General features: G+C 41.5%; 4 protein-coding genes and 1 non-coding gene across 5 annotated transcripts in view; 3 read left to right on the forward strand and 2 right to left on the reverse strand.

Annotated features, from left to right (window-relative positions):
• LOC131264794 (gustatory receptor for sugar taste 64a-like) overlaps window positions 1–957 on the reverse strand; it is a 4,619-nt gene extending 3,662 nt beyond the window's left edge. The window contains exon 1 of the mRNA XM_058267060.1: window positions 498–957. Coding sequence (XP_058123043.1) covers window positions 498–957 — 460 coding nt within the window. The remainder of the gene's footprint in view (window positions 1–497) is intronic.
• Window positions 958–6,734: 5,777 nt separating this feature from the next.
• On the forward strand, window positions 6,735–8,363 carry LOC131264795 (uncharacterized). Its single transcript, XM_058267061.1, has 3 exons — window positions 6,735–6,749; window positions 7,741–7,869; window positions 7,936–8,363. Exons 1-3 carry the CDS (start codon window positions 6,735–6,737, stop codon window positions 8,206–8,208), a joined length of 417 nt encoding a protein of 138 aa, XP_058123044.1. The 3' UTR covers window positions 8,209–8,363.
• A 6,383-nt stretch (window positions 8,364–14,746) lies between these two features.
• Window positions 14,747–27,618, forward strand: LOC131263753 (membrane-bound alkaline phosphatase-like). Its single transcript, XM_058266009.1, has 6 exons — window positions 14,747–14,887; window positions 16,005–16,139; window positions 17,390–17,576; window positions 19,207–19,379; window positions 19,454–19,606; window positions 26,860–27,618. The coding sequence occupies exons 1-6, from the start codon at window positions 14,747–14,749 to the stop codon at window positions 27,616–27,618; spliced, it is 1,548 nt and encodes a 515-aa protein (XP_058121992.1).
• Window positions 17,981–18,052, forward strand: Trnae-cuc (transfer RNA glutamic acid (anticodon CUC)). The gene has a single exon. It is a non-coding gene; the product is annotated as a tRNA-Glu (tRNA).
• Window positions 27,619–61,144: 33,526 nt separating the features above from the next.
• Window positions 61,145–72,089, reverse strand: part of LOC131264796 (protein suppressor 2 of zeste) — a 22,110-nt gene continuing 11,165 nt past the window's right edge. The window contains exons 2-7 of the mRNA XM_058267062.1: window positions 69,759–69,855; window positions 68,776–68,973; window positions 68,361–68,604; window positions 63,576–64,951; window positions 63,211–63,506; window positions 61,145–63,141 (exon numbers count right to left, since the gene is read on the reverse strand). Of these exons, the coding sequence (XP_058123045.1) occupies window positions 61,145–63,141; window positions 63,211–63,506; window positions 63,576–64,951; window positions 68,361–68,604; window positions 68,776–68,973; window positions 69,759–69,855 (4,208 nt within the window). The remainder of the gene's footprint in view (window positions 63,142–63,210; window positions 63,507–63,575; window positions 64,952–68,360; window positions 68,605–68,775; window positions 68,974–69,758; window positions 69,856–72,089) is intronic.

Here is a 72,089-nt window from a genome sequence, read left to right on the forward strand (position 1 = left end):
AGCACATATTCACCGAATACCTAATTAGCACATGTTTGGAGCAAACTGCACCGATACAGCTTTGAACCAAAACACCCATAATTTCCAAGCTTATTCATTCTGGCACTGTTTCAACTAGATTTACTCAAGGTTGAACATGTTTGCATACATAACTCACAAATAATTAATTTGCACTTCTTCATGTTGAAACAAATGATGAACAATTCATTGCAATACACCGAATTTGGAGAACAGGGTCGGAAACATTTCTTGGTGTTGGTTTTGGAATCACAGATTTTCAAAAAATATAAAAACTCCATCGGTAGTGTTGGTTGAATTATTTCTACTGGAGTGCGTTTCACCACATGATTCTTTTGACAATTTTCAATCGAATGTTAAATGTTATTTTGATATGTTCTGGTAATCGAACAAATGTTAGAAAAGAAGAAATCAACGTTTTTTATTTAATGGGTGCATATTGCTTCCTTTTACCTTAAGTAACATACGTTAATACTTACAGGCTTCCTTCACGCCAAACATCGATTCGTGTCCGACGTAGGCAATCATCATCACGGTAAACGATACCATCAAAATCATCGTTAGGCAGCCGTACAGAAAACGGACCGACCGGACTGTCATCCGCACGTCCCGCGGGTCGCTTCCGGTGTAACCCGCGATGGGCATAAGGGAAAACAGCTGGGCCATGAAAATCACCGGCGCAAGTGCCTCGTGGATGCTGCAGTCTCTTCTGGGACGCCCACCAATGCCAATGGTTTCCGTTTCCGTAGCCAACGCCGTCGAGGCGGTCGATGGTGGATCGACGAGGCGCATATTCGTCGACGGGCGCTTGACAGGAGTCACTTCCAGTGGCGTCATCACACCGAATGGCCGTGCTAGCATGACCTGAGGATAATCCGAACGAACAAACAAACCGTGATCACTACCGACGGGGCGGGCGAACGACAAATAGCCTCTCATTATGAAAGGTTAATCCTACCGAACTTTGGCTCGGGACTGGGCCAAAGGATTAGCACGGAGTAACACCGATAACAAGTTCCGTGTGTCCAGCGAGTGGACTCTACTGCAACCGACTGCTGTCCGAACAATAGACCACGACCAGGGTTAGGACCCCTAGCTGTTAGCCGATGGAAAATTGAATACTCGTGACAAACTATTGTAAACAGAACAATTATCTGGTCAGTGAATTATCTTCACTTTGAGCCTGGGAAACCGCACAGATGGGCCGCTGGTATCCGTTGGACGCGAGCCAAGTGAAACGGAAAGTTTCACTTAATAACGGTGCATATTTGACTTTGTGTGTTTAATATTTTTTCGCCGCATATTCAAGACATAATGGATTCTTAGTAGCTCATCTAATTAGAGTACATTTTTTCCGTATATTTATTGATAGATACTAAATTTATAGCACAGTGAAATTGCGTTCCAGCAATCTGTCGGTTTCAGCCATGTAAACAGTGGGAAAATTATCAAACCATGTACGGATAATATCGAGAGAATCTAATCTATAGTATATAAAACATGTAAGCGAAGCTTCTAGCTCATTTAGTTTGTGCAGTGTTTGAAGCACTCATAGAGTGTTGCGTTTTTGTACAGAGAAAATGAATGTGAAAAATAAAATGTTTCTCGATGTTGAAACAAACCATACTCTTCAACTAAGCCATGATTCTTTCTCTCCACGGTCAAGAAGTAACCAAGCCCAATGTGGAAGGTCAAAAACACCCTGACGACAAATTGAACGTATATTTCATCCCGTTGGAGTCTAACTCAACGGCAGTGCAAGATAACACTACTGTATCGGATGAAATAAAGTGGACCATTGAAGAATTTAGAATTTACATTGAACGTGCGTACCACGGTGTTGATCAATATCCGACTTTACGTTTCTGCAGGTGGAAGAAAGAACTATTACAACAACCATGAAGTACTTGGCGAGGTTCGACGTGAATTCAGAATGAGGGTTGAGAATGCACGAATATAGTAAACAAGTTTGGGAAACAGTGTTGAATCTTTCGACAAGATCCATTCGAATTGATTTGTGAATCTTGAAAGAGTAGATTGAATAACATATAAAAACGCTCCTACGAACACCTACAGAGTTGTGAAAACTATTTAAATAAAGCACTACTTTACTTACGCAGCTCTCGTACGAATCATCGCTCGCATTTTTTTTTTTTTTTTCATTTACTACCAACATTTATATTCGGCAAATTATTTATAAATCTCAAAATTTCAAATAGTTAAAAAAGCTTCAACTGTCATTCATGAATCTTATTGAATCTTTTTGAAGATTTGGATTCATGAACTTGCCAATCCTCGTTGGAAGCGATTCAAAATAATGATGAATTCACCTGAAACCCGCAAAGTCAGGAAATCTAAGAGATTCAATGGTGTTAACAAAATGTAATTGGTTTAAACGGTTGAAACATGTAAATTGTAATGCAGTTACCAGGTTTGTAATATTTTTAAATATTTTATGAAACTTTTTTTTTGCCATACAACAGTTTTTTCCATGCAATGGACCTGCTAACTTAATACAAAAGGATCCGCGACCATTTAATCTACATATTAGGTTATGTTAATTTAAAAAATATAGTTTTGAATATAGTTTCCGAACTAAAACAAAAATAACCGAAAATAACAAAAATCTAAATAACTTTTTGGTATTTAACACAATCGTCTTAGTCCGCCAAACGTTTTCTACAACGTATACAAGAACTTGGGAAGCGACGAGGATCGGAATGCAAAACGGAAAATGGCGTTTGTTTAAAAAACTTGCAAACAAGTGGAATATGAATCAGCCCGATGAAACATTTCCAGCTTTAAGAATTATACCCTTATTAGACGAGGAATGTATCCGTCATATTTTTCCATCCTTTTACTGTCAAAGAGAGCTCTGGCAGGGCGTTTGACATAAAAATGATGTCCGCTCGTGTAATAACGAAAAGTTCCACAAAAAAGGTTTTGCAGTTATTTGATCATTTTCACGATTCAATTTAGCGTATTGTTCATCCTAGAGTAACGAACAAAATCCGTTGATATCAACAAAGCAAAAAGTAAACAAATCGCCACTTTGACATATAAATGCCAGTCGAAAGAAAATCGGAACCGGTCATGCCTAATTCCGATTTTGAGGAAGGAATGTATCTGTCAAGAGCGTTTGGCAGATAACTTCTGGAAAAATATGACAGGTACATTCCTTGTCTAATAAGGGTATTAAACGTAAACTTTAAATTTAACATAATTCTGCTCTCAGCTGGAAGCAATTATTTAAACAAAAAATTAAAAAATTATGCAAGAAATATTTTGTAGAATCTAGTCGTCAAAAGTGCCGTTGCTTGACCTATTGATCTGGAAAACAATTCACTGTTGGGAAGTTCATTAGTCTTCCATTATTTACTTCAGTTTTTCCTCCAAGTTCGGCTTCGTACGGTTCCGTTTCACGGCAAAGACATCGGGTTCGTCGTTTCGCATTCTTCGTCATTCTCCACTTCCACATATTCATATTTTGCCATCAACATCTTCATGGCTGTCACTTCCGGTAACTTAATCACATCAAGTACTGAGTCCTGAGGACCGTGACCACTGCAGACGGGACGACAAATAACCAAACATTATAAAATGGTAATCCTACCGAGTGCCAGACTTTATCTCCGCACTAGGCGAATGGATTACCACGGAGTACCACTGATTACTCGTAGAGGGTGTCTAGCTGATGGTTGTAAATGGTTGTACTCACCACGTACTGTGTGTTGTAAACAGAACAATTATCCGATCAACTATCCATTTGCGCCTGGGAAACCTAGCGGATGGTTTGCATGCATCCCCAAGAAAAACGGGTTGCCGTCGGACGCAACATTGACGCTTCACTGATATGTTCCCAACAAGCGAGCTTGTATGCCAAAACTCCCCAAATAGTTGGTTCTGGATGATTGAAAGTCAACAGGTTTTAGACTCGCGTAGAATTTTCGGAGGCGTTTTGAATGAGGAAGCGAGGTGTTTGATTTATGGCAAGCTTTGTTCGATAAGTGTTATATTTAATTCAAGCACAATGGCCACAGTGGTCGTCCTTGAATCACCGAGCAAACAGATCCCGCTAATAACCGCCTGATAACAGGGAATAGTTGGACAACTTGTTTTGCTAACAGTTAAAATTGAATTGGTTCAAGTTAAAATTGTAAGTTTATTCTTCAACAAACATTTATCGATGCTTCATGCTTTTTGCTTGGTCTTGCTGTTTGGAATTTGTTTTTTTTTTATCATGAAAATATTGTTAATTCATTTCATGTCAGTTAAGTATATTCACATAAACTTTTGAAACAAAAATAAATGGCTAACGTTATTCCTTCTTCATCTTCCTTCACCTTCTTTTTCTCCACTTTTGGTTGAACTTTCATTATGTTGAATTAAATCTCAATTTTATATTTGGAAATTTTACTAAGGTAAGAACAATTTTATACCATATCATTAACAGATCTAATTGGTAAAACGTTTCAAAATTAGTTTTCCTTAAAATTATTTCCAGTTTCCAAAACAAAATGAGAAAAATTTAGTTTTTTGTATTGTTCAGTCCATATTATAGATAACAAAACACCAATTGGAATGAGTCTGTAACATTTGTCTACCAGCTTCATAAAATGTACGTATTGATGTCAATAAAATTTCCAACTTAGCAAATAGTGTGTAAATACAGAAATTTTATTAATTTAAATTAATCGAAATAGTTTTTAATTGAAAAACAATGAACGAAGATAATTGCTTTCCTGAGAATATTATATAACCAACATATCTGAAGTGTTGGAATACAAACGGAACGTGCGACAGCCCACACTTGAATCTTGTTATTTATATTATGTATCTTTGAGACATCTTCAATGAAGTGCAAATATTGTCCAACATTTATTGAATGGAACTCCATTTTCAGTGGAGTGCTAGCTGGAATGGAATCCCCGTATGTGGGTCATGTAAAACAGTAGAAAAATAATCCAATTTTCTGCTGATAACATGGAGAGGATCTATTCGAAAGCGTATAAAACATGCAAGTGAACCTTCCGGGAATATTCAGAGCAGCTTTCGAAGCATTCGTTGAGTGTCGTCTTTATTGCGGAGCAATTCGAAAGTAAAATTAACATGTGTTACGGTGGATTCGCAAGCCGCTTTCTCGTGCTAGGCCTGTTACTAGGAATGATCCTGACTCTCGAAGCCAATGCACGATGGAGCGAAGCCGGGATAAAAATCAAAAATTCATTTTTGGATTTCAGAAAAATGACATATGTTTTCTTAAACTACAAGATGAAACTAAGAAATGACCCAAAAACTAGAGCCCCTGTTCTTCCAGGTTCTGAGAAACAGCCCGTCAAAGTCAAGATTTGTGAAAATATTGCGTGAAAAATTGAAAAAAATCCATCAACTTTGAAGGTCTGTAACTCCTATAATAATGGTCGGAATCGAATTTCAAGTAGAGTTTTGGAAAGCTATATTATCATGCTTTAAAATTGTTGACAGTTTAAGTAAATTGAAATTGAAAGTCACAAAATATTAAGCATTGTTTCGCAAAACTCCATGAATTTTTTTAAATTTTCTGTCTTTAACCTTACGCCATCGCTAAGGATTGTGAAAGATTGTAATATGATGCATACCCACTTATAGTCTAGAATGTTTTGTAACAATAAATGATAGGTTTTTTTGCGCATACGCGCGCATCTGTACGTCATTCTGTACTTTATATGTGAAGCTTATAGTTTATCACCTACTAGGCGTCTCCATCATGCCATATGCAGCATCATGTGTGGTAAGAAATATATGAAATTCTCATTCAATCAAATATAGGTAGATGATCGTATCGTAAAAATGTGAAGCAGGGTAGTGGTTGAACATCACGTAAAAGGGAAAAGACAAGCCAAGTCAATGGCAAAGAATGAAATTTGGTTTGGTTTGCTTTGAATGTATTAGGTCGCTTTTTCTTGTTCTTCAGCTCACAAACTCATCTGTTTATACCCAGAATTCCTCGGAATAATGTACCCTACACTAACATTTTGTTCTGTTTGTACCCTTACCTGTAAAAGTTGAAGTTAATCTTCAAGAGTTGGTGAATCACACTGCGTGTAGAATAATTGAAATGCAAAAAGCAGAAATCTTGCGGCACCTTTCATCTTCTTTGTGTGAGTCACTAAGCGTCGTATTATTGCGCTCGTGGGGCATTGACGGATCTAGTGGACACAGCATTTACAATCAACCGTTTCATGGTTCCGGAGAAAATACTGCATCAGACAGTGATTTACTAGTATCGGCATTAATGCCTATCCGTCTTTCGTTCATTAGTGACGATTCAGGTATCATCTGGATTAACTTGATGCCACAAAGTGTAAGGTTTTGCAGGCCAATTGTTATCGAGATTGCGAAAGAGTCAAAAGATAAAGTTATACAAACAGTAGACGAAATCAAAAGCCAAATAGCCAGGTTAGTTCCTTATACAATTAAGCTAAATGAAACAAGTTATGTGGCAGTAAACTATTCATATTACATGAGTTTAATTGATGGAAAAATATTGGCATATTTAACCGACACTCTGTCTATGCAAACATGTTGTATATGTGGTGCAAAACCAATAGAAATGAACAGTGCAGAGCACTTAGAATAGAATCTCGAGAATTTATATTATGGAATATCTCCACTGCACTGTTTGATGGATTTTTCGAATGCTTGCTCCACATTTCGTACAGAATTGGATTTAAAAAATGGAGATCAATCAAGTATAATGATCGAAAAATAAATGTATTGGAGAAAAAAATTTAAAGTAGATGAACCAAGGCAAATGGGTGGAAATAGTACGACGGGAAATGTTTGTCGTCGGGATTTTTCAAACATAGAAAAATTGAGTGATATTTTGCAAATAGAAACAGGACTTATAGAAAGGTTTCGAAATATTTTAATAGCCATTACCTGTTCACAGCCTTTAAATCCAAAAACAATTAGTATATGTTGCAAAGACACATACATGTTTTACATACATCATTACAAAACAAAATGCAAAAACAAAACATACAAAATGCCTTCTACTGTCCACAAAGTTCTTGCGCATGTAAATGTCCCAGCACCATTGGGATCCTTAGGAGAGGAAGCAGCAGAAGGTAGAAATAAAATATAAAGAAGGGATAGAAGAGAATACGTCCGTCAAATGTAACGAGAATTCAATATTAAAGACATTTTTATGAGAGCATTACAATCATCCGATCCATACATTTCAACAATATCTCTGGCTAAATTGTTTAAAAATTAAAAATAAATCCCATACCCAGACGTAGTAAAACCCTTTTTCGTAGATTACAGCTCCTCAAATAGTAATAGTCCCTTGCCAATTCAAAACCAAGAAGATAATGGTACATGTTCAGAATATTCAGATAGTAGCTCTTCGTTAGGAGACGTTATGTCCGCGTTAGATGCTTTGAATATCAATTATATTCCAGATGACAATATTTTGAATGAAAGTTTGTAGTAAATTTAGTTTGTTTTGTATCAAACTTAAAAAAATCTTTAAGTTAATATAAAAAAGAAAATTGAAAAAATAATGCACCCATAGAAAATTCCTAAAATTTGTGGATTTTGTAGCGCCACCTGGCGGGAATGTCCTGAAACATCATAATTTCATGTAATATAATAGTATTACACGATATTACAATGAAAAAATTGCAAAACATTTGATTCCGAATTTTATCCCGGCAATTTGCTCTTTTTGCTCCATAGTGCAATGGAGCCAACGAGACTGATGTTGAGCACCAGAATCAGCAAAGCGGTGATTTGTACGCAGATTTCAACTCGTTTGAACCCAATACGACGGTTTCCGAAGCGGCGGCTAAAATACCTATGTCAGATGTAATGAAGTGGTCCTTCATGAACATGTTCATGTATCAAAGCTGATCTATTCTATCAATATTTCAGGAAGTCGTATTTTGTTTCTTCACCTGGGTTGGTTCTGGAAATGGACAAGTTCCTTCCGGAGCGGTTGTAGGTGGACGGACCCCGAGTGGTGAAAATCTTTACATTGGACGTGTGTATCATGGTGACGCTCTGCTTCCGGGAAAAATTCATCCGAGTCACAAAAGGCTATACGTTTCTTCTGGTGGAAAAGAGCACTATTACAACAACTATGAAGTACTGGTCGAAGTTCGACGTGGATTTCGATTTATAGCTGAGGATGAAGGGAATGAATGAAAAAAAACCTGAAAAACGTTCCTTGCACGGAGCAGTAGCACAGTTCAGCGCACCGAACAGTTTTCTTAGTGGTGTGTAATAATACAGAAATTCATATTTGACATTAATACAATACAAAATACAATAAAAGACTAAATGAGTCCTACGTTTTTCGGTCATGGCTACACCTCTTTTGCAACGATATACCTAAAGGAATGCATTTGGTGATGTGTTATTTTTCTAATAAAATCAAGGCATAAATAAAAAAATTGTTCGGGATGAACCGTGTGATAAGGCCATATGGGGTATCGACCGAAAAATGCAAATGAGAATTATTTAAATTCCTTTAACCTTTTTTTTAAACTAACCGGGTAGGCGGTTGAACGGGTGAAGGTTAAACAAAACTAAGAACGATAGTCAAAAATCAATTTCAATTTTTTCTCAAAACTCCTGACCGCGAACAAAAAACTTCTCATTTTTGTATGGAACGAGGTCGGCTTAAATAAAATTAGGAGATTTTTAAAGCACTCGAGCAGTTTGTCGAGCAGAATTGCTGTTTTTAGTTCCTAATTTTGTTTCAACCCCTTCGGCCCATACAAAAATGAGGAGTTTATTTGTTCGCGCTGAGGAATTTTGAGAGATACCGTTAAGAAATGTTTAGCGGAATATGACTGCCACCCGCTAGGCAGCTCGAAATATCATCCTGAAAACGTCCTTCGAGCGAACAAACATCTTACTTTTTTGTATGGGGGTGAAACGCTCGTTTCGAGTTTTCGAGAAGTCGTCCTACTTTTCGAGCAATCGTCCTACTTACCATACAAAATTGCTCAATTTTTGGTTCACGTAGCACGCTTTTTAGGACAATTTGCTCGAAATCGTCAAGCGGGTACGCCTAGGCTTTTGAGCTCAAATCTCTTAGGACCCACCTTGCAAAAAACCGCGAGCTGGAATGTCAACTTATGACCACGTGCTGGTACGTCACATGAGAGAACGCTTGAGAGAGTCTGCTATGGGCGGCTCTCCCACTCATGGGAAGTGGAGGGGGGTTCTACCGGTATAAAACCGTCGATCAGCAGATCGAAGGCTCTCTTCCTTTTTCGTTGATATTGCGGCGATCATCTTATCCGTGTCCTGCGTGAAACTCCTCTCCCTCTCGTTTTTAGTGTTCACCCCGCGACAGCCCTCTTTAGTTTTTGAGTACTTCGTGTAAGCTCTCTTTCGTTTTAGAGCTCTTCGTGAAAAAACTTCGCTTCGTGCTATACACTATTTCGATACTTCGTGTTGCTACAAACAGCCGCTTTCGCACCATTCGTTGAGTATCGAGTTTTATTGCGAAGCAATTTGAAAGCAAAAATAAAATGTGTTACGGTAGAATCGCAAGTCGCTTTCTGTTTCTATGCGTGATGCTAGGGATGAGTCTTACCCTTCAAGCCAAAGGAGTCTACGAGACCGATGCTGAGCGCCAGAACGACCAACCCAACAATGCTCCAGTTAAAATACATAGTTCAGATGTAAGTGGTCCCTCCTAGAACATGTTTATGAATCGAGGCTATTCGTATGTATGAATCTTTCAGGAAAACACATCTTGTGGCTTCACCTGGGTTGGAGCTGGCAATGGAAATATTCCCCCCGGGGCGGTTGTAGGTGGACACACCTCGAAGGGTGAAAATCTGTATATTGCACGCGCGTATCATGGTGACGATCTACTTCCGGGCAAGATACTTCCGTCACACAAACAGGTTTATGTTTCTTATGCTGGGAAAGAGTATTCTTACAAAAACTACGAGGTACTTGTCGAAGCTCGGCGTGGAATCCGAATTAGAGCGGAGGATGCAGGAAATGAGTGAAAACAAATCTCTATGAGTTATAATAAGTTCTTTGCATCGAGCAGTAGCATAGCGCATCGAATAGTTTTCTCAGTGGTGTGTAATAGAAAAGAAATTCATATTTGATATTATCAAATATAAAATACTTCAGATTTTCTTTAACCCCTTCACAGTTCAACCAAGTCGAGAAAATGGCCCAAAAAAGTGTCACACAGTTTTTCATATTTTTATATAGTTCTCAGTTTAAATTCTAATGATAAACTTTTGATTTCCTAATTTCTTATGATTTTATTGATTAAATGATGGTTATTTTGCAAGCTACTATGCATGTATTTTTGATTTTTACCATATGTGTCATTTGTGATTGTGATGATTAAATTGCTTCGATTAGTGTGAAAGAAAAGAATGAAAATTTTTCAAACACATAAGAACGTGTGTTCGTAGCAGGTGCATCCGAAATAAATGCCGCTCAACGAAAGTAGAAACAAAACGAGCGACAAAAAAAAACTGCAAGAGCCATCCTCGGGTTAAGCAATATAAATTCCATCCGCTTGCCCGAGTCAGATTCGGTTAAAACTGTGCAGAGGTTAATAACATCTTATTCAATTTGCATATTAAAAACAAAATATCGCGAACCGACGAAGAAATAAACTCGATGAGTTAATGGAAAAGCGGCGCTTATTGCAAAAGTTGTAAGCAAGTTGAAAGTGAACCGGTTCGATGAAATATTTCTTGAACCGGTTCGATGAATATATTCGTTTGATAAAGCCAAACGGAAAAATTCAAATAATACCGAAAGTTGTAAATGGTTAAAAAAATGGTTTTCGAAAGACGGTTTGAATTTCTGAAGTATTTTTCAATCATGCGTTACTTCTATAATAAAGGCAATCAGAAGTATACTCCACTTTGTAATGCGTTGACATCTCTGTTGGTATTTATAAAAACGCATTGGAAATTTTACTTTGACTACTTGAATTATGATGACGTAGTAAATGAGTTTTCTCAATTCGTTTCAACGATTCTATTGAATAAGCGCCAGCTAATACAGGTGTTGTATAAAGCCCTCAGTTCTTTTCATTAAAATTTCCATGTATTTGCAGCTGTTGAAGAGGTTTGTAGAAAAAAATTGAATTCTTACCCAAGGTCGTAGAGAAAATATTTATTTATTTTTATTTGAGAATGAACAACATACCATTAATTATATAATAATGTAGTTAAGAACAACCTTGCATGGAATATTCAACCAACCCATCCACTGTTGAAAAGTTTATCGACATTCTTGCTAACCTTTTCAGTCATTTTCTCTAGTTTTTCCCCCAAGTTCGGGTTCGGTCGGGTCCGTTTCACATTCACAAACGACATCGTGCTCGTTTTCACCGCTGTTTTTCGTCATTCGTAGCTTCGGATTTCACTCAACCTGCAGACTTCTTAATCACCATCATCATCATCGTCATCGTCGTCGTCGTCATCATCAGCGCGTGTGCGAGAAAACTTTCGAGTCCAACGAAACAATTTCACCCCATCGCCAACTCGTGTCCATTAATTTTCTTCAATCTCCGTTTCTTTAGTCGGCTACCGTCCCATCACGTACTGTCGAGAAGAAAAGCCGTAGGTAGGCAGAAATAAAGCAGCCCCGCAGAGACTACACATTCAAAAAACGAAAATTGAGGTCGAACAGCGGAACTAAACTACCTTTCCCTTCGTTACCGCCACTTCCAAACTCACACGAGGCTGACAAAGTGAAAGAATGCCGCTCGGTCTCCCAACGAAACATTCGAAGCTCCAGTGTGCCCCTGAATTGCGGCAATCTGTGTGTAGCCAAGTGGAGCCGTGTTGTGGAGCAAATCGCTGAGATGAAGCGAAAAACACATTCGTGGCCAGTGGTGGTAGGGTAGGCGGACGGTGAGCCATGACTTGCGCAATAAAGCCACCAACAAACGGCCGAACGAGTCGAACGAGAATTGTAGGGAAACACTGCCTGATACTGCCGGAAAGATTCTGTCCATGTGTCAGCCACCGTCGCCGGAGTGATGCTATAGCAAAGCCAGCGAGCTACTCCGTCGTGCATCGATTAGAAGACCGAGCGGCAAAAAGCATACGAGCTCGTACGGCTCGGTAGTCCGTGACGTCGTGAGTCGGTCGACAGGGAAGGAAAATTGACGGGAAGAACCGAAGAAGATTGGATGGGCCTCGCGGTTTCTTTAAAAGCCCTTCCGTCTCCGCACGGTGAGCACAAAGTTTGTTGGCATCTTTCGGAAAAAGCGGCCTCTTCTGCTTGAGTGATTGTGGCTTTAGCCGCTGAACCGCCGGGGTCGACTGCAGACAAAGAAATTATGGGAAATTTCATGAAAACCTGATATCGAATGCCTTTATTTTCTTCGTTTGAGGATTCAGTAGAAACCCTAAAGACGTTTCAAAATTGAGGCTCAACGTTGTTTTAAATGCAACCAATCGCTATTTCATGAGTAATTCCGATTTTTTTTCATGCTAAATATTTGAATAAAACAAAATTATTCTTGTTTGCGTTATTTCTACTGTTTAGCGTTACTTTTCCCATCGTATTCTATCGTATGTGTCATTTTTCTACTGGTTAACTGTGTTTAACGAAACACTTAAAAAGATCACGAAAACGCTAAAAGCACCAAGGTATCATTTCTATAGATTATTACTCAAAGAAGGATAGAGTTTTCATAAATTGTTTTTCAATATCTATGCAGAATCTGTTTAAATCTAGTTTTTAAAAACTGGTAAGCAAAACTACATTTTATAGGATTAGATTCTGCAAGCTTTGGATGCATTTTCGACGTTTATCCATCACCATACAGTGATAGCCGCTTTTCGGCAGTTAGTTATATATGCAGTGTTATAGTTTTCTCTCGATATGGCTCAAGGATTTGTCAAAAACTGGACAACCGAACCATGTTCCTCAGATTGTTTGTCCATGAAATTAATCTTTCCCTTCTTTATTCCTCCATTTTTTCTGTAGTAATAATGTTGGTCCTCTTGCTACCCCACTCGAGTATGATGCCTTCCACTTTATGTTTTGTTGCCATTAGAGCAACATGTTGAAAGTAGATTGGAACACCTCAAGTAGATTGGAAGTTAAGCTTGTACATCTTTTCACATTTCTGAAAAATGCGAAGTATTCACTGCTTTAACAAGGCTGACTGTTAAATAATAATTGTGTATTGATGTTTACATCGTCTGGCTACTCCACACTTTATTTTTATCCATGTGATATAGACAGAATATAAGAATATTTTTAAAATTTTATGACACAAAAGAACGGATAAGAAATTTTGTAGCATCTTGAATGCAGAAAGTGGAAAATTCGAAAAAGAAAACATCCGATCGAAGTTTCACATCCTGCAAGAAGAGTCTTCAAAAGATGTAAAAATCAGTCTCAGAATTCTTAATAACAGAGCCGTTAAAGCTTGTCGCAATTTAATAGTTTTGCTGACAGCGACGTAAGCTAAAAGGAAGGAAAGCGATGCCTTAGTAATACATTCTCTTGCATTATTGCATCATCTTGTTGAATGAAAGGGCGCGTGGTAGAAACAACTTCGAGGCGCCTAACAACAGGCACAATTCGCGCAAACAAATCGATTTTGCTATTCGAATCGCGAATCAACAATCGATTACCCACCGGGAAGAAGAAGAAGCCGCCCCATCAAAGCCACCTCCATCAACACCATCATCATCATCCTGGCCTACCTGAGTTTGCTCATCCAGGCGTTATCGTCCTCGCGGGCCCATCTTCTCCCAGGCTCTCCGCCATCCCTCCCCACCCGCGGGCGTGGACGATAACGGGCACACAAAGCACCCGATGGCCAGTATCGCCGGGAAACAATCGCGTCCAGCGCCACCGACCGGAGGTGCTCGAGTGATCGAAGTGCAATCGCTCTTCACCGTGGCGGTGCGAGGGCAATTCTGCGCCCGCTGCTTCTTTACGGCCCGGTTCTTTGCGGTCCGGAGACGGTGCGGGGCCGTGCGCAAAAATCGTCGAAACTCGCTGATGTTGCACACGGCCCCAAACCCGGTCGGATTGGCCCGGACCGCGAACCACGCGAAACGGAATCGACTAAATCGGCGGCTTGTCGGTTGCTCGACGGGGTTTTGGTGGGCTTTTTTTACTGGTTTCTGTCTTTGCTAACGAAAGATTCGCGGAAGCTGTGATGGAGATTTGTCTCAATAGCTGAGAAAATATGAGTTTCCAAAGGAACCTTTGATATTAATCATGGTTCGATGGTCAAATTATTGCTGAAATAAATAAAAATAAATCTATAAACTTCGATTTAGACCGGAAAATCCCCTCAACGAAACTAAGCATGAGTTGCCATGGGAGAATTTATGGAAAATTTATGAAATGAATGGATTTTACTGCTAGCTAATGGTAATGTTTGTAAAGATAATTTAGATTTTAGAAAAGTAATTTTACTTTTGAGAATTGACGATGCATGCAGTATTTTTACGCCACTCTCATTTCCCTCAATATTCGATATCAGTTTGGGGAACGGTTCGGGGTGCCGGGTTTGGGGGGACCGGAATCGACTCAACAAGCTTATCAGAAGCCTATAAAACGTACCGGCGCAGCTCTCGGGGACCGTTAGTAAACCTCGGGGATCGCCTTCGTGCACGTCGTCGTCGTCGTCTTGTGAAAATCAGCCCTAGAAAGTGTTCGTCGATTAGTGAAGATGAAGCGGGGAGAGTTCAGTGTCCTTGGGGTGGGGTCAATGGCGACGGTAGTGCTTCTGGTGGCGTTCGCTGCATTCTCAGCCAAGGTGGAGGCCCACGAGGAACACGATGCGCACCATTGGAAGCACATGGCGCACGAGCTGCTGTTCGAGAAGAAGGATTACACGATGCAAAAGATTGTAATTATCGATAGTTTTAAGTGCAACGGTTGGGCGGACTGTGTTGTGACGCCGTGTGGTGCTTTTCACTAAAGTGAACTGTTCTTCAATATATATTGTGTACCCATTTGATATTACTTGTCTCCCAAAAGTGCATTATTCGGACAAACTATTAAAGAAGCCGGCTTCTTCAGGCTACAGTGTGGATACATTTTCATCAATGAACCTCAGCTATTCAATCTTCTTCAGCTGATAAGGCGATAGCGCGCACGATAAGCATGCCAAGTGGAGCAAGTAGATTGAAGAGTTGCCTACATCAAGATTATAAAACGCTCCTCCACATTCCTATCGCCATCGGGCGTTCAACATATCTGCTCCAGTGAATGATTGCAACAGCTTGATCCGGTTGCATTTCATGCTCGAAATGCGCATGCGATAATGAATGATTTCTTTCCGTTTCTTATCTCTCACTGCAGTTTATTATCACTGCGTTTGCTATCTTTCTTTGTACCTCCCGTCCAAGCGAGTTTAATTGATCCGCTACCTTGTGTTCCCCCTGAATACGGCGTTGATTTGGTTTGATTAATTTTCCATGCTATCAGAACCGTGAAAAGTTTATTTGATTTGCCAAAAGGAAAGGGTAATCCTTCGTATTCTTCGTAAATTTTTAAAGCACTAAACCCCTGCATATGATTAGTTGTTTTTACTTTGAACAAGTACAAGGTTAGTTTGAAAACGTAGGGTCAAAAAAATACCTAAAATCTGTACTCAACAGTATCGTGTATCATTTCGGTTATGTAGTGAAAATTCGCCCGCCCTCGTGCAGCATGCGTCCGAAGCAGCATCTAGAAGATTATATGACCAAATAGATACGCGTAACTGTTGAATATCCAATCGGCGAATAGTGTATGAGTAGTGTTTGAGAATTTCCTGGAGCTAAATTCTTCCCAGCGGGGAAATATACGGAAGGTTTTGACTTTGCGCGAAGCGAAGTTTAACGAAAACTTATTCGTCGCGTTAGTGCACGTCTTATTTGCAATCCTTTTCCACACTGTGATTATGATTTCTGACTCGTTTGTTTGATCTTTTCTTCACGGTCGCTCGTTCAACGACATTTTCTCCCGCCGGTCCAATGCAGAACGTCGCCAAGAACATCATGGTGTTCGTCGGTTCGGGAATGTCGCAACCGACGGTGACGGCCGCCCGCTTCTACAACGGTGGCGACAATGAAACCTTTTCCTTCGAGCGGCTAAAGTGGAGCGGAAATGCACGGGTAAGTAGGAATTTTTATCTGAATCTTAAATCACGGTAGAAATTAAAGAGGTTGGGAAACGGTCTACAATCCACAAAGCAGAGGAAGTCTACAAGCGGGCTCGTAGAAATTAGAACAACATGAAGGTAGCTTTAGGAATCCATTCGCTTCGGATTTAATTTATTAGTTAAATTACTTTTCCTTCAACCGGTTCTAACCGACTGGTTGCCCGAAACCCATTTTCGTCAAAACTCCACAGCAGATCGTTTGACGTCATGCAACGAAAAACTACGGACGAAAGCCCCCAAAAAGGATCAAAGTTCACGGTAAAGTTTTCCCCCCGGTTGCCAACACCAACCAGCCAATGTCATGGCAAACAAGATTTTCCACTTGTTTTTTTTTTTTTGGTTTTCATCCCACTCTGCTCAGTGAACGTTTCGTTCGTTACCTTCTACCGGAAAAAGCGACCAACGTGAATTGCAGTGGGGGAAGCTGAAGAAAACAAAGAGGAGTGGGGATATAACCCGTCAAACCTTTCCACACGCCTACGCCCTTGCTTCGCCGTCCCGAGTGAGGTGGGAAAACTGCAGGAAAATCGAGCCTAACGGACAGCCGGTTTGGGAAAATCGATGGGAAAGCGTTTTAAGCGTCAGTCAGTTTAGGGAAAACGGAAGGGATTGGGGAGAATTTGCAATGAATCTACGAGGTTCCGGCGGGAGAGAAAATGAAAGAGGCGTTAGAGAAAGAGAGAGAGAGAGAGAGAGTGAGAGTGAACAATTCAACACGATGACACGTTGGAATGGGTTTGTGAGAAGGAAAAATAAAACTCCTCATTTCTTCCCTCACGGTCAAACGCTCAACTCGGCTAGTCTATTTTTCCGGTTATTGATTGGGAACACATTGTCGATGAATGCATCCTTCCTCCCTGCGGATTTGTTGCGTCATCCTCCTACGAAGTGGCTCGGTTGCAGCCATTTTCCTAGCACCGGCCGGAGGGAATGTGTAATAAATTGGCCACTTACTTACGGAGAGGATGGAAAGCACCCCCGCCCCTCTCTCCAAAAACTTTTCACTTGGACATGGAAACGTTGGCACACCCGGTGCTGACGGGTTTTCCCTCCGCTAATGGGGATGGATGGGGTTTGTTTTGCCTGCAGCTTTCGGGGATTATTTATTCAACTGACCGGCCTGAGAGGGGTATTTTCCCCCAGCAAGTTTTCCCCCGCTTCATTTAATTTTTTTTGTCGTCCCCCGCTCGTGTTTTCCCTCAGACCTACTGCGTGAACAGCCGCGTTCCGGACCCGGCCTGCGCCGGGACAGCCTTTCTGACGGGCGTGAAATCGAACCTCGGCACCGTGGCGATGGATCCGACGGTCAACCGGGGCGCCTGCGAGCTGGACCCGGCGAAAAAACTCGCCTCCATCGCCAAGTGGGCGCTCGACGCGGGAAAAGCAGTCGGTAAGTGTGTGTGGATTCACCTAATCCCTACGAAATCGTTTTCCACATCAGCGCCGGTTCGAGCACGATTGCAACGGAGGTTTGATTTATCGTGATTCAATCGGCCCGCTTTGGTTCAATTAACTTTTATCGTAACGTTCAACACGCCAACATGGAATTGTTTTTCACATGAATTCGCGTTACATACACTTCGATATAACGCTTGTGAACAATCTTTACGCTTCATTTGAAATAAAACAGCTAGTTGCAAACGAAGTCAGTGCATGCATCTATGCGCTTACCCGAACACCATCTCCGAACATAACACTTGAGGCATGCGCAAAGTAACGGCAGCTATATTTAAACTAAGGTTTAGTTTGAGATTGCTGATCCGGCTTGCATTAGGTTGCACTCTCATCAACAAGTCCCATATTGTCTAGTGGTTAGGATATCCGGCTCTCACCCGGAAGGCCCGGGTTCGATTCCCGGTATGGGAAGCAGCTAACTTTATTTTATTACAGGAGTTAAATTTAAAAGAGATACCGTATTTTATAAACTTTAGCGGCAAATGCAGGAATGTAAATATAAGTAAATGAACAGTAAATGAATGATTTATGAAACTTCAGGAAAATTAAGAGACTCTTTTACTGCTTACAATGTAAGTAAATGATTTTTTTTTCTATTCTTTTACTTCGTAAAATCCATTAGACACAAATTTGTTTACAATCCTTTCGTGCCTCTAAAGTGCGGCTCTAAAAACAAACTACATTCATTTTAACAGACCCCGTAAAAAAACATAAGCTTTAACTGACAGTGATTGCTACTTTAAAAGATCACTCAAAGCGATTCTCTTAATATTTTTTCGAAACAATAATTTGAAAGAAAAAAAGAAGACATTATACACGGAAACCTTCGACGCCCGGTAGTTTTTTGCTATACAAATGAAAAATTGCTATTTACATTGTCTGTTGATAGCTGTTTGATTTCCATTCTGGATACTTTTTATCAATGAAATAAACATTCTCTGAATTTTCTTTGGGCATCCTTTATAAGAAATATTGTACAATTTGCAAAGTTACCTCCAATATTGAGCAATTATTATTTTTTTGAATTAATCTGACTGAATTTGTTTAGTAAGTAAATATGCATGTTGATTTTTTAGATCGAATACGGAATTAAAACTTCTTTTAGATGAGATAAACGCGTTCTTTTAATTTTAACTTCTTCTTCTTGGCGTAACGACCTCTTGGTCATACATTCCCGTTAAGGGCTTACGAGACTTGTTTCCCTGTTGTACGTGGATAGTCAGTCCTCTCGTACACGGGAGGGTCCGGGCTCGGTTGGGATTCGAACCCACGCCGTCGAGGTGGTAAGCCCCGGCGCTCATGGGCCGATTTTTCTAACCGGCGCTACCGGTAGTTTTTATTTTAACATAACATATTATATCACTTCTGAGCAAAATTGATTGGATGAGTTGATTGATATTAAACGAACGAATTCGATAAAAGTTACGGTTGATACAGCTTTAGACACGGACCAATGTTTAGTTTTCTTCAACAAAAAGAATCGTAATGTTATAGCATTGTTGCAAGCAAAACTTGCTGTATTCAAGTGTTGATTGGATGTCGTGCTTTCTCGTCGTACATTGCAGGTTTTGCCACAACGTCTCGTGTCACCTCCGGTTCGAACGCAGCCCTGTTCGCCAACAGCCCGGACAGCCGGTGGGAAAACGATGCGGACGTAAAAGCCGCCGGCTGTAACGTAAACACCGTGCCGGACATTGCGCATCAGCTCATCCACGGAGACATTGGCAAGCACTTCAAGGTATGTGTCTGGTTCGGCCTGGCCTTTACTCTATCCTTACGTGTTTCTTATAACCAATTTTCCATCCCGGTTAGGTGATACTCGGCGGAGGAAGGAAGAACTTCATCCCCACCACGGAAACGGACACCGCCACCGGAGCCCGCGGTTTGCGAACCGACGGGAAAAATCTGATCAAGGAGTGGCAAGATTCGAAGCAGGGAGCGAACGCAACATACATCACCACAAATGTACGTACTTTTGGAGAAACATTCTTTTTGCCACAAACACTTGGTAGTGCACGTAGGTTTGAATGGAAAAGTTTTATCCTCCTCCGCCCACTCGGTGCCAGGCTTGGCTTTCTTTTCGTTTCAATGGAAACGTCTCGAATTTCCATGCCTACGAGAGTACGATTTGCGTTCGGGAAAACCATTAATTTAGCTCACCATATATTTCATTTCCCACATAGTTTATGACCCACGTTACCACACGCCGCCCTTTTTGCCGTTTTCCAGATGGGGGAAAGCAGTCTAACGGGACGTTGGGAACAACCAACGTTTTCCACGTACTGTCGTCGTCTAATGCGCGCAACGTTTGTTCCGGGTTTCGGAAAACTCTCCCTCAGAAACCGATACAGCATGCGTTTGGGTAGCGTTTATTTTTGGCGCAACCGTGAAAAACCGTGCATTCTCCCCGCAAGCGAGAATTGCTACAGAACCGATTGTTTGCTCCTTTTCTTTTTCCCGAGTTCACGTTAAACTGCGGTTCCAATTCATCATGAGCGCGTTAATTGTGCTACTCATTTTGTATTCTCTAGTGCTTCACTGTTTTTTTCCCGCTCCATAGCGATTTTATCTCACTTGTCGACCGGAAAAGTTGAACCCCCCAATAAAAATTCACAATGATTTATGCATCTCGAGCTTGTAAATGGTGTCTCCGCCCACAAATAGCGCCTCAAACGGGCACTTGAAGAACACTTTATTGCACCAATTTATTGTGCAAACCCGAAATGCAGCGTTTTTCCAGAGTCGTTTATCGAGTTTGGTTGTTGGTTGTTTTTTTCTTTTGGATTTTTATTTTGATTTATTTTGGTTTCGTGGAGTGAGAGTGGGTACATTTTATCACGTTGATTTTCATTTGTAGTTTACTTTTCTGTGAAGTATAATGTAATGTCATCTCTGTCAGATTTTTTACTAAAAAATCATGGTACATACATACATGCATTTCATATTTGACTGTTCGTTTAATTAGAATTTAATGGAATTTTTAAATTATTTTTCTTAGTACTTCTTCTTAGACTTCTTCTTTTTTGGTTTTTATCCTTCTCTTTTCTCTTCCAAACTTTTTTTTATCCGTTTTCTAGCTGAAACGATTTTCTTTTTCAAATGAAATAAATCTATATCATCACATTTTAACCTCATCAGTCTTCTAGGTATAAACAAGAAACACGTTTCTTATAAAAGAAACATAAAGGCAACCATATAAAACGAAAGATATAAAGCCTTTGCTCACCGTCCTGTGTCAATCGTTCGATCAGCTTAATTGCAGTAAATTGAAGACAATTGAGAATGATTGCGTACTTCTCTCCAACGCTGGTCGACAGAAAAAAAGTGCACCAAGATCTTAATTAAAGAATGTGATCGCGTCGATAAAGCCGATAGAGTGAGCCCTCGGTTAAGCTTATAAATTGTGCAATCGAACGCTACGTTGCACCCGGGTGCAAGAAAGTGCATCGCCCCTCAGCTCCTCCTGCACCGTCCTTTACTTTCCCGTGTCCCGTGTTTGGTGTGGAAGCGCCAATCGAGCTCAGAAAAAAATATAAAACCGGATTGCAAACGGAGGAAAAAACCGCCTGAAGCATATTCCAAATGTCCAGGCTTCCCGAGCCCCGAAGGTCCCGGCGGCCAAACGAACACGCTTGGTCGAGTGTGTCCCGGGAGGGATCCGGTCCGGGATCGCGCCCAGAGTGGATTTGATTTATCGTCCCGTGTGCGCCCCGACGGTGTAAAATGGCTGATATAAATCATTCCGCCTGCCGTCAATTGCTGCCACTGGCACGAGGTACAACGCCACCGCCGACGCCGCCGGGCACTATCCGCTCCGAACGCGACCGGCCAATCCTTGGAGCTTGTTTTGTTTTGGGGCCGGTATTCTGAATTATTGAACGATACGTGGTGGATGACGGGGGGGTCCGAATGTCACCGGGTGGGACGAAGGTGGGTGGAACCGAGCTGCTGAAACTGAACTTCCGTTGGCAGGGTTAACTCCTTTCTTCCCTTCATCACGGTGAGCGAGATGCAACCGTTTGTTAGGTTGACAAGTTGAAATAAAGAGGATATGTGAGATTTTTTAAATTTCCTTTTCTCTCAATTTCCTCAATTTAAGACAAGATAAAAAGTGACTAAGTGTAATGCTTAGAAATGCAGCAAAATTTGATTTTGACCGTAATTTGTTTACGTAAATCAGTTTTTTTCTTGTTGCTGTGCTATTTTTTTCTAACTGTATTTAATTTCGCTTTGTTGTTTTCTTTCTGTAGGGAAATATTTGGTAATGAATTTAGGATTATTTTATATATTATTATATGACGGGAGCATTTTATGTAACTTATTCCCTATAAGCCGTTGTTTGCATAAAGCGCTTTAACTTATGCTAATACTGTTTTACACTTACTCTATTTAATTTAGTTTTGAAAATTAATCTCTGTGGAGAAATGTTTGGTTACTAAATAATGAATTAAGGATTGTTTGAACTTTATTTTATGTTTCATAATAACTGCAATTGTTTCCAATCCAAGTTTCCGTTATGATTTCTAGTTTAAATTAATAGTTAAACAATGTCTAATCGATAACAAATACAAAAATATCATTAATTTTAGCATATTGATTACTTATCAAACCATTCTTTCAATAATACACTTTTAGATTAACACAAATTGACTGTAAAAAAGCTTTCGAGCCAGGTCAATTTGGGAACGAGATACTGGTTTTTGAGACACAAAAATCGAAAATTGTGCTGTGTCAATATGGAAGATATTTGGATTATAATGTTAACAAAAAAGTTGAAGCCAACGCTGTTAACATAACTTTTTCTTTGAGCTTAAATGTTGAACTGTTTTCGTTACATCCGAGTTTTTCAGCCAAATTTGAATTTGTTCATCGATCTTTCCTGATTTTATCCTTCAAAAAGCACACAGTGCCACTGGGCGGGTTTTTCGATACGATAGGCATCAGCTCCCAAACCCGGGTCGAAGATTCGATTCGCAATCCGAGGCGCACCGCACAAAACTGCATCGAGCTCGTGCGTTGCGTGCAGCAAAAACGCAGTCCACGGCCAACGGACGGCATGCACTCCGTTTGAAGGTCTGCGTCGTCGTCTGTTTGAAGTTTATCATCACGTTCGCTTTACCCCGTTCGTGCATGGTTCTTCCTCTTCCTTGGCGAGCAACTAAACACAGGGTTGCCGCCGCCGTCGGACGCCGAACACCAATTGGACGTGTCCTCCAACAGATTGCCGCAGCACGATCGATCGTGGTGTTTCGGGTCGATAAAAATTCTTCCCGCGATCCGCGGTCCGCCGCTTTTATGCATTATTATTTCCGTCGTTTAGTCGGTATGTTTATCCGTTTTCTTCCCAATCCGTATTTGGCCGCATTCTAATAACTTTTCGCCGAAAACCGCCGATCGCTGACGGGATCTTTATTGTCAATCAATCGGACGAGGACCTCTTTTTTCGGGTTTGACATTTGTTATCAGCATGGCAATCGAAATTCTCTTCTCGTGATGTGTTTTGATTCGTTAAACTTTTTGGATGCAATTTTTAATGAAATGAATCGTAAAGTTAATAGCAACTGTTTCGCTATGGTTGAGGAATTATAAAACTTGGTTTGCAGAGTTTGTTATGATCCTTCAACAATAACTAAAGAATAATCATAACTTACAACGCAGTAAGAAGAAAAACTGTATCCCTATTTGCAATTGCAGTGTAAAAAAATACTTAATCTTTGTAGAACTCCAACATTCCAACTTCTAACATCCAAACTTATGTTTAAATAGTTTTGATAACATTTTATATTTTAACTTCATAACATAACTTGATAACAATTTATATTTTATAAATCAATTCAAACTGAAAACGAAGATTTTTTCTATGTTTACAATATTCAAAAATTGTAAGCAGCATGATTACTTTTTAAGGTTTTTAATTCATGCAAAAAATTCTTTGTTCAAGCCTATTTTAGTTTTCTAGAATTCCAGCCCTTTCATAAAAAAATACATAGCTCCTGATACAAAACGGAAAGCTATGGTATATCAAAAGAGCAATTGACTTGCACCACTCAGCTCACTTTGTAGTTCATTTTAAAGCCCTTTTTTGTGAGAAAATAAAAAAAAACTAACGCAAGAAAAGAATTCACCACTTGATTTTTAAGTAACAATAACTAAAGTATAAACTTTTAGTTGTTTTTAAATCATGGAATGCAAATGTAGCCTCAGCTTTAATTGACTATGCACATCGTCCGCTTTCAGTGGATGGCGCAGCTATCTGACTTTCTTTTGCCATCGATACCGAACCGGAACACCAACCCTTGTGGCAAAACCAGCTGCCCTTCCTCAACACCGGTAACACTTCGCACGGAACACGAAGCTGCAAAATTCATTAAATTTGATCATTGCCATTAATTAACGGAATAAAACGGTCCCCCGTACACCCCCGTCTTCTTATGTCCCACCCCACCCGCGAAACACAACGATAAACGGTTGCCGATTGCAAAGGTACCCTGCGTTCGGGGATGAGCGGTTGGGGAGAAATAGAAACCGCAAACTTTTATTGAGACATAAAACCCGGCACGATGTCGTGGGGGTTTGATTGGGCTATCCGATGAGGACGCGGCATATAACACGCACGTGCTTGTGTGGGACGATCATTGGGACGGCGTCCGGCGAACGTTTTCCGCGTTCTGTTTGCGTTTTAGCTAGAATGAGTCCTTTTTTGTTTTGCTCAATATTTTATTTTATTCGCTTACCTATCTGAAATCTGAACCGCTTCTGGCGAACGAGCGTACGGACCGAAAAACCGTTCAACACCGAAACACCGGGTGTGTGACACCACATACGATAGTTGTGGCCGGTTGTGCCAGTTGGCTCCCAAAATCGGTATCGAGTAAAAGCCGAGATTAGTCCACGGAAAACCAATTAAATCTAGCGCCCACATACGGTCACGGAATGCTGTCGTGCGCTAATCCCGGCGCTCTTTCTCCACCGCCGACGGCCCGGGAACGGGAATCGGTTTCATTTTCACAGCACAGAAAAAAAACAGGTTGCATTTGTGCAAGCAAGTTCGTGGAAAGCCCAAGCTGAATGGAATAAAACCCGATTGGATCGAATTAAAGGAAAAGATTCGTATAGAACATAAAAGCCCAACTGGACAGCACAAACTGGACAGAAGTATATGCACTTCTGTTTCCTTTTTTAAATGTGTTACATATGCTAGATTAAATTTGTATACTATTATGATTTACGTTTTTCATTTTCAGTTATAGTTCAGTAATTTCTTGTATCTGCTGTATTAGTTTTTCACTTTTCACTAATGTAATTTTTTTCTTTTCAATTACCTTACCTTTATTTTTAATTTTGATGCTCTCCTGTGAGTTGGAGAGTCCTGTGAGTTGGAAGGTCTTAACTAAATCAAATCAAAACTAATTTTTCATGTACACATTTCATACCGGCAAAAGCTAACACGTTATGATTAAAGTGTCTGTTTTTAACGTTTAATTATCGATATTATTACACGCAAAAAAATAAAACATTCTTTTTATTTCCAGTTGCAATTTGTTGTAACTGCTTTGTCATTTCTTCACTTCTCTCGGATTTTTTTTTCTTTTCAATTACCTTAGCTTTCATTTTTAATTTTGATGCCCTCTTGTGAGTTGATGGTCTGCACTAAATAAAATCAAAAATTATTTATCATGTACCCATTTCATGCCAGCAAAAAGCTAACACGTTGTACTTGAAGTATCTGTTTTTACTGTTTTATAATTCTAAATTGCCAAAAAGTAGTTTCATTCGATAAAATATATAGTAGGGATGTTAAATGATCGAATCAACGTTCGGTCTCAATTTCATCAACTTCTCGTTACGCATCTACTGACACGACTTTGCCGAATGTTTATTCACGTCAATTTTCCCACCCCCGAAGGGGTCCGAATTTTAATCAGTATTTTAAATATTTATTAAATTTACCCCCTCCTCCCCAGCTACCACACACTACCTTGCGAACGCAAACAGCATCTTTCCCTTCTAACGAAACCATGATTTGGCCATCCTGCGTAAGGGACGCACTTGTTAGGAAAATCGATTGGGGGAAAACTCCCAGCACCGAGGGCAGAAGTTGGCGGAAACAACTGCGGCCCGGCTGTGTCTGTCTGTGCTGATTTTGACGCACGTCTCGCGTGTTGACGAGAACACCCTTAGCCCGGCCCGGGAAGGGAAAACGCGCGCTCGTGAAAAGGGAACCCTCAATTTCCACCCTTTTGAGTATTTAATTTGATTTTCAATCCCATTTAGCGCTCGTTGCCTCGGTGTTTGGGTTGTTCCCAAAAGTTCCTTCCAGCTTGGGCTGGCGCGTGGGAGGGAGGACCTTATCGATGGGTGCGGGAAACTGTATCCTTTTGTGCGAGAGAGTGTGGCCGGAAGTGTTCTTCCGGTTGTTTCGAAGTGATTGTTTGCGCTCGGCACAAAGAATGGCGAATAAATTACCAGCTCGTTGAAATTAGCGAGATGAAATGATGGTAAAACGCTCTTTATCCGTTGTGTGCAGTTTTTGTCGATGGAAATAGATAAAGTTCCATAAAAAATCATTCCTACTCACAAGGGTTCTTTTTTCCAAAGAAGAATTTTATAATTTATGAGGCAAAAATTACGTGTCACTTTTGCTTAGCACTTTGGAATTTGGGCATTAAAAACTGAAAATTTTGTTATTGTGTAAGCTCAGTGTAAGACTATATCACTTTTTAAGTATTTGAATAAGTTTTAAGTATTTGCATTGTATATTGTGATCAGCGCTCGAAATCTTAGAAGTCCGGAATCCTCAAGCATGATATAATATTTTTTCTAGATTTTAATTTCGGGAAACAGTTGATTTTTCAACCTTAATCTGGACTAACTCGTAGGGTAATTAGTATATTGTCATTTTCGATATTGTTCGAAAATGTATCACTGTTCTTGGTATTCATCAATATGTGTGTCTTTGCTACATACTCAATAATTTCGTCACATTTAAATAAAAATAGAATACTCTTTCATAAAAACATGTTTGCGAGATAGCGAAGAAAAATTTAAACAGTTTTCCTATGGATTCTGAGGCAATATTTTTCTAATTTGTGTGAATTCTGGAATAACACGAATCGGCAAATTGGTTAAGAAAATCAAGATGTTGCTGTATTGAAGAATATTTCAATGAACGGAAGCGTTGTTAATCTTATAAAATCTTCGTTTCTTCTTGCTTACAGAGCCAACTGGGAGCCCTGGACACATCGCAGATCGATTTCCTGCTCGGGCTGTTCGACTTTGACAACCTGCCGTACAGCACGGACATCGAAAGCGACACGCCACCACTTGTCCGCATGGTGCACTACTCGCTTGAGATGCTGCAGAAGAAAGAACACACCAACGGCTTCCTGCTGTTCGTCGAGGACGGCAACATCCGCCGGGCACATCAGGAGAACAAGGTCCGCAAGGCGCTCGAACAGGTGCGCCACTACAGCGGCGCCTTCAACATGGCGCACATGATGGGGTCCGAGCAGAACACGCTGTTCGTGTCACTGAACGACGTCGGCAGCACGCTCGCCCTGCCCGGCTACCCGGCCCGCTCGACCGACCCCGTCTCCAGCACGGCCGGCACCAGCGATGCCGACGCCCTGCCCTACCTTGGCCTCGCGTACGCCACCGGCCCGGCCCACTCGTCCTTCTACCGGACCACTTCCGGCCGGCTCGATCCCACCGTCGTCCTGCAGGGCATGCCGGAACCGTTCGAGCGCACCTGCCCGGCGTCGGTCCCGATGGCGGAGGGCGCCGATGGCGGAGAGGATGCCGCCGTGTACGCTTCCGGTCCGTGGGCTTTCATGCTGTCCGGAGGCTACGAGCAGCACTTCATCGCACATCAGATCGCCTTTGCGTCCTGCATGGATGGGGCCTGTGATGGCGCTTCGGCGATGGCCCTTTCCATGGCCACTGTTGTCCTAGCGCTGGTCGCCAAATTGTGCGCTTAAACCGAAACTTATGCTACTTCTAAACGGGTTTTCTTCGGCGACATCCTTCAAGGAACCTGCGTCGACGGTGAGACCGAAGCATCCACTTTTTTCTACCGGAATCAGCACCGCGGGCCATCGGTTTGTACATTTCGTTTGCTGACGCTGGACTGGAAATAAAATACTTTTAACAAAATTTAGCGCAAACCATTGTCTTGTCTTAACTTTATTCTTACCAAAACTGGACGTTGAATGGTTCTTAGAAACTGTTTTCAATGTTTTTTTGTTGTAGTAATTAATTAAGTTGTTGTGGAGCATTTGCTACACTATGTTTTTTATCATAAGAGTTGAAAACCTAAAACAGAAAGGAATACATTGGGAGCTTACGGCTCCAAAATTCTTGTTTCTAAAGGAGCATCTCATGTTCACATATTTTTACAAACCTTTTTAGTATCTAGAGGGTTGTAGGAGGGTTTAAAAAACCGATAAGAAAACAAAAAAGATTCGATCATGTTTTTAGCTTGATCATTTTTTTTTAGTTTGAATGGCTCAAGCTGCGATAGTTGAAGAATATACGATAACTGAAGACATTTTGAAAACTGGTATCATATACTTTGAAGATTTGAAAATTATAAAAGATCACTTACGCAATGCTTTTTGTCTTTCTTAATTCTTGCCATATAAGATCGTTTTTCAAACATTTCTGAACAAGAAATGATAAATTTTTAACGTCAATAATTTTACTTAACATAGTAAATTACTACCTAGATTCAAGATAAATGTATTTTGTGGGCACCTGATTCTAGTAGAATTACGCCTCTTGCATTCCAAATTTGTCCTTGTACAAGATGAAGTTCGTATGCTAATTGCGTCGTTTGAAAAAACGCTCCCTCAAAAAGGGCCTTTTCCCGTATGCCACAAATCGAAACCCCCTCGAATGGGAGAGAGGAGGGACCGAATGCTTGCGAGCCCGACTTTGAATCCCCGTCGTCGAGTTCGAACCGGATTTTTCGGTCGTCTCCACCCTGAAGCGGGTTTCATTGCTTTGCCGGTGCTTTCTTGAATCGTGGAAAAACAACCATTCAAACTCGTTTTACCTGCGTTCTGCTTTGGACGGTGTGGCCTTCCTCTCGGTTGTTTTACGGTCGGCCGTTTTTTTAAACCACCCTCTGTTATTGCTAGCTCCCTCAATGGTCAGAATTGGGTACGTCATACAACGAGGCACACATTATGCTAAAAACATTCCCTCATTTCAGCTTATTCGATTTCACGTTCCGTTCACAGAAAGAAGAGTGAAAAAGTACCCCTCACCAGTGCTCCATTCCCAGGTTCGCTTTGCCCCCCAAAAAGCGGATGAAATGTCCTTGTTACTTTTTTGGGGCGAAACACGCAGTAAAACACGTACCTTTCACCCAGTCGTTTCACCCTATTCGCATACTCGCCCTGTGCCCCGTCCCCTGGTTGTATTTTCCGTCTCCGCGGGGTAGTAATCGGGATTGGCTGCAGTTAACACACGAGGCCCCGCCCTGCACCTCCGCGAAGGGCCTTCGACGTGCGCGCGAGAGTGAGAAGGGGTTATTCCACGAAGACAAATCGCGCGCGGCGAAAACGATCGCGGGGAAACCCGAACAGTGCACGAATCCGAACTGCGCCTCGAGCGAAATTTTGTACGAAAGGGGATGGAAGAAAAAAATATGCTCGATCTACGCTGGACGTAAAGAAAATCTTGTCAATTCTCTGAACCTGTTTTTAGGTGCAATGAACTTATAAAGTGTTACAAAACATTTTCAGTTAGAAAACTTATAAAAAAAATTGTAAGAAAAATGAAAATTAGAAGTCTTCATTTCATATGGTTTTAAATACTTTCACTCGAGTATTTCATACTTGATTACTTAGTTATTTAAGTATTAAGTTGTAACCATAGTCTCGCTAGATTCATATTCCCAAAGAGAAGCGTCCACAGTAACTGATATTAGATACTACATGCAGCACATGCGCATTGCACCGATTGAGAAAATGCTCGACGGTACTGTACTTTTCGACATTTTTAACCACGTTCTGGGAAAACCTTAGAAAATCGAACGTGCTGCTAACACTAACTTGTAGGAGTATATTATTTATTACCTTGGAGGATTTCTTCATAAATTTTTACTAATACTCTTGTATAGTATTCCATCTCTATAAAGTCTTGAGTTACATAACACTCGAAGTACCGATGAATACACACCACATCATATGAAAAGATGTTCCAATGTTATGTTTGGGAAGAAACTCTGAATTCCACCATGACATTCTACTCACGCGTCATGATTTGAATCAATTTTAACCATTAAACTCATTTGTTAAATTTAGCAAATTTTTAATAAACTAGTTACATTAATCTTGTTTAGCAGCTGCTGCGTTTGCTGACGTCATTTTTCAGAAACAGTATTAAGCCTGATCATGCTCAGAAGCGTTCTAACATACCCGGCATCCGGTGTATGAGTTCTGGCAGGTTCATACTTCATAGCAGCGGCATTGGTGCAAGCCGAAAAGTATGCGAAAATAGATACATCTTTTGGGTTTTCGAACAATTTATGCTTCTTCAGTAAAATGCTGATTCTTTAAGTGGTTCAGTTATGCTACAGCTCATCTTTATAAAACCATAACTGTGGTTATAAGATAGAGCTATTGCGCATAGCCGAGACGAGGACTGATGAGTTCATACAAGCCAATTGTGTGCAGAGGGTTGTTTGCTTAAAAAAGTTGAATGATATTCAAACTTACTGCAGTTTTTTATTTGTTTTGAGAAAATCTTTTGATTATTGTTCAATATATGATTATTTTATCCCTGCAGTTCCATCTATGCAATTATTATTGAAAGCAACAGAGAAAGATGGAACGTATGGAACATACATTAACCATTGGCGTAGGATCAAATGAAACTAGGAAGGAATTGAAGCTGTACTGCAATTATTTTCCTTTAGCCATAGAAAAAAGTACGAGTTACGTTTCATTCTAACGATTTATTTCTATTTGGATTTGCTGTAAAAAATAAAAGGAATTGAATTATTTGCTTCCACAACGGATTAAACCTTTTTCGGGGTATTAGGTGCGGTCATGCGCATTCGTTCAACAGAAATATTGAACCGACGTCTGAACGTAACTAAATTGAACCAAGGAAAGCGCGCTACTGTGGCGCCTGTAGTGTTAGTCGGAAACTAAATTTTTTAGTAGTATTAGTAAATAGTAACAATCAAGTTGTGAAAGTTTAAGATCTGCTCTATTTTTTTTTTCGCTAATTGCCGTATAATGGAACTTAAACGACCAAAAATAAATCCGCACAAATAACTTGAGCGCCGATGGATAGATTGACAAGGCCTGGAATCCATAATAAAAGCAAAGAAAAATTACAAGTATTTTGCTTTTGTACAGTTATACATAAAGTTTGTTATAAAAATAGGTTTTTACTATTTACGTGGTCCCTGTTCGTATCAAATTCACATACTTTTTTTTTGCTGATTTTTCGACCTGCCATTATTCCATGGTTGTCTTGGAGTGGTACTGGGCCAATAAGATCCACTTGGCACCAAAACCAAATTTCCCAGAGTTTCGCCCCATCGAAAAAATCTGAGCAATCATAAAACTTCATTTAGACGAAGTGGTAGAACAATTAAAGATGTTCTTGGCAAGAGGAAGTGAACGGAGGTTGCGAAGTGAACGGAGGAGGCGCCACAGTAGCACGCTTTCCTTGGTTCAATTTTGTTACGGTCAGACTACGTTAGCAACTCATACAGCAACATTACTTTTAAAAAGTTATTTGTTTCCAATACTTGGATTATAAAGTTTATTTTTACTTCCAGCCCTTCTTTGTTCCCGATATTTTTACATTTGTCGGAGGCTTTTTCCGCAACAGAGATTTTGAAAGATTTCTTAATCATTTAGGTAAGCACTTTTAGTGTTGAAGCTACCATCAAAACTAATAGACATCCAACGGAAACTCATTGTTACGGCACTATCATCGAAGCATCGGTTAGGTTTAGTATTACGTTTTATACTATGGAGCATTTTTTGTGAAAATGGTGATTGTCATAACGGAATAGCTTAGTTAATTTGAGGTTTAACACGAGTTTTAGAAATTATTATGCAGAAAAACTGTAGCTAAAGGCCATTTGCTGAGTTCAATATTTGTTTGGGTGAGTAAAGTTGCATGGATCAATTATTATTATTTACAACACCAACGGTCTTTGTCTCCCAGATGACGAAGGAACGGACAGGGAATGGACAACCGTGGCGTCCGAAAGCCGTATCTTGGCGCTTATCTCGAGCGAACCGCCGCCGTCCGTTGGGCAACACTATCACGTTTCGGGTGAGGTGATCAGGTAACCAGGGCAGGCATTGGGTTGGGTGGCAAGCGGAAAACTGCGCGTGTACCGGCAAGTCTGCAATTAAAAACCGAACCTCCGCCGCCCGAGTGGTGACGTGCGGTGCATGTGCAATGCGGTGCATGTTTGCGGGTCGAACGAAAGTCAAGCGTAGGGAGAGAGAGAAAGAGAGAGAGAGAGAAAGGGAGAGAAAACAGCAGGGCAACGAAGGAACGGGTAAGCGGACACTATTATCGGATTGTCATTACGATGCCACTGAAAAGGGCGCTGAGGAACAGTTCGGTTGTGTCGGACGCGTCCGTTTTGTCGTGGCCTTTTTCGAAAATTAATTAATTAACGACGCGTCGCCGACTTTGGCGTCCAAATCGGGCGTCCACCGATGCCGCCGATGACGCTGACGATGATGGTTGGGTGTCTGGTGGCCCGTTTGGTTCGATGGAATGCTCGATTCGGCCTCGATTTTGCCAGCCCTTTTCGGGCCCGGTGCCGGGTTTTGCTTTGATTTTCCCATTTTTGGTCGAGGGTAGATTTTTATGCAAGGCGTTGTGTCGAGGTGGAGACGTTAATGGGTTGCTGGAGCAGGTTGTGGTTCCATAATTTCAACCCATCAATCAAACAACAATAATTTAAAGCTGGGTAGAAAGAGAACACAAAAATTGGGTGTTGTTTTTGTAGCACGCACGACGTTTCGAAACGTCATTAAAAATGGCCGATGGCTCAACTTCAGAATCTTGAGCCGACCTCGATCGAAACGAAATCCGCTTTGGAACGGCAGAAATTTCACTCCGAAATCGTCACGACGAAATCGTCGAAAAAGTAAATTCATCTCGTGCACGAGCTCGCCAGCGACGACGAAAGCAAGCAAGCTTGGGGCAAATAAATCGATTTTCATCCCCATTTGTGTCACCCCCCGAGCCAACCACCACCTCCCCCTCCCACCCTTCCAATCCCATGGCCACCACCCTTCGCCGTTCGGACGATTTTAAAGTACGTTGCTCCCACGAACGCGAACGCGCGACGCTTGTTGGATCCGAAACTTCCCGAGCTCGCGGTCCACGAAGGCCGATCTCGCCGAGCTCGAGCTCCCAAGGCCCCCCGCAAGTACAATCACACAGACACACACACACACACCTAAAGGAACAAGACCAAGTGTAGCGTTTTCCCGCGACTAAAGGCGCAGAAAACGTCGACCAACCGCCAACACAGCCTGCTGTGGAGCGCTTGTTTGAAGCAACGCTAGCAAATGCGATGGTGTGCGTTACGTTCGTGTTGGAGCTGGATGTGAAAATGATACCGCAACGCACCGTACCCCACTCCACCCCTTCAACCGTCGTCTCTTGTCCAGCGTCAGCATCATCGCCATCAGTAGCATCGTCATCGCCAATCATCGTCATCGCCGTCATCGTCAGCATCGCAGCTCCAAGTGATTGCTTGCTGCCTCCTCCACCCCTCAGCACCTTTCAACCCCCTACGCTTCATCCCTAACGCTTCTCGCGATCATCCCCACGAGCACACTCTCTTTCGCTCTCGCGATGCTTTTTCGACGAATTCAAGCGGGAGAGAAACGCTGTTGAAAATCGCGCGTCGTCCAAGGCAACCTGGGAGAGTCACTGATGGGTTGCTTCGTTTTCCTTTTTTCGTTGTTGCTGCTTTGCGCAACTGCAGTAGAGAATTATTGATCGCCACAACATCAGCAGCAGCAGCAACAGCAGCAACGTTGGAGCATCATTATTAGTGAAATTGGCGTTATAAAAGTTTTATGCCCGCGTGGCACCACTCTGTAGCACCCCCCTTCCCCGCGGGGTCCCTGCGTATGAGTCGTTGATGACGATGACGATGAGGGGCACAATTTCTCTGCTGGACGATTTTTAATGCTATTTATCTTTCCTCGCTCGAATGAAAGAAAGATTGTTTCTGTGTTGGTAGCAGTACTGGATGGAATTGTAATTAAATACAAATTACGAATCATTTACAATCTTTGACTGCAGAAGTGCAGAAGACTAAGAAAAACTACTGTTTTGGTTACTGTATATTACAAAGGACATTTTAACTTTAGAAAGACATGCCAAGTTAAAAGGCGAGTTTAAAAAAAAACATGTCTTTAATGTAATAAATACCCTACGACCCTAAGAGAATTAACAGGATGTTTTATCTATGATATTTTGTTTAAAGAAAACAAAAATTGGAATTTGCATTACCAGCCATTTTATCTTCTTCTCCAACAAACAACCATAACTTTGCTATTAAATTTCAAAATGATTTGTAAATATGGAATAGAAAACTACAAAATTTGTAGTATTTTCGTAAACTCGTATTTTCTTCCGTAAATTGTAGTTTCAAAACTCTATGATTTATAGGCTCTGCAATTAATAAAGATTATTCGAACACAAAAATAATGGCCCCCATACCAAGCAACAAATGCCGAAAACAAGCCGTTCCCTAGCACGAGCTCAACGGAGAGTTCTGCTACATTAGTCGTTGGCATTAGGCAACATTATTTTTTGGGTGCAACGCGCGTACCGAATCCGGCCACGAAGCAAAATGGAACGATATCGTAAAAGAACGGCACCAGCTGCGAAAACAAGATAATACCCACGGCCCGGTGCGGTTCCGTGTCCCCGACCGACGCTTAATGGTGTGTGACAAAAAAACATAAAATGGCTACAGGGCCCTCCCCAGGTATTAGGGCCGGGCACGATAACGGACGCGATGGAAGGCATGAACGAGAAACTGCTGGAAACTGTGCTGAAAACCATCTTTTCATGAAAATTAGAAAGTTGCCGATGCTTTGGTTTTGTTGAGGTTGCTGCTGTGAAGAATGCTTATTAGCAAGAAAGAAATAATTAGCAACGAATGAGGAGCTATACTCTTGTAAAATAAAATCATCGTTGCCTACACAATTTATGGTTCTACAATGAAACCATGATGCTTGAACGCTAGCATATAATAATGTACTCGCTTTGAAAAACAATCGTTTTCTAAGTATTAAAAAGCATGGTTGCATTAAAAAGCATGGACAACTATTTTATTTGACTTGACAAACTTGATGAACATAAAAACTTTTTGGTAATAAAGTTTTGATTTGTGTTTTTCATTAAAAATAAAGTATCGGACAATTGAATCACATATTATAGTTTCACAATCAAATTTTATAAGCGTTTATTCAAGCCAAAACTGCATGGAAGGTCAGGCAGGATATTGTTAAATCTTGAAATATATTCAACTCCACATTCCTTAGCTTGATTATCGCTCGACAAAACCACAAACCAACGTACTCCGAGCAAAGGAATGTACTTTTTGACAGGCTGTGGTTTTGTTGAAGGGACTAAAGTTGCAAAGACGGACGAGGTTTGAACGGTGTAGCTACGGAACTGCATTCATTCACAACACAACTTGCGGTTTTTGTTTCGCAAATCATTGAAGCGGATCTTAAATACCGCTTGGAAAGAGCACAGAATAGAATACAATGCTTATTTAGGCACACAACATCGAAAAATAAGTGTTTAGTACGGTATGAAATGAACGCTTTTTACACGTTGGATTTTGTGAACAATTTTTTCTGTTTGATTTTATAAAATTATTCACGAATAACCAAATTTAGCACAAAACTAAGCTTATGTTGTACATATTTCCTGAAGCTTTATTCTGGATCGGAAAATAAACGATTCTGTTGGTCACGTCAACGTTAACTATTTTTATTTGAAAACTTTGATAACACTAACAAATAAATCAGTTTACATTAAAAGATACAGTCAATTATTTTTAAAATCTTCACATCACAAATCACAAGTGCATTCAAACGCCGTTAAGCAATGTTAACCGGAAGTCCTAAAGTGCTGACGCTAAGCTGAAATAGAAATCACAGACGTTGCCAATCCTTTCCGAAGCCGAGTCAAAATCATGCTTTCTTTGCGGTTTCGCCGGCCGCTCGAAGCGCAACAGGCCACCGGCGAATCGCTGGTTGTGAAATCCGACAACCACTTGACATCCGACGACACTCTTCACACGGTTTCGGTTTCGAATGTTGACATCCATCCTCCCCAATCCTAAGTGGATTCGATAGCAAAAAGACGACGACGGCGACGACGATGGCAAAGACGGCGACCGAGGCAGATTCCAGAACACCGTGACGGGTGCAAGTGCACCGCGATGCAGCTCGGATTGCATCGCTCATGGTTGCACAGAATTCGTGCACGGACCAAACCCCAACCGGAACTGCAAGACGACGACGACGACGAAAAGGCGCGTCGGGCAGAGCGTTACGAGGTGACAAGAAAATCAGGTTTGTTTCGAGTGGCTCTCTGGCACCAAGATGCACCCGAGCTGCAACGAGCTGCAGGCAGACAGCGAGTGCGTCGAACACCGACGAGGGACGAAGCACCAGCGGGCGAACGAAGGATGGAAGCAATTCTCCACTTGGCATTACATAAAAGTGACATCAATTATAGCAATCAAACTGTCCCGGGGAGACGTTGCGATCGCGGTTTGGGTCGTCGGTGGGAGCGCGTTGCATCGATGCAAATCCGCACCGAAATGCATCCACCGGTCGTGATTCTTATTCCCGCTGTTGCCCCACCTTCTTGCCCGCTCGCCCTTTACCCTGCCCGTTTTGCGTGTGGGAAAGCTGCGTCGTGCATTGTCGAGCTCGATTGAGATGTTCATTATTGGGAATTATTCTGTTCCGCTGCCCGTTGGACCACGAATATTCGGAAGCATCACTCGTTCTCTCGCCATTCCTGGTTAGCTAAGGCAATAATGTATAGTATTATAAAAGCAATTTCGCGCCAAACGAAATGAAGCGACGAACAAGCGTACTGCATTTTATACATTCATTGTAATTTATCTCAAATTTATGCAGCTAAAACCCGATTCTGTAAAAATATTTTATGATGTTTTAACATATTTGGCATGCAATGACGAGTAATTTCGAAACATTAATGTTGAAGAATCGAGCAATTTTTACTAACAAGTTAAAGATAAATGCAATGTCATCGACAAACTGTCAATTAACCCCAATTACTTATGATCAACGATGAATGTTGTTGTTTGTTCGATGAAAGGTTGTTGTTCAAGTTGTTTGTTCCTATAATGGTGGTATTGTTCCTATAGTTGTGGTATCGTGTTTCTATTGTGGTGATATTACTTGGAAATGACTGAGTATATTTTGACTGACTTTTACTTATTTTTGAAGCATATTTCAAACAGAACGGCAAAATTACTCATAAACCAACGAATTGTCTTGGTTATATCCTCATAGACCACTCATAAACCAATGCATTTAGCAGTGATTTATAGCTAAATAATCATGATAAAGAAATCATGGCATATCTGATAAATTCTTAAGAAATCCAGCACTAATGGAACTAATACAACCTGTTCGGAAAACAATTATTTTGGAGCCTTAATTTATTACGGAATGGCACGGTTTATCTTTTGAACAGTCCGCAGAAAATCAAAGAACATTTCATAGAAGACCAAATATCTCCATTGTATTTATTGCATTGTGAATTTTGTTCCTCTACAACCACTATTGGTACTAGCACCACTATAAGGGCACTTACCTTACTTTTCCAGATTTCGGAACAAATTTTAGAAAATGAGAACTTTTGCATCAAACTCAAACTCACAAAATCAGAGATGCCCATAAAACTTTCTCCCTCCGTCTGATTTCAAGTATATTCCTGGAAACGGTTTGTTATCAATGATAGAGATAAAACGGAATAAAGAGTAAAACGAAATAAAGAGTAAAACGAAAGCAAGATGGTGACCGTCTTCAGTTGAAACGGAACGGTGAAAAAGGGGAGCATTTCTGCCAATCGGATTTGATTTGAACAGTTTTATACGAAAATGTTTTTTCTTTCTTTTTTTGGTAAAGAATGTATTATAGATAGCGTAATACCATTGAAGTCGTAGAAAAAGCAATAGCAGACCTTCAAAAGAAGACAATGTTTAAATCAATGGTGATTTTATTTGAGCGATTTTTCGGAAAACCGATTTTTGGATGGTGAAGATATGACTGAACAACCTTTTGCGATTAAAGAACTAGTTCAAAATACTGGACAGGACTTTAGGGGAAATCTAAGAGTCGTGAAGTTTCTTAAAAGTTTTCCAAGATCTTCTAGTTCACCCCCCAATTCGCAAGAGACCCGCGAAGATGCTGATCTTGCGATGGAGTTGGTGAAACGAAACCTGCTGGACGATCGGGGGACATTACGACAAAACTTTAAGTGCGTATTATAAACAACGAAGCACTAAGCTTTCTTCCCTGGGGAGGAGTGGAGGAGATTGTATTGTTATTAGTTAAATAAATAAGTTCATGTCTAGCTACTGTGCAGTATGGCTGGGTTCACTTTATTTTTTGCAAACAGAATGTAACAATATCCTGACATCTAAAATATTCGACAACATATTTTTTGTTTAACTAGAAGCCATAAGACGATATTATTTTAATGAGAATATCAAAATGTTGGGTTGATTGATTTGATTAAAATACAGTATGTGAAAAGTATTCAGTAGAAATTATTTTTAAGTAACACGCTTTTTTTCAGCCCCTTTGCGTAAACACTTTCAGAAAATTCTCTTTATTTTGTGAAATGCTTCATCGTCATTATCAATATTCGTGTAAAGAGTACAAACATTCAAAAGAAGCTTAAAACTCCCAGTTCTAATTGAGGTTGAGCAAAATTCATTCGCAGATTGTCGGTGGAAATCCTGTAGTTATCGACTTAATGGCTGCATATACATTATTTTCACTCAATGTAGGGTGTTGACAAACATGAAAAATCTGAACGTATTAAACAAACCATGTTAAACGATCATGACAATTATTAAGAACAATACGTAGGTAGTTTTTATAATGAAACTTTTCCTGGTATGTTTTCCTGTGTTAAGCGAATGGTTATTTTTTGAAATACATACAAACAAATTTGAAATCACCCTTAGAGTTAAGAGGAGTTTTAAAAACTTTTTATGTAGTATTCCCAAGTAATTTTTGATTGTAAAAAAATTGATTTTATTTAGACTAAATCGGGTAGTTCAGTCTAAAATGGACAATTTTCTATTTCTTTCTAATGAAATGTTTCCTCACTCATCCTAAAACAAATGTTAATTAGTTGGAAAAAATATCTCTGATTAAAAAAGGTTCATGCTCGTCGTTGAAGTGGCCGTAAATACGTAAATTGGAAAAAACAAATTGTCATTACTCAGCATTCTCACGGACGCGAGTCAATGTGTGGGCTTTATTGTTTGGGTTCTACTTTTTGACAAAACACTTGAGATGGGAATCAAATTTCGATGGGTTCTGGTTTTCCCTCATTTCTGGCATTAATGCGTCGTTGTCACAAAGTGTTAATGAACATCCACCCGAAAGCAGGCTCTCAGCAGCATTACGTAAACATGTGGTTCACATAAAACTTCGAAAATTACGAGCTGCCTTTTTCTTATACGGTTTTCCCGGTTTTGAAGTTGTGTTTGGCCTTTTTTCCCTTAGTGCATTTCCACTCTGCCAACTTTGATTGGCTTCGGTTCAAATCGGATCCAGCACACCGCGAAGAAGCGTCGGGAAAATCATTCTCCCCGATTCCGATGGAATTCTGTTAATTAATTTCCTGTCTCCCCTCGTCTACCGTTCTGCTGCTTTTTCCATTGCCTGCATCAGCACCTTCTTCTTCTTGCTCTCCTTCTTCTTCGTTTTCTTCTTTTTGTCCTTTTCCTTCGACATGGCGTGCGTGTCATGTTGTTGCAACCCTCTTTCCCTTTTACTTCACACCCTTCCCTCCCTCCAGCCCCTTCATGTTTCCAAACCCAAACGAGAGTTTCACAAACCTTCTCTCCATGGCCATTGCTATGTGTGGCTTTGAAATCGTCCGCCCTGGGTCCGCTTCGAGTAGGGCTTCGTAGTGTTGGAAGGAAAATCTAACATCGCAACTGCGACGCAAGCCTTGATCGCTGCTAGCCTCGGTAGGCCGGTTTTCTAACCAAAATCAAGCGAAAGGGTCGACTAGAGAGTGAACAAAAATCGGACTACCATGGGGTACCCTTGCTGCAGGGCTTTCTACCGTTAGAGCAGTCGGTCTGTGCGTCGGTATACCATAAAAGCATTAGAGCGGGCGCACGACGGTTTGGAATCGAATTAAGGTTTGTGCACGGTGGTGTGCGTGTGCGTCCGTTCGCAAACAGAGACATCCTCTACCAACACACTTGGCAAACCGAAAACCGAAGCCAAATACCGATGACGGTAACGCTGGAATATGCTTTGCTATGCTGTGCTATGCTGGCGAGCCGGGAAAGAAGTTTGGAGCAGCAAAAACAACCCCCACGCATATATTTCTTCGGGAGAGAAAAGTAAAACGAAGCATTAAATTCGAATCCCATCCGAGTCGAACCATAAATTTACACACACACACACGCACATACTTTTACGCACACAGGCACATTTATGGACGCAAATATGCTTACGCGTACACACTTTTGGGCTACATTTCGAGAGTGACGATGAAAACAGCGTTTGTGAAACCCAGAAAATAGCACACTCAGCAAAAGTAGAAACCACTGATGATGGTGATGATGATGATGATTATGCTGGTGATGGAGCAGACAAAGAAAGAGAGAGCGAGAGACAGAAAGAGAGCGAAACTCTGTGATTATGCTTTGGTCGGCTTCGTCGTTCTGCGTTGTCGTCGCCGACTTGTGGAGAGCATAAAAGAACATTTTTTAAACACCGTACACACGGGAATCGCTAGCAAGCATGAATTGGGAAACGCCAGCAGGAAAAAAACACAATAGAGCACGATTTTGGATCAGACGACAGTGGGACTTTCCTCGGGGATGAGTGCGAACTTGTCGGAAATGATCACAAAATGGGGAAAAAACGTGGCAATGAGTTTTGGACGAGAAAGAAGCGTGAAATCAAAGAACGGCATGCACGAGAGATTCCGTTATTGTGCAACCTTGGTCAAACCAAAACCACATGAAACCCCCGTTTCAGTTGAAGTTTAAACACAAATGGAAAACACATGGGCCCCTTTAAACCCTTTCATCCAAACATTTTGTTTGTGGTTTTTGTAGTGGATGTTTCTTGTTTCGAAATGCGCTGTACTATCAAAGTTTCGAGACCTTCTATTTTCTGGTCTTCAAAAATGCATTATAGAAACTAACGATAAGATTAAAATTAATCCTTGGCTTCAACATACGCAGTTTTAATACGTTAAAGAAGCCACTCGGTTCTATTTTGTCATATTTCGTGAATTTTCGAAGATTAGATGCTTTAAAAATTCAATGCTTTTCGTATTTCTATGATATAAAATAATCCTAATAGTACTACTAGTCAGACAAACTATTAAATGTTTTTTTCGACAAATAATTAATCGAAAACACACATAAACTGTATTTAAAAACGCTATTTTGAGACCAACAATTTCTCATAGATTACAAATAAGCAGCAACAATCGGTTTTTTTAAATTAACCTTTAACTCAAATGGTGAAATTGACTTGAGAAAGACACATTCTGTGTTCCTTTTGATAGTGTGATAGAACCAAACCATCATTTATTTAGCGAAAGGTTTAAGTGCAGTACAAAATAACTGCCCTAACAGTTTTTTTAAGAGAGGTTTCTAATGGCTGACCTTTTCGATGGGATTAGAAATGAGCTCAATGAGGCTAGAGAAGAATGATAAGAGAATCGATGATAATGTTCTTTCTATTAAAAAGAATACTACATAACAGTAAATTTTAGCGAACAATTCGAACCGTCTCAAAGGAGAAAAAAGAGTATAAAAAGTAAACGTTTTTCATCATACAAAAGCTATGAACCTTGAAGTTGATCGAAAATGAAGATAACTAGGCCGTCGCGGCAACGCATGCAGCCGAAAGGCTATTATTCTGAGTTTGGTGGCATATTGGAAAAGCCGTAATACTTAGCTGTTGTTGCTTGTTGATATCGCTTTTGCGTGAAATAACCATGGTTGAAAATTGCTCACGAAGAATGTCGATTGATTTGTGAGCTCCGTCGCACGTAGACCTATCATGTATTTTTCGTGAACACACAGCGACTTTGACAGCATGACTTCTTGATTTGGCTAGTAAATGTTTGACAAAGATTTTAAGATCACAGCGCCATTTTCAAGCCTATGTAGGGGTAAGAGGTGGGACTCATCATCATCGTCATTTTTCAACCACATATCATTCACATTGTCCAGTTCATGACAGAAAATGCCGATGATCTGCGATCCCCAGCACCCTCCATTGGCCTAACATGCATATCAAACGTTGTTTTTTTGAATACGAACTATAGTTTTTGGCCGGGCTGAACGAACGTCGTACGCTTTTGTGATCAAAATTTGGACGAAGCGTCTATTCACATTCACGGGTAGCAGGAAGTTTTTACTCTACATTGTAATTTACCAAGACACCCTCAATTATTTAAGGCTCCTTAGATAAATGTTGGATGTTATTGTTGCATCGCTAAGGACGCATTTGACTCTCAAAGTCAGATAACCTGTGTTGAAAACCCCTCAAGCTTACTTAGCATTTAACATAAAAAAGGCAATTAAAATGATTTAGAATATAGCAGTAATGAATGAACGATTTCTAGTATACGATAAGATTACCGTAGAAGCACCATACTTGGCGCGGGTCCAAACTTGGCGCACTTTCTAATATTTTCTTCGATATTAGACTATTTCCAAATAATTTCAGCCTAAAATATGGAGTTAAATATTTGTTTATGTTTGTACAATACATCCACATCAAAACATGTTGTTGGTTTTTAGTTATTGAATGTATATATAATTAAATGAAAAATTCCATCTCACAAGTGCGCCAATTTTTACTCGCGTTAGCAACGCTGCTAAGGAGTGGGTTCAACTGTTTCCAATAATTTATACACAAAGGAAAAATTATAAGGGATTTTATTTATCAGAAACTGTTAAAAAGTAAGTATTTTCAATAAATCGTGGTTAGATTCGGCGCTTTTTGAGATTTTTATGCTAATTTTGAAGCGAACAATTTTGCGCCAAGTTTGGCTCACAATGTTCCTAATTATTCACCGTGGAGAATACGACTGTTTGCGCTGCTAGATATTTTTGAATCATAGAAGGCTTTGATGAATGAGATTATAAAAGTTAGCGATGAGATAGTTTTATTTCCACGAGAGAAGCCAAAGTCCGCTGCAAAAAAAGCTAAATTGTTTTTTAAATTGCTGTTGAAAAGTGCTTCTATTGTTTTAAGTTGACTTTTGAATATAGCTGTTGAATTCAATGAACTACATCCATTTTGTTTTAAGTGCGCCAAATTAGGAACACATCGCGCCAAGTAAGGAACATTGCAAAAACCATGCGCCAAGTTAGGAACATAATATGCCACACAAAGAGTTTCTGAAACTTGAAGAAATAACAATTTAAGAGTTTCTCACTTATTTTTCTTATATTCTATGGTAGTTAGGCTAGCACTGTGCAAAAAATGGTATGATTTGACCGAACATTTTTTTTGTTATTCAACTTTTTATGCAGAATTTCCTTAACTGCGCCAAATATGGTACATCTACGTTAATTCCATTTCGGAAACAAATACATCGACACTTTTATTTTACGCATGACCCAGAGGAGGCAATGAAAAAACTTCGATTGAACCATAATAAGTCTAGTGAAATTAGTAAAGTACCTGCAGAAAATAACCATTTCATTTCCAATCCAAAGTTCAACGGCTATAGATGATTATTTGTTTTCACCTCTGGAAGCAAATCCTTTATATGTGATTTGTGGATTTGAAACATTTAATTTTGTTCAAAGTAGTAATCACGGTGATTGACGAAATTGATACTGAAAAATGGAGCTGGAAATACGGACGAAATTGATACTGAAAAATGGAGCTTTCTTGGCCAACATCAAAATATTACCCGTTTGTGTATCGGGCACGCCACACACACCGCGGTTGCCGCAGCATCTCAAGCTCTACCGCTCCAGAGCTTTTTAAACCGCGTCAAGTATTCAACCCAGAAATGGTGGGTTTTTCGTTTTGTATGGGAATGACAACGCAGCGCGTTGTCAAAAAATTTGGATCGAGCACTTTTTTGAACGCCAGAAATGCCTTCAATTTCAAAAAAAGGGACGTTACAATTTTTGATACGAAGTTAATTTTTCAATAAAGGATACCATGTTATTATTTATTGTTCGTGTTAAGATGGTATTCGTTATTCGCGATGTTTTTAGTAGTTTATTATTCCAAAACTTCATGTGAATAATAAATGTTTCTTATTTTGATTTTACTTTCCCGTGTTGACAATGGTGAAAAGGATGGAAGGAATACTTCTAGAACAATTTAACTCTCTCGATGTGTTTTCTGGTTTGGTGGTACTTTAACATCCGGCATCCGGCGCGGTTCCTCCCGCATTTCCCATTCCATGTCTCTCAACGCAGAGACCGCTTTCTCTCCTCAAGGCTTCTGTAAACTTTTCGCCACGCACTTTCCAAGCGTTTTCGTTGGCCAGGCTCAGTCGGCGGCCCCTGGCTCTACGGGCCTTGCTCATACCCCCCGTTACATCCTCACTTGCAACCTGCGGGAGATCAGCGAGGGTGTTTGGTGTGGTGCCTAATAACGGGCACTTGCTGTATGCTAACCATGTAAAATTATTCCTTCCCGTATCCTCTCCTTCCATCTTCTTACTCCTTCAAGAATCCCTCAATCGCTTTGCACATTCAATTGTTCTGTTATATCCTTCAGACGATCCGCTGGGGTGACCCACCACGACTGCTGTATTGGTAGCGCAGCTTTGTCGCGGGTATTGGCTATCAAGGACCTTGGGGTGTGGCTGGACATCACCTTGTCCTTCTGCGTGCAGATTGATGATGTGGTATTCAAGGCCAACCGTACTCTGCGGCTTATTTATCCCCTAGCGTCGGAGGTACGGGACCCACGCTGCTTGCTGGCGCTTTACTGTTGCTGTTGTTGCGTATGCTTCCGTGGTATGGACCCCAACTGGTGTCATTGCCTTGAGACGGTTAGAGGGGGTGCAAAGACGCTTCACGCGTCTGGCCGTAAGGTGTCTTCTCGGCTACAATGCCTGCTCCCTTCTGGCTCACGAGTCGCGATGTCTATTGTTGGGGCTATCCACGAGTCAGACTCGCCACCGGTACACTCAAGCTACTTTCATCGCCCAACTTCTCCTGCACTCCACTGACGCTCCGGAACTCCTGTCCCATATTCCTCTCTATGTCCCTTCCTATATCCTTCAGGAAAGGTCATCTCTCTGTATTCCCACAATCCGTACACATTTCTCCCAGAATGATCCATTTTGTCTGCGCCATGTCTTCCTTCAATAGCTCTAGTCACCTGTTTGATTACAACGTCTCCTTCCCTTCCTTTCGCTCACGTCTTACCAATATAATAAATTCCATAATCAGAAAACGTTATAGAATGTCTTCATAGAATGGAAAATATAGCGTCGCATACATAAGTGTAAATTTATAACGACCTAATACAGTTTCCCTATCATTGAAACGAGAGTATTAGAACACTCGTTTAGTTGTCCGTTATAGTTAACGTTGATTATTTGAATTGTTTTGCAAAGACAAATCAGAGCTTTCGGTAGAACGGGACATCTTTGGGAAAGAGCGAGAGGCTTCGCGGCTACGCAAAACGCGCTAGGATCAAGCAAATCGAGTAGTTTCTGCGTTGTCAAATTTGACAACGCGCTGCGGAACGCGGTCTGTGTGGCAGCGGCGTATCACTTTTCAAAGCCGCTAGATCTTATACTTATAAACTTTAGTAAAAAATACTTTAGAAAATGTTAGCTTCTCGAGTCTAAAATAAATAATAGTTGCTGTTGTTGGTGAACAAAGAACCAGATCGTCCCGATTGGAATCCAATTCTTGTATGTCAAGTAGCTGGTTGTTATGCCTTTGATCTCCCAATGTACTAGACGATAGCGAAGAATCCAATGTATGTTGGACAAGATCACGACTGTCATGACCGTTTGAAAAATACTTAAATTTTGGACCTGCTACTTTTGCGTATGCAGTAAACATTTAATGGCAAGTTTTTGCGTAGTATTGAGTTTTATGATTGTCTTTTACAAACGGTGTTTTTTTTTATTGTAAAAAAATAGACCGAATATGCAGCAATCAGAGAAATTTTATTTGATTATATTTTATACAAACCTTTTGAATGATCGATACGAACGCTACAAAGAGAAAGTTGAGAGTTGATTATTTTAAAACCTCTCTTTCGGCAAATGACTTTCCTTGTTGTAACACTTTAGTTGTAAGCAAGATATCTCGAGCCAACGTTTATCTCGTTTATCGTAAACTTTAGTTTCACAAAATGCTCAAAAGCATAGAGCTGTAACTGATATGCTTTTATGGGCATTTTGTGGACTTCTTTTTATCATCGACACTGTTTTGCTTGCGGGTCTACCTGCCGGATTTGGGATGGGATTCCTCGAGACCCTCTTTCGAACGCACCGAGTGGGCGTTCAGATCTTCCTAATTCGTCTGGGATTGGTTTGAGCCATGGAACTGGAATTGGTCGCTCTGACAACGGCGCCGGTTCGTCGCACGGAGGACGTGGAGTGGGTTTTTTTTCCTGTCCAGAATCGTTCGCTCCCTCGAACAAGGAAGCCTCCCTCGGGCAGTGATACAAAGAAAGAATCGTTGGGTAGAGAAAAAGAGAGGTAGAGTATTGGGGTTTTTACTGAGCACAAGCGAGACTGGGAGAGAAGCGGTGGTGAAGAAAGTCCAAAGAAAACCTTCAAGTCAGGCATCTCGGAGGGACACACAAAGCGAACACGTTCATCCCACATGAGGGGGATTTATTTCACCTTTGTTCTGCCCCGTCCTTGCGTGAAACGCTCGCTCGGAACAAGATTCATTTCTTTCTTCATGTGGCCATTAATTGCATCCACCCTCCCACGCGAAACTGTCGAAGATTCTTTCAATACGAAGGGAGAAAATGTATTACCCGGAACATGGAAAATTTTGAACCTTGTGTTTGCTCGAACGAAGGCTGGTAGAGTTAATATTTGATTGCATCGGTTTGAAAGAGAGATGGCTTCAAAAGAAGACGTTCTTAGTGGAAATGCGATGAAGTGGGATCGAAGAAACCAACAGGCCACTGAAAAGAAAAGAAAAATCTTGTGAACTCAAGATCTTCTGCAGATGATGAAAAAATTAAACATACTACTTATAGTCCGCCAACGAAAGAAACCAGAACGAAACGAAACAAAGGCAGAGAGCAGAATAAAACGATAAAACAGGGAACCAAAAGCGGACGCAAACCTCTCGTAGCGAGCAGTTAAAACGGCCCATCTAAATGCGCATACATTTTCCTCTAATCCAATTGGTTTTTTGGCTCGCCCGAACGACGCTATCCAGGAATGGGGGGTGGATTCAGGGAAGGTCGGGTCGTTAGATGGCGTTAGGTGGAGGTGATTTTCTACTGGCGTCCCTTTTGAATGAGATTTCTCTTTGTTTTTTGGCCATTCCTGGGGCTGTGGAAGACTATGAGTTTGTTTTCTTTTCCCAAAATAACGTTGCGGCGTTTTTAAACTGACAATTTGATTCAAGTTATATTATTGTTTGTTTGAAGTGGTAACAATTTGACTGTGATTTGAAAGAACATTGTTGCGGCACAATTGTTTTCGTAGCAGTAAATTATTCAATACTTACTACTCAAATACTCAACAATAATTCAAAGAATTCCGTCAATGTTAGAAATCCATCAAAGTGATAGGCCCCATAAACCTAATGTTAGTGATATGGTTTGGTTCAGAAAGCTGGATCTACTGAAATATAGTTTACTTTCGTTTTACAAATTGAAAGATTTAAGCAGTTTGAATTCACAAGAAACAACATTCTTTTAGAATAATAACAAATTTGCACAAAGAAGCAGTAACACATCAATGGTGTTGGATCAGACAAAAATACTATGAATTAGGTTAAAAACATCAATAGAACATAAAATACTTTTTTGTTGTTTAAAAAAGACTTAGCTTCATTGAAACTAGCTCGAACAATAAATAATATTATTAATATTACATGAACTATCTCAAGGAGATTCTGGTTGGACTTTGCACGAAACCATGCATTGCTGCTCGTATGCATTTTTTTAAATTAAATATGTGTGATTTTAAACAAATGGAAGTCAATAGCACGTAAAGATAATAATATTCAAAGGTTTTGAACCAAAATCCGTTTATTATGGCACTGAATCCCAAGTTTTTACTTTGGAGTCGTAACACAGAACACAGAACATTATATTTTCGTTAAGTTTATGTGTATGTTTTATGTGAAACATGAGAGAATTTTACTCTTTTTCGGTGCCCTGCAATATATGGAACCGAAGGTCAAAGGCTAAGGTCACCGTTAGCTGGTTTTGGCAATAAGAAATCTCTTTGGCAATAAGACTCCATGAAGAGTGGGTTTGTAAATCTCACCACTAGGAACTATGTGGGGTGTTTGTATTTAAAGCTCATAATAACTTTGATATTTTGCGTTTAGAGCGGGTCAAGACAAAATCTAAATCGAGTTTGCAAATAAAAAAGTATATACAAATTAGAATATTCAAGATACTCCAAAAGAATCAATGGTAAATACTCCTCTCAGTAGCTCGAAGAAATAAAAGAAAACTTCAAAATATCAACCGAAGATACCTTTACAACGAATACAAATTTAAAGGGTTCAATTCGCACTGAAAAGTAATGTTTGAAAACATTTCTTTCCTATGAAGAAATCGGTACGAATTCCCTTCAACCATTTAATTTTGATTGCAAGCTAACACTAGCTAACCTCACCTACTCCCAGCTCGCACCCGCAACCTTGTTATCTGGGTTCTCGACGTGAACATTACATTTTCGTCATCGTCATCGTCGTTGTCGTCGCTAATTGGTTGCCCAACGTGATCGCGCACTTGCGCATATGCGATTGACTCGTTCGACGACCCTGCAGCAAACGCGGTTCAGTAAAGTACACGTTGAATTTTGAAGCCCGATTCGAACCGCCAGGTAATTGTAGCAGCTAAAGCTGGTGGTGCTGACGTTGCATGGCTTAGTCTTGACGTAATCATACGCCAATGTTCGACCGTTCGTTCGTTGAGGCTTTCAAAACAAACGACAGTCAGGCAAAGTGCGGGCACATGGTGGGGATTCAAAGTTGCGGTGCTTCAGGCGGGTATCTTCGGCTAAGAATGACCATTTTCACGTAAAACATTGAATGCGAAGGTAAACTTCAACAATCTTCTTAAAATAGAATAAATATGATAGAAGGTATATTTGTGTACCATAAATAATATGTTTAATGCATGTACATATTTGTTCAAAACATATTGCAAGGAGTTAGACTAGGTTTTCGTCGAATTACTTTGACAAGTTAATTGCCGGAGCGCTTTTGTCAACATTCGAATTCAACCCATATCGAAAGATTTAATGTCCCTCCCAATGCGCTGCCTTTAAACGGATGAGTAGCTATTTTGTCGCAACATTAACTACCGGCTGATTACTGCAATTAGAGCGGTACTGCGATTGCAAAACGCATTTGCACCCTGCAGGGGCGCGAATGGAACCTACAACTCCGTTGAATGACACACCCGAACGACAACGACGTCGACGACGACGACGACGACAACAACGCAACGGACGTCGAGGAAAATTTATCATTCCGTCCGGGCATCGTGCACTTGTTAATTATGCTAAAGCGCTAAACATGCACGCGCTGCTGTGACTGGTGGTCTTTTTGCTGCTGGCGATGGTTTTTCTTTTTATTTTAGCAAATTCGTCACCGGTGAAGATAAATGGAAAACGTAATACTGCATTTCTGCTTCGTTCGTACATATTTTGAAATAGCTCGACACGAAAACTTGCGTTGTTTCTACGGGAAAATGTTCTTTCCTGTTATCTTCTTCTATTTCTCTTCTTGAAGTATTGCAATGCTGAAATAAAAGAGTGTAGCCATCAACAGCGCAAAAGGAATAGAAATCAAATAAGAAAGAGAATCCCTAAAACTTATGAGGTTTAAATAGCTGGACAGGGACAAAACAACACAACATGTCTTAGCCATAATATTTAAAGCAATCAACGTTTACAACGTCACCAATTTTTAATTTTATTCAAACAGATATTACTACTATCTTTGTAAGTCCTATTTTTTTTTAAATAGAATTAGTTCAGAAAACTATTTTTCTCATGTTCTAAACACTACTTCCTGTTATTCTATTCGTTCGTGTAAAAAAATGCACTTACTAACGATGGTTTTAAAATAATATTGCTTACAAACGTCTGAAATTGTAATCCAACGTAATCTTGTAAGCCTCGAACCGAATACTTGCAGTTGCACCATTTTGTTTGTTTGTGTTTTTTTTTTTTTTGACAAAAGCTGTAAAAGCTGTAACACCTTCAATGTCTTTTAAAGAAGATTTTCACAATTTTAACTACCGCATTTGATCAGCCAGTTGACCGATTGGCACCTTCCAATCTCAATCATTATTTTTTATTTAAAGTTTAGCGTTTCTAGCGTAGTTCACACATAATTTTTGAAGTGAACGATGAATTCTAACGAATACATTATACCGATATTTTATCTGTTGATACTTCGTTCATGTTCGGGTAAAGTACTCGGATAAAAACAGGGTCGTTTCAAAAATGAGTAACAATGTTTTAGTGCCTGGTTGAGGAAAGAAATTAAATTGAAATTATTGTACATGGAATTTATGAAATTTTCTGGTAAAACAAATTATTTTGCTTTCCAGAGAAACGGAGGAAAGGTAGAATAATTAAAATGATTCAGTTCCACAAGAGAAAATATTGTACCAGAACTAAACATTAATTTTTTTTACAATTATTATTACAAAAAGCAGAATCAAGCGAACATACAGTTTTAAATTCATTTAGAACGAAGAAGCAATCAATTGTTCTATTGCGATTTGAAAACTAAACAAGTTGTAAAAAATCCAGATTTTAACAGGTCGTTGGAATTGCTATCAACGAAAAGGTTAATTAGATGTTTGTTTTATTTTTAGATGAATCAGAAGTTCAATGGACGAGGAATGCATTACAAAAAGTATAACAAATAATTCGATTGAACTGTTATTTGGTGTTTGGTTGCTTTTATTATTACTTATCATTTCAATTCCATTTAAGCAAGTTATATCTTAACCACATGCCTTCTCTTGGATTATGTTGTACAGCTAATGAGTTTATAGAGTTTATTGAGTTTTTTTTTTTATGGAGTTTTGTGTACACCAAGAACTCGACCTATACTGAACCGTCGAGTTTGAAACTTTTCACACATTAATGTTGAAGATGCGTTTGACCACTATTTTTTTTAAATCATCAAAATTTTGCAATTGATTCTCAGTTTTACTAACACAAACAAAACAAGCATGTACACATATGTATCCTAGGTGTATCTACCCAGGAAAACCGGTGAAATATCAACCATTTTAAATATGCCGTTATTGCAACTATCAAATTAAAACACAACTCTTAATTAAAAAATTAAAAATCCTTTTTCACCGAGCATCGCCGAGGCGTCAAGCTAGTGTATTGTTTAATTCAAAAACGTTCTGATAGTTACTCCATTGAAATAAAAATCGATCAACAAAAAGTTATTTTTCAGTGTTTAGGCTTTTAGCATGGTAATGTACAATACATTTGTTTGTCACTTTGTGTATCAAGCATTCTAGAACGAACTGGTGCCGCCTGTTCTATTTAGGGTGCCTCATAAAGGCGCCAAGCTGTGCTCACAAGATACGGGAAAATCCGTCATTGCAACCGCCTGCGCCGCAAAATGGACCCCTTCGAAACAAGCAAACATTCCTCCCATCGTTCGGGACCTTCATGTTTTTTTTTCACCATTCACCCCGAAAGCAGATGAGCAAACAACGAAAACGCGTTTGGAGTGCGAAAACAAAAGCTGTGGAAGAAGTCAACCAACTCGCCAAAGGATGGTCCACCTCGGGGGAATTGGCAACCCGACCTCGCAAACCCCCGGGCCACAGACACACACACACACAGACCCGGTTGGTGCAGATTGCGTCCGTTCGCGTCTTTGGCTTGTGCCAAAGGGGGCCAGGTTGCGTATGCGCATCAGCACTGCTTGCGTGTTTTTCCCGCTTCCCTCGCAACGGCGGTGCAAAACCGTGTGCTAAGAAAGCAAACAAACGAAAAACAAAAAAAACAAAAATAAACAGGCGCTACGAACATAAAACTGCAAAGAAACACGCACTCTCCGGTGCAATGAAATCGACAGCTTTATGGATATTTTGTACCACACACAATTGTCATATTAAATATTCATTAGCATCGTTTCGCGGGTCTCGGTGGGAGGGGTGGTGGGGGAACCGAGGGCCAATTCGCGGGGACAACAAAAGAAGGTGCGCTCGAGTTTGCAGCAGCAGCGACGCGTCGTAGCCCGGGTGATGAAAAGCGCCCGGTTGCCATTGCGGTCGGTTTTGTTCCTTGGGTGGGTGTGGGTGGTGGGGTTGAATGGGTGGCCTAGAGGACACCTGATATGGCAGGTTCTGACGCACACACGTTAGCTTGCGGTGGAACACTAGGAACGATCGTGAGTGATTAATTTGGTAAACGTGTGGATTGTCAGCGGATTCGCAAACAGAGGCTTTAGCGAGCTAGACGACATTCCAGGCAAACCGGACAGACAGACAGACAGACAGACAAACAGGCACATAGACAGACAGATAGAATGATAGAGAGCTAGACGACCTTGGCTGGTGCAATACGGTTGGTTGCAAGTGCACCAGTTGCAGCATTGATGCTGACGTTCGTCTGCCCTCTTGTTTTTATTCTAGTCGATTGATTTGGCGAAGAAGATCTATCAGTTTAAATTGATGGCAGGACTTGATTGATGTTATTTTATTTGGTCTGGGGATAATATGCTGGATTAAAAACCATTCGAGAGTTAAATTTTACTTCAAACCTGGGGGACTGTAAACCTCAGTATTTGATATTAAACAATAAATTAATATGATGGGACATAGATTATACCAAGAAGGATAAATCAAATAACTCCTCTCGATGAAATGAATGATATATTTAAAAAACATAAGAAATAAAACACACCAACGCAGATGAATAGAATGACTCTTTCGGATCATCGACTACCACCAAAGTTGCCGGAGTTGTACACTAGATGTACTGTTTTATGTTGTGGTTTTCTTCCATTACTGTAGTCACCATAGTGATAGCGTTTTCATCGCCACCCGTTTCAGTCTCCACCCCGTCAGCTAGTCAACGTCAAATGCGCAGCTATGCAAATACAGTTTTCGCGCGCACACAGTGACGTGCGAACTATTTGTATTAAAATTACAAAACCAGTTTTGTTAATGGTTTAAATTTCTATTACACAAATTAGCCCATCAACAATATGTTGGTCGAGCTAAAAATATATAAATTTAAACTCTCATCGGTTTTGTAGAGTCATGTTGTACAGATGGTTTTCTTCGTGCCTGAAACAAATTGCTGGCTAATATAAAACGGCTATCATTAGCTATTTTCGGATTCAGTCTTGCAATTGGATGCTTACATTAACTTGCGCTGTTGTCGCGGCTCGTAAAATCACACTGTTGGCTTCATTTACGTCCTCCACTGTTTCCCACTTGGAGCACGAGCGAAGCGCGGCCACGGATGATTGGCGACGTAGTAAGCTGTGTCGCGTTACGCTATCAGAGGTTCAGGTTGGGAGCGTGCGCGCACACACATGTGAACCGCGGACCGCATATACGAAACCCGCGGCCTCGTACACAACCACACCACAGCGTCCCAAGAGGCAGCGAGCGTCGAACTGGCAGAAACGGCCCAACAACTGCCCAAACACAGAGCGGCCGAGTTTTACGGCATCCCCGCGTAAATAAGTTGATTTAAGAGCAGCGGCTTACGAAACATAGCGAGCCGGGGCCGTCACCGTTTTTTCGCTTCTTTCTATTTTGAAAGGTTTTTTTTTTCGTTCACGGCTATGTTTGTTTTGTTTTTCGTGTTTGTCGCATTTCGGAGTGCACCGTCCCGCTCTGGCCTTCCCGTCGCTAGGATTTCCTTTTATTGCTATGCGCAGGTTTGGCCGCTATCTTTCCCTGTCACACCCACGCCAAGGCTGCGGTGAGGTTTATATCTTTTTCTTGCGATGTGTACAGTGGAAGACGGTTTTTATGCAGTACGTGATTTTGGTTTTATTGTTCAAGTACTCGTGGTAGGAAGTATGTCAGTATCCAACAAATGTGATCTTGTGAGTCAAGAGATATAAAATGTTGCATTCTTGTTTCCAATATTGAATATACTAGGACGATGCATTACTATTTTTCTAACACGTTGTCGTCCAGGAACATGCATTTTTACATCGTTATCCTGCCACAGGTTTTGTTCTGTGGTGCAGCCTGTTTTTTCGTAATCTTTTTCTTTCCCTATTCGCGGATTCCCGGCAAATAAACTCTCTTATTGTACTACCTTACTACGGTACTGATCAAGACCGCAAATCACACCGATAGAGCTATCATCACTCCAACATTTTGTTTTTGCCGATTCCACAGTGGAGACTCCGGATAACAAGGTCAGACATTACAACAGACATTAATTTGCAAAACACGAAATTTATAGTGCTGTGTATGTTATGTCTGTTGTGGATGTGTGTGACATTCATTGATAGAATTCATAATTTCAATCATGTTTTAAAAAAAATAGCATAGTTTATTTTATTAGAATAAAAATACACTAAACGTATGAATATTCATCGACGGAATTCAGCATTGTTTATATTGTTATTTTTTTGGTTAAGTACAATCACATATTTATGTGCCGTTTTCTAAACCTAAGACGCACTGTAACTGGAAGTTCATTCGTACCACTACACACCCACTTCGTTATCAAATCTTCTCGACACTCCGTGCAATACATTTGTCGAAGCCGCCGCCAACGTGTCTTGGCCACCGAGAAGCGTTTCCATATTTTATGGCCATTGGTCACGCAATTCCCCGTACCTTTTCCGATGTGCTTTACTTCGCCCGTCCCCGGGGGCTACAGACACAAACACATAATCTCCATCTTCATCAGGGCACCTCGTTGCGCATCAAGGCGATGGCAGGAAAGGAAAGACCGAGCCGAAAGACGCCACTCCGTTTCCCACCATCGGCCGCGGAAAAGGGCGGCATAAATCAATCAAAGGCGCGCAGCTTCGGCGACCGATCGATGCTTTGATCTGTTGCGCGATCGTCGAATTCGATCATTTTCGGTCTTGTTGGAGAGCGGGTTGAGCTCTTCGGCCAGTTTTTCATCGGTTGCACCGCGGAGAGAAAGCAACGCGGGTTTTTTTTTAATGTGACGGTATCGGTTTTATGTCGAGTTAACATCACAATAATTACTCCAGGAAGCAATCATTTGCCGCTTTTCTGAAGAGGGTGGATGAAGAGTTTTATGAACTATGAATGGGTTTTAATGGCAACAATTATGCCTAGGATACGATCAACGATGGTTCTTAGAGGACAAGCCACCGACTTTGCGGCTGTTTTAAAATTAGATAGTATTTTCATTCTGTTGTTGAATAATATTTACAAATATTCTTATATTTTTTAAGTATTAAGAATATTTTATAAGCATTCTCAGTCATGTAGAAGATTCATTTTAATAGTGTGATATTTTAAGTAAAATTGGTTTCAAAATAATATGAGTTGTTCAAATGTGTTTTTAGTACCAAATGTCATTCGTGTCCTGGTAATATTACTACTTTCCAGACCGATTGCAATATTCTCGGTAAAGTTCTCGTATATTAAATTAATATTCCCCATTAATAAATCTTAAATGTAAGGCAGTACAAAATGGACAAGAAACAAAAATTAACATCATGTGATTATCATTAATGGTGATTGCATATTAGCTTCGTCAGTTTCTATTGAACATTTCTACAGCAGCGTATGATTTATTTCCTCCAGCTGAAACCTAAATCATCCGCCCCAAGCGGGGAAATTCTAGCACACTTTAAAAAACGAGCGCCACGCCACGTTTAAAAAAAAAACACTTTCCTCCTTCCTTTGGGGCAGCCTGCGCCATCGAGAAGCCTCCGGGCGGGCGATCCGAGCTGTAATCGTTTTTCCGCATGACGAGTAGTCACGAAGTAATTATCAACCTTGCGCGATAAAGCGGCGGAGCTCGGGTGCACTTGCGAGCAAAGTGCAGTTTTGTTGGCACACGTAGAATATGGAAAGGCAAGAAGAATACGAAGAAATAGAAAAAGGTAAGCAAAAAAGCCGTTGAGATGCTGCTCCGCGAATGCGAATGTGCATTACGACGCGAAAAACCTCTTTCCTCCGGTGCATGCCCAAGTAATGAAGTGCATGTTTTCTCCCGCCGTTCCGCACACACTTCCAGGGGGTCGGATCGGTGATGCTGTTGCATGTCGAGTAGTGGAAAATGGCGTGTTCCAGGTCAAGACGCTTACGAGGTTTTTTTTCAAAAACCTTTACGATGGGATAATGGAAGAAGGACGTGCAACTAAAATGTTTATGAATTAAAAGCTAAACCAAGGAAATTGAGAGCTTTACGCAAGTAATCGAAATCCACCGACATATTGACTCAAGTAATATGGTAAGTTTTTGTATATTTGTTAAGACAAGGTTGTTTCGTATCGTCACAAAAGGGCTAGCTTTTTATTAGATCTTTTAAGCTGATTTTTTTAGACATCAAAAATTGTTGAAAAGGAAATCAATTCCGTTTTTCAGCGTGTCGTTTGGGAGTAATTATACACGGACTTAAGCTAGAATCAATACTATTTGAGCAGATAGTGAAAACATGGATGAGATCATTGACGATTGCATAGTTGATAATGTGTTTAAAATCTCCAGTGAGGACGAAATAAAAATATTATAAATTGCCATGTTAATTACAAATTGAAACAAAAACTCGATAAAATTAAGTAAAATATAAATAATTTGTTTTCATAAAAATTGAATAAATCGTCAGGGGGCCATCTTTTACATCGTTTAAGATAGTAAAACTGAGAAGTGCAAAGCTTTAAAATATGTTTAAGAACATGTACTGGGAAAATGGGACTCCAGACACCTGACAAAAGATCAGTCGTTCGGTTTTAAGGCCAATTTTAGGGTACTTAGTACGCTTCGCGCTTAGTACGCCTTCTTACTAAGTATGTGCAATATGAACGATAAAAAAAACTTCACCAAGTGGCATAATTAACAATAGAGTAGCAAAGCCCAGAAAGTTGTCATCCAAACAGAAAGTCGCTCAGTTGGTTTTCATAGTCATTTCAGTCTTCAGTTAAAGTGATGTCAGGAAGTCAGTTCCGACCCTTGATACCTGTTACTACTGATTTTGTCGAGTGTAAGTCACCGTAAGAGACATTCAAACGACTAGATTTTCAAATTTCTATTATTTGCGTTTAAATATGCGTCATACAACTAGACTGAAATATTATCACTTTGCATCATAAAGATGGAAACACTATTCGAGAAGTAAGTAATTTAACAAGTATTAGCTTATCAACAGTATCAGATATCTTTAAAATCTATTAAACAACAAAAAGGGTCGTTGAAAATTCTAAAGAACTGCTTTTTTGCACCATAAAGCTGGACGACTAGTCTTGTTTCTAAGGTCTGGAATTACTTTTGCTCTAGAGTATTAGATTGATTAAAAGTAAAGACAGGAAAACAGAACTGTAACGTCTCTTATCAATTCGAAATACCGTTTGGCATCGTCTTGTGAATGAGACTATTTTTCAAAATTATCATGGTTTGCAGATGCTACTACCATAATCCGCCATGTTGCCACATTAAACACAATTAATATCTGATTGATTGACGTTTTAACAGAGCTTAAAATGTACATACACAGCCTGACCATATCAATTAGTCCACTTCGATTGAGTCGTTGTCCGGGCGGCACACTCAATCAATCACTGTGGCATCATCATCATCATGATCGGCTAGTGGTGCGTTGCAAACACGTCGGTTCTGGCCAAACCAAATGCTTACACCCACCCAAACGGAACGACACAATGTAACCCACGCACAATCGTAACCTTCGCATGGTACATTACTCATCCCACGGGAAACTCAGGCTGTGTTCTGTGTAAACTTGTAACTTGGAAGTGCCCAGTTCGTCCTTCAACGCTTTTGTTAATCCGCTTGTTAGTCAGCCGCTGGTGCGTTGCTAGTTTACACTCCCGAGTTTGCTTGTGGTCACCCAGTTGTTTATTATGTAGGCGGGATGATCAAGTGTTCCATCTCGGCATCGCCACTGTTACTTACGGCCTCGGTTGTGATATGTATAGGTCTTCTCTGTGATATTTCATTGGAAATGCTCCAACAGTCAGTCTTTCTTTCACGCCCTTTTCAGCCTTCCCACCCTCCCATAAACTTACACCCAACTCACTGTGTTCAAATATTGATTATCTTATTTTCCATTTGATGTTTATTATTCATAGGTATGCGAGTTGGCCGTTCGTCCTTCACACACAGCCCGGTCGCGGTCAGTATCTGTGTGGTTACAATACAACACTTGTATAACGGAACTGCTGCGACTGGCATGGTGCCGTTCCCGGGACGCACTGTATGCGCCTATATGCGCTTATTATGTATGTATTTGCTTCTGTGGTTATTTGTCTAGTTACATTGTTTGCTACTGAAGTTCCATCATTTCTCTGTGCTTTCCATCGTGTTTCACCGTTCTGTTCTTCGACCAGTTTATTTCTTCAAAGTTCTTCTCTTTTCTTCTTTCCGTTCTTATTTACTTTAGCTGTTGCGATCGTTTGCGATGCATTTTGCGACCACTCGAGTCCTACCTTCAACCCTATGTTGTACTTAAGCTAAGCCTTTTGTATGCCCGGTCCATGCTAGCGAGCAATGTTTGCTTCCTGAGTAAATAGTTTAATATCAATTGTTGTTACCAGTAGCATCGGAGCTGATCAGCTACGATAAAGTGGATTTTATGTTCCATTGTCCCCACGGTACAGGTATTGCACTACATACGAGTGTTTCTTTTAGTATTAGCCTCAATAACTAGCATTTTCTACGGTTCACATGATGAAAATAGAAACTGAAACATTTTATTTACTTCTACAGTGTCACATATCAGCATTCATTAGGCATACATATATGTAACGAAATGGGTGAAAAAGGGTTTGACAAATATTTTAAATATTCCTGTCGAACCGTGTGTGGAAGAGAAACAAAGAGTATTGTAATTAAATTTATTTGTTTTAAAATTTCCCATTTTAATTCAATTTTTATAGTTCTTTTTTGAGTTAACAATGAAGAAAACAAATTCTTTGCTGAAAGATGACTATCTTTATCGCAATATTTACATTTTTTTTTCGTTTCTACCGTTCAAATCAGTTGTTTGAAAAAAAATCTATAACTAATTCACTTGGAGTTCTGATCAATAACAAGAGGGAGCACAGCAAATAAATACGTTTTACATCATACGAAAACAGTAGCGATAATCCTTCTTTTAGAAAATCAAAAAAGAGTATCTTTCCTACATGATTCGTTTATTTTTGATTAACCATACATTTAAATAAAAGAAAGTTAACTCGGTTTCCTTCTTCACCATCTCTCTCTGTACATTCGAGGGAATTCTGACCAGACCCCTTTCTCCTCAACCTTTCATCACCGTAAATCCTTGCCTTTTCCTTTCACCATCACATCGATTCCAGCGTCTCTTCTCGCGATTCGGTAGTGCGAGGAGAGTCAATAATTTTTCCATTTGCTTCAATTATCAATCTATCTTCATTCGTTCCTCGTTTCCATGCTGTGCGCGGCCACCGCCAACAATATGCCACCATCGGCGCCGTGACCTCGGCGTTGTGATTGCCCTTTGGGATGGTGGTTTGAAATTTTCGAGCCTTTCGAGTACCTCCTTTCCCGGGCAGCATGTGGGAACAAAATTGTGCCATCCAGTTAAAGTTCAACGGGCGGGCGCGTTCTTCTCTCCATCGCATTCTTACGTGAATATCATTTGGTTCGTTTGCATCATTTTTTATTTCCTCTGAGTGCTCCAATCTTTTATCTCATCTTTTAATTAAAGGATTTCATTCCTTATTGAACTTTAATTCTTGTTTTATTTCGTGCTCCTATCTTTTCTACCCTTTGTACTCATTAAAGAGCATGAGTGTGTGAGAATCGATTCCACATTGTGTTTTGTTATTTTAAAAGAAATATGAAAAATGTGTGCTCAAAACTACTGCGACCAATGTCTTGCTCATACGTTTATGTTCAAAGCTAAAAAATATATGACGCTGTTATATTGTTGTATGTTGTTAAGCTGTCAAGTTTGAGAACAGTTTACTCAAGCCTCAATCCACAGTACTGCAGGGCATATTTTTTACTTTTGTGTTCCAAACCACTGTTCATGCAAATCGAGCAGCATAATGCTCTTTTCGCAGAATTCACACATAATGATCTAAATCGACACAAAACACCTTGGTTTGAACATCTTCTCATCTTCTATCCTCAAGACATTTCCATTACATATTGTTTAGTCCTTTTATTTAATTTTAAATTTGTAAACGTTCACCTTTTCATTTTTCTTTTTTTGCTAATTTATTTGTCTATACATTGAGTTCTACTCGTTTTCTTTGTGGTGCACATCGCTCCATCCACGTCGCTCTTTCGGTCTTCCTGCCCTGGGGGAGTTTATCTCACTGGGAGTGCAATTTATGCTGCACGTACCGTTCATTTTCAATGAATGTTTTTGTATATATTCTACAGTTCGCTCGGGGCATACAAAAGAGAATATATTCTCACAAGACGGCTACCGTGCGCTGGCCATAAAATGAGAGATATTTCAGTTTCAGTTCTTCTACTTCTCGGGCGTGGCAGAACTGCCTTTCTTGTGGTCCGGAGTACTTAACGTTGCGTTTGACTGGTGTAATAAATAATTCAAATACACATTCTACCACACTCTAAACTAACACACATAGCCTTGCTGGAGGATAAATCTAGTTAGTGGACTGTTTGAAATAGACTGGTCGATTGAAGCGATACTGGCGCTATGGGAGCGCTACTAACTGTAGTGACAACCCGTTGGGGTAATGTATGGCTAAGAAGTATTATTTGTAAGCTAAACAATATTTACCGTAAGAAGGTGAGTTATAGCATAGTGTTTTAAAAACTCAAATTGGGTTTTCTTCTAAGAATGAATGTAAAGTACTGTTTGAAATAATTGATTTGATGTTTTTGCCTTTTAGTTAACGTTTACTATACTTGCCGGACTGTTTTTGGCGCTCCCGTTCGTCCCGGCAACGCTCGCCATCGTTGATGTGGTAACGCTCGTAACGATAGTGTCACCGTTGGCACGGTTACCGCCGTTAGTAGAAGACGCCATCGCCATCGTAGTCGGTGGCGACGAGCCGCTAGAGTTGACAGCCGTCCGCGATGGAGAACCGTTGCCCTGCTTTCCTTCGCTTCCGTTCGACGGTGGTGAACCGGAACTGGTAACACTGCCGGTGTTGGCGTTACTTCCGCTGGTTGTGGTTGAGACTGCGGACGATACGGTAGGTGTAGAGGTGGTCATCAGGCCGCGGTTGGAACTGTCAACCGTAGCAGCGGCCGCCTTCAGTACGGCGGCTACTTTCTCGATCGTTTTCTTCCCACTTCCGGGACTGCCTAGGGAGGTGGTGGTGTTGGCGTTGGCAATTTTAATGTTGTTGTTATTATTGTTGTTGCCACTTGCACCGCCATTGACCGGTGGTGAAACCGTGTTGCCGTTCGAGGCCCCGGTTGTTCGGGATGATGATCCGTTGCTCAGTGACGACGCGTTGGACACGCTGGTTTTGAAGGTGTTTGTCATACTGGCCAACGTGAGTGAGGTTGCTGCCGCCATCAAAGCACGATTGTTGCTACCGACCAGCGAACCGTTGCCATTGCCGGAAGCTGTCGAGATGGACATACCGGACGAGGAGTGTGCCGAAAGGGACATAGTACCGGCACTTGTCACCGCCGTCGAAGCCGCCGACTGTGCTCCCCGGAAAGCCAGTGCCGAAGGGTTGGGAATGCTGCGGATGGACGCATTCGGCTGCCGAACGGCCATGTTCCGGTTGCGATTGATTTCGGTCAGCTTCGGAAGCGGGGCTAGCGTCTTTTGACCCCCACCCGACGATTGGGTCATCAGTGAGGACGTCATCGTCGATGGTGCCGATATCGGGAAGCCAATCATATCCGGGGGAAGCTTCAATCCCGGGATGCTATTGCGTCGATTAGCTGCCGCCAGCCGTTCCAGCTCCCGATCGATCGAGTTGCTCTTGGTTCCTTCCATCTGTGTACTGCTCTTAGCCGGACTATGATCGAGTATGATCACCTCGTCCGAGAGTCTCCGGCTTCCGGAGAGATCCAGAATGCTTCCCGAACCACCCACCTTCGGTCTCAACGGGTTCATCCCGGGAGGCGTAGAGGCGGTCGAGCTGCTCGACACCGTCGCTGGACCGTCCGTCGTAGGTTTCTTGATCTTTATCAGCGGAATGGTGGCCGGTGGAGGTCGCGTGGTTTTCGGTGTACCACTGGAGTTGGCGAGTTTCGGCGGTGGTGTGGTGAACGGAGCCAACGAGGGCTTATCGGCTACCGGGGCGTTCTGTGGAATGCGCACAATCTCCAGTGCTGGTCGGTGATCGACCATGGTGCCCATGCTGGTAGACGACGAGGACGATACCATGTCGGACATCTTCGTGACGCTGATGGACGAGGGAGGAAGGAGCAGATTCGGGATCGGCTTCTTCGTGACCATTTCCTTCGTGTAGGACGAACTGATCGGCGACCGGTAGGGGACGTCCGGCGACTGCGGCTGATTAGTTCCGGCTGCCTGTTGGGCGGCTTTGGCACGGTTCGCACCCTTGGCGAAATTGAACATCGGTGCGTGGATCGGTTGTTTGTTGGTGTTTGCGGGCGAATGCGGAGTTGAGGGGGACACGAGCGAGGGTGGATCGAGCCGTACCGTCTTGGATGGGTGCTGCTGCTGCGAGGAACCGCTGTCGGAACTGATGGACCGTTTCATCGGTGGTGGCGCCATCGGGCGGAGAGATCCCGCACTGACAGCTGGGGTTGCTGTGGAGTTGGTCAGGGGGTACGCCAGCGGGGGATAGGACTGCATGGTGCGGGGTGACAAAATTGGGGTGCGAGGCTGTGACTTCCCAGCCATCGTCGAAGCTGTCGAGGCTGGAATCAACGCCGGAGTCGGTTTCAAGATGGCGTTCACCATACTAGCTGCCGCACTGGTAGTAGTAGCAGTAGTGGTAGTAACGGTTGGGCGCTGATTTTGAGCCTTCACCTGGACACATTCCATTAGCGAACTGATGGACGCATCGGCTGACAGGCTGCGGTCGAGATTTGGGATGTACACCATTGGTTTGTGGCGAATGGCACGCATTTCACTCAACTTGTCCTTCGACGACATACTGGACACACTTGAGGAGGCGGTTGTGACGACCGGGGCGGCTGTTTCCACCTGCGGCGGACTTCTTCTCGCCGGGGTCTTCAATGTCGCTGACGGAGGTTGTTCGTTAACAAACTTAACATCATCGTCGTCCTTGGTGATGTCAATCACCTTCGACATGCTAGAACTGACGACTTCCTGTGGTGGAGACTTTGCTACAACCGGTGACGCTGGTTTCGGTGGCGGCGGCGGTGGGGGTGGTGGTGGAGGTGGTGGTGTCGGTGTTGCTGTAGGCTGAATCGGTTGAGGCGCCTGGACCGGCTCCTCCTCGTTCCCGGACGACTTAAGCCGCTCGTGCTTCGGTGGCTTTTCGGTAAGCTTCACCTTCATCTTCAGGCTTGCGTCCTGCTGGGAGGAGATTTCAGCATGCAACTTCCGCCGCTTACCACTGCTTCCGGCTTCCTTCGAGTGCTTTCCCTTCTTGCGCTTCCGGTGCGACGAGGAGGACGAACCACCGGGTTCGCCGTGCTTGTCTACTTCGCACCCAACCGCGTACACCGGCTTGAGGCCAATCGTTTTGGCGTACTCTTCCTTTCCCATCGGCCAAACTGGGCTCTTGCCGGAGGCGGAAGTTCCACTGGCCGCCGAAGCCGCCGACGATGGTGACGTGGCCGCCGACGAGCTGCTGCTACTCGGTGGACTTCCACCGGGAGTATGTCTTTCCCCGGGTACGGACAGTTTTGCCTTGAGCCGCGGTAAGTCGATTTTGAGCCGAGGAATCTCCACCGGATGCTGTTGTTGTTGTTGTTGTTTCTCGGCGGCTGTAGGAGTCGCTCCACCGACGACCGTTTGTTTCTTCAGGTTCACGTAGCATTTCAGTTCACTGGAGGACGATGCTGGCTTTTGATTTTCCGGTGCGGTTTGAGACCTGACCTTTTCGGAGGTGTGTTCTTTGGGGGGTTCGATCGCCAGAGGAGTGGTGGCCTTCATGGTTGGAGGGCTTTGGCTTTTAGACTCTCCAGGCGTGGCTGGGTCACCTTTTATCCCCTTCGATGAGCTGGTTGACACGAGGACCATCTTCAGGCTACCTCTCTTCGGCGCCGTCGTTGTCGTCGGGGGGCTTGACTTTCCACCGGTCTTCTTTTCGACGGTGGACGATGGCTTTTCCGACGCTTCCGACGTCTCCCCAGCCACTGGTGATTTCCCACCGGCCTGTTTTGCATTCCCATTGTGGAGGTAGCCCACAGTCGAGCTTTGCGACTCGAGGCCACCAGCACCGTTGCTAACGGCGTTCTCCTTGCTGCTTGCGCCCAACCGACTACTATTATTAGCGTCATCTTCGCGAGGTCGCACGTACTGAGCCGCGGTACCAGTACCGGCCGCCTTTGCCTGTTGCCGCTCACCCGTCCGCTGCTGACCAGTCGTCCGACCGGCCGCGGTGGGAGTCGGTGAGCTGGCACCGTGAGTCGTAGAATCGGCACCGCCGCCATCGTGACCACCGCTGCTACTGGTGGTGGTGGTACTATTTTTGTCCTGGCCCTCCACACGGTGGTACGCGGTGGTGGTCGGGGCCGGTTTCGCGGTCGAGTGTATGAGAATGCGATAGAAAAACCGCATCGGTGCTATCTGCTCGTACCAGAACGGGGGGTGGAAAAAGGGAAAAGAGAAGAAAATGCACTGTTAGAAGAGTGGTGAAGTACGAAAAGGCCGGACCTATTATGAGACATCATGATGCAATGCGACAGTGAGGCTTTAAAATAGATTTTCTGCAGAGCCAAGTGGAAGTCAACGCATTCAGATTTTTAGATGCAACTACGATTATGACGTAGAAAGGCGGATAAAATAAAATTCAAGAGAAAGGATAAACACTGGCGAGTGTATATTTTCCGGAACAATGGATTTCATCGTATACTTTGAAGCCTATCTATGATAAATATTGATTTAAACAAGAGTTGAAGAATGCAAACAACATTACAAAGGGTTTCTTATGGAAATTGATGTCAGTGCAAGATAACGACGCAGTTTCGACGCGTCCTGTCAATATTAGAGCTCGATAATTCAGGTACGAGATTCATCTGAATGACTTTTTGCATCGATCGAATGACAAATTCATATAGACCGCAGGTTCACGAACAATATTGAAGGAAGACCCACTTTTTCGACATGCACACCAAAGAATCATGAAGCTTCACATCAGACTCATAGCAGATTCAATAAAATTTATTGGAGTTTCGAAAGAATCATCAATGTTTTGAGATTCGAATCTTTAAACCTTGTGGGTGAAAGGTTCATGTGAATGAATCTAGAAAACGATTCTTAAGACAAAACTCTAGGCAAAAACTCACACATAAAGCAAACAACACTTTGAAAACCTAAAAAAAAAATGGCCATGTGAGATTAAAAACAACACAAGCTACATGACGAGAGTCTGTACTCTTAAAAAACGACGCGTTGTGAGTTCTTGTTTACTTGTCATTTGGGATTTTGTCATCGTTATCGAAACCGTTTTATATTGTCTTCAAACATTTGGTTTTTTAATTGATTGCGTCCAATAACGTTTTTTTCTCTGATTGTCTACTTTAAAGAATTCACAGAATTAAATAAGATATGAAAATAAAAATTGATTCAAATGCGAAAGGTGTTCTTGGTAAATTTGAGTTTAAATAAATCATTTAGTAGTCTAATTATCCTTTCTAAGCGTCAAATACTCAGAATGTCGTAATCATTGGAATTCCATAGATCTACGCTTTGCTAATATTGGTCCCTCGGGGATACACAACGCAACAATCATCATCATAACTTCGTTAGCAAAACGGCTTCCTAAAGCATATGGACGGCAAACCAGGGCCGCTAAACGTGTCACGTACGCCCCGGATCATATTTCCTTTCACCGGGTTGGGTGGGGTTCGGCGGGCGTGCATCTTCCGGAGACGGAGACTCCTTCCCGACGCGGCGTGTGTGACATTTCAATCACGGGCAGCAAACAACACCACCTCTTTCCATTTCGTGACTGGTATGACAAGCGCGCGTGTCGTACGGTTGCGAACCGGTTGCGAAGATGTGAATCGATATCGGACCGTCACCGTCTCTCCATAACGCCGTGAAGGCTATACAGACTACGGTATCTGAACGTCCTTGTCCCAATCTGGGCTGGGTTACGAAAAGAGCGGACCTGGGGAATAACTTCATCACCGGAATGTGTAAAGATGCTTACATGCATCCCGAGAGTGTTCCAGCAGCCAGAAGATGTTGCGTGGAATTGGACCGGGCCAAGGCTGGAAGATGAACGATTACTCTCCGCCCGTGGTCGATTGGGGTTTGGTGGCAGTACACCTCAATTCCCGCGTCCATCGCTTTTTAAGTGTTCGGTAACTTCTCCCCCACACATTCAGCTTCATCGCCTTCATCATCATCATCATCATCATCTTTCACATCACTATCGTTATTATAATCAACCACCGCTTGGTCCGTCGTCGGATCCCCAAGAAATCCGCTGCAGTGACGTTCCGCGGAGCTACTGAAATCTCTCCGAAGACCGAAAATCAAACGCCAGGCCTGGGCAAATCTCTCGAGTGCTCACGTTCACTGTGCGGCCGCTTTCTGCACAGTGTTTTATCACGGCACAATCGCTCAACATAATTACTATTAATTATTTTCGTTTCACGCGCGTTTCCACGCTCATCCCGTGGCACGAATCTCGGAAACGCGCCGCTTTCTGGTAGGGGGGTCACACGTACCACTTTCAACCAACCCGGCGATCGAAAAAGCTTATTGGGCTTATCTACAGTGAGTTTCCAATTTTAACGATTGGGTCTTTCTGATGAGTCAATTTAGCCAAAGGAAATTAACTCAATGGAAGTTTAAAATGTATATTTTTCAAGCTACTATTATTGTTTTTAAATAATTTTACATACCCTTCTAATAGGAAGCGTCTTATATTCCAAATTAATTAAAATGGATGTTAAATTTAAATAATTTTGGGAGGTTATCAACAGAATTGTATTGGATTCATATTCAATGAGGAAGAAGTGAAATGTATCAACATATGAAAAAATGTAACGAATTGAATTTTAAACACTTTTACAAGTAACACGCTCAATCTGAAACACACTGTGTCCAATCACAAGTACTTGGTTCATTTCTTCATCACACAGATCAGAATTCGATTCCCTCCTCCTTATTTTCCTCCTTTGCTCTCATTCTCCCCCCTGCTTTCCCATGCCAGCAAATTCATTCGCAATTCGTTGTTGATTCGCCACTTGAAGTCCTTCAGTGAATTCCCTGTAGGGTCTTCTACCTTTGCTCCATTCTGCCCTTTTTCTCCCACGCCTCTGCTAAAGTGGTTTCAACGCTGCGAGTAGCAGCTGCAAAGACGCTTGTCCGAAGATGGCCCGGTTTTCTCTCGGTTGGAGCCAGATATAGGCCTCACTCGGCTGTGCATTCATTCAGCCGCAACCAATCGCATTTATTTCCTCCGTTTGGCTCTGACCGGCTCTTCGCTGACAGGAGGAGATATTCCTCACCGGCCGTAACGAAAACACGGCGTAAGAATGGGTGTATGGGTCGGACTCTGATATTTATCCGGAACGCGGATAGTGGAAGGCGTCTGGTGGCGTTTGGTTTCATTATACAACCATCGACAGTTTTGCTGGCGTTAAAGTATTTATTCTCCAAGATTATACTCCAATTACCTCAGAAGCGATCCCAAGAAATAATAATTTTCGCACATTACTTATCGGAAAGCATTTGTTTTCGAGACGTGTCCTAAAGTGCTTATAACTCAACCTTTTTATGTTTTAAAACAGTCTTCTTCGAACAGACCTTCGATTATCATTTTAATTTCAATATTTGTCAATAACTAATAATAATTTGTATTCGTGAATCGTGAAAAAATAAAGAACAATCATATGTTCCCAAACACTCTACTCTTTAAAATATTACGTTTCCAATAGTTCTGCCTTTCTTCAGGTTATCTTATCATAAAATGGGGAGCGGCGGAAAAGTTCTCTAAAAGAATAAACAACCGGAAACATACCCGCTTGTAGCCGAAGCAGTAGGCCACGTCCATCAGCGTGAAGTCGGACGGCAGCACCTCGTCCTCGTAGATGATCTCCACCCGAATGTGGTCCGCGCCGACCAGCAGCCCGTTCTTGGTCAGGATGAACTTGTACAGATGGTGCACAGTCACGGCCGCCGGACACTGGAGGTACGTGACGGGGACCTTCGCAGTGGCCGCACTGTGCTCGGCCAGCGTGTCATAGTGGTACTCCAGCGAGAGACTATCCCAGGGGTAGCAAAGGGAGAAATGGGAAACAAAAATAATCAATCAATCTGCACCAAAGAACCAGTAGAACGAGAGGTGTGGGAATTTTCCTTTGCTCCAACGCACCGGCGGCTCGAGACGATGAAGATGAATGAACGCCAAGAGCTGGCATTAATGAAAAACTCACCTGATTGGCTCGTCGGGGGAGAAGAAGTTCTGATCGTCCAGCAGGCTGAGCGCACCCTGGGTCAGGTGCTGATCGTCACCGAACGGGACGTTGTTGGAGGAGGAAATGTCTGCGTAGAATTGAACCATTCTTTGGTTCTCGGATTTGTGCAGCCCGGGCACCAGCTTGTAGACGAGGGCTCGCAGTGTCCGGTCGGGTCTAGAGAAAAATATCCGACGACAACATTCAATGGGGAATATGAGATTAATCATAATATTTAACGAACGAGGAGGAAGTCTATAAAGAATTGTTGAAAAGAATAACTTAGTGCCCACAAATAGTAATAATTAAAGTGACTGCCAGATGGAACGATTTAGAATTCGTAGTTTATATTTTGTGTTATAAATCTTAGAAATATTCATAAGAAAATTGAATACTCCTTCACCAACATACAGCTTGATGAACAAAGATTTATCGTCGGGCACAAAAACTTTTTTTTTCAATAACGCCCACACCATGCATTGAAAGTGGAGTCTGCGCACAGACCAAATTTATAAAATCAACGAAAACAGCGACAAATGTCTATATTGATATACGAATATGACAGATACAAAAAGAACTGGTTTAAAAGAATCTGTATTTTCTACATGGTGAAATTAAAGCAAACAAAGAAGAGGCAATTTAAAAAATAGATTAAAATGGTGTTATTGTGGGAAATGTTCATCAATTTCTAATCTTAAATTATTCAGCATTCTTTTAACCGTTTTAAAGTTGAATAGTTTTGCTTCACGTGCAGCGAAACTACAGCCATTATCTGTTTCGCCGTGCCACAACAATGAGCTGTCATTTGATAGCCCGGCTCGCCCTCAACCGGCGGCTCAACCGTAAAACATGCCGACAGTGACACGCAGTGACCGTGCATGATCGAATGGAAACAACAAAAAAAACGTACATAATGGCAAGATAAAACCGTTACCCTCCCACCAAACGGTGCCCATAATTACCTTAAATTAGCGGCCGTAATCGGCTTGCTGTTGTACGACTTGCATCTGGGACAGTACTTGTTGCTCTCGAGGTATTTGACGATGCACGACCGGCAAACTGTAATGCGTAAAAAGAAAGAAAATTCGACATGGTTAGTAAGTTCGTTCAATGTATGTTTCGCGATTTGATTGACAGGACTGCAGAGTTAAAAAATGCAATGATACGTCGAATTTATGAAATGATGACAGATTTAGTTCAAGGTTGAGGTATCATGCATTGGATGGTTTGAATAGAAGGACCACAAGCAAGAACAGTTTTGCTAGTTGTTTTTGTATTTCCATTTCCATTCGATACTAAAATTGTGAATGAAAAAGGTGATAAACATTTTTTAAATAGGTAGAATCGAAGATGTTTAAACTAAACTACCCATGGCATCAAAAGTCAGCCGATTCATTGATACTTAGAAAATGAAGAGCCAATAAAGAAGATGTCAAAAGAGCACCCATTAAAGACGATGTAACCGATAAAAGCTCTAACGCCTGGAACGATCGTGGAAAGCATCAATGAAACAGCTCTGACTTTCGGAGGGGGTGGGATCGATCGTTTGATCCGCAAAACACCTCAACCCAGGCGACAGTCAATCAACACCTCTACCTTATTATGGTGCTTTGTTTTTCACTCGGCGCGACCACGACACACGTCAACGACGACAACAAACCGCGCGTTGCTGTTGTGACAGCTACGAACTGTTCAATCATCGCTTACTGTCGTCACCGACATCATCCCTTGCGAGATGCAGTCGAAAGGGGTTGGGACGTACGGTGGGGAGCACATCCAGTGCTTTTTGTTTTATTCTATTCCGTTCCGTTTTTTGTTTTCATTCCTCAAGCTACCGCGCTAACGTCGAATCGGGTGAGTTTGGGACGACAGCTCAGCCCTGTGCGGCGTCTAGACATAAAAACGTTCTGGCAAAAGCGGGTAGACGTCGGTTGCTCGGATGCTCTATCGTTCTCTTGCGCTCCTTGACGACGTAACCGCACAAGTTCTTCGCGATGTAAACCACATTCTTCCCGTCTCCCAGAAAACCCCAAAGTGTCAAAACCGATCAACAGCGAAGCGTGATAATAATCGCCCCGTGCCGCTGGCGTTAATCTCTATTAGGTGTTGTGCCGTGTCGGAGTACCTTGATCTCGCGTCTCACTCGTAAACATTGGGTAGGTGTTGTTTTTTTTATCACCCATACTGTCTTTCGCAAGACGGCAGGTGAAGGTGATAGCGGGGAGTGAATTATCCCAGTTTTGTTTAATGAAAAATCACACTCAATTGTCCTTTTCTATCAACATGTAATAACATTTTTTGTAGGTAATGATTTTGTCCATTACGATGTTTGTGTTATGAAGTTGAACTTATAGTTTTTCTATAATGTATGATAATTTAAAATTAATTTAAACGATTTCATCTCACCATAAGATGCAACGGAGTTATATGATACCATTTAGCCATAGATTTCTTTTCTTTTAAATATATAGTTGGCCTACCATTTATGCAATTCTTCTCGTCGTTTTGTTAGATTTAACATTTACTTCTAATGTTTGACTTATTCAAATAATTAACTTGTTTTCAATACTAAAATAAATGTGTATGCTTCAACATTGAGTGCTGTGACTTCGACCTACAACTCTTTGGTTTACACCTTTTTCGATGCCTTCCAGTCGTTTTGAGAACAAAATTATCGTTTCTCTGTTTGATGGGGTCTTTCCTTTGATGTCAGGTGGGGTCCATCCTGAGGAGCATTCCGCGCTGGAAATGGCATCTCAAAAAAGGGAAAAGAAAAAAGAAAACCTCCAGCCAGAACATCGCACCGTACCGGATTCGCGGTGGGAAAAGTATTCATGCGAAACGGTGGCATCGGCTAACATTTTGCTCCGTTTTTACTTCACACTCCGCAAACGCTCCGTTAGATGTTGCTTCCTTTGCCTGCCTGGCGTGTTTTATTTTATTTTCATGTGATATTCCCAGCCTAATGCCAACCTTTTTTTTGCCGGTGCGCTTTCCGCCGTGCACGAAAAACTGTCCAAAGCAGACACAGGGTTGTACGGTTCGAGGGCTTGATTTCCTCCTTTTTTCCCGTGCCATCCGACCGTAGGTCTGTCGCGGCGAACGGAACCGAAAGTGAAAGAACGGAACCGAAAACCGGCAAGATTAACAACTCCCCGAACATAATCATCATCATCAGTAGCAGCAGCAGCAGGACGGCACGATGGCGACGTCCTGGTCTGCGGGCTTCGGCGGTGGTTCTACGAACGACGGTTCCGGTTTCCGGTCAGATCAGCCCCGCCAGGGTTTTCCGT

This window comes from Anopheles coustani, chromosome 2 (assembly GCF_943734705.1).
Source record: "Anopheles coustani chromosome 2, idAnoCousDA_361_x.2, whole genome shotgun sequence".
NCBI lineage: Eukaryota > Metazoa > Arthropoda > Insecta > Diptera > Culicidae > Anopheles > Anopheles coustani.

Coding starts and splice junctions, on each gene's coding strand:
- LOC131264795 (XM_058267061.1), top strand. Junction 7,870..7,935: donor CTAAAATACCTATGTCAGAT/GTAATGAAGTGG, acceptor TCAATATTTCAG/GAAGTCGTATTTTGTTTCTT.
- LOC131263753 (XM_058266009.1), top strand. CDS start 14,747: ATGGCGACGGTAGTGCTTCTGGTGGCGTTCGCTGCATTCTCAGCCAAG. Junction 14,888..16,004: donor ATTACACGATGCAAAAGATT/GTAATTATCGAT, acceptor GGTCCAATGCAG/AACGTCGCCAAGAACATCAT. Junction 16,140..17,389: donor AGTGGAGCGGAAATGCACGG/GTAAGTAGGAAT, acceptor GTTTTCCCTCAG/ACCTACTGCGTGAACAGCCG.